Source organism: Rattus norvegicus, chromosome 5 (assembly GCF_021556685.1).
Source record: "Rattus norvegicus strain SHRSP/BbbUtx chromosome 5, alternate assembly SHRSP_T2T, whole genome shotgun sequence".
Classification (NCBI taxonomy): domain Eukaryota; kingdom Metazoa; phylum Chordata; class Mammalia; order Rodentia; family Muridae; genus Rattus; species Rattus norvegicus.
Window position 1 is genome coordinate 35,758,819 of NC_141538.1, and position 72,089 is coordinate 35,830,907.

Consider the following 72,089-nt stretch of genomic DNA (forward strand, 5'->3'; position numbering starts at 1 on the left):
TGGGTTTATTTACTTCTATTTGTTCTAGAGCTTTTGGGTGTGCTGTTAAGCTGCTAGGCTATACTCGATCCAGTTGCTTTTTGGCACTCAGAGCTATGTGTTTTCCTCTTAGCACTGCTTTTAATGTTTCCCATACGTTTGAGTATGTTGTACCTTCATTTCCATTAAATTCTAAAAAGACTTTGATTTTTTTCTTTATTTTTTCCCTGACTCAGATATCGTTGAGTAGAGCATTGTTCAACTTCCATGTGCATGTGGACTTTCTGTTTTGTTTTGTTTTTTCTTGTTATTGAAGACCACTTTAGCCATTGGTGATCTGATAGCATGCATGGGATTATGTAAATATTCATGTATCTGCTGTGGCCTGTGTTTTGATCAATTATATGATCAATTTTGGAGAAGGTACCATTAGGTGTGAGAAGAAGGTATAGTCTTTTGTTTTAGGATGAAATGTTCTACAGATATTTGTTTCATAACTTCTGTTAGTTTCTCTGTGTCTCTGTTTAATTTATATTTCTATCATGTGTCCACTGTTGAAATTAGGGTGTTGAAATCTCCTACTATTATTGTGTGAGGTACAATGTGTGTTTTGAGCTTTAGTAAGGTTTCTTTTATGAAGGTAGATGCCCTTGCATTAGAAGCATAGATATTCAGTATTGAGAGTTCATACTAGTAGATTTTTCCTCTGATGAATATGAAGTGTCCCCCCTTACCTTTTTTGATAACTAATGGCTAAATGTCACTTTTTTTTATTAACTTGAGTATTTCTTATATACATTTCGAGTGTTATTCCCTTTCCCGGTTTCCGGGCAAACATCCCCCTCCCCCCTCCCCTTCCTTATGGGTGTTCCCCTCCAAACCCTCCCCCCATTGCCACCCTCCCCCCATAGACTAGTTCACTGGGGGTTCAGTCTTAGCAGGACCCAGGGCTTCCCCTTCCACTGGTGCTCTTACTAGGATATTCATTGCTACATATGGGGTCAGAGTCCAGGGTCAGTCCATGTACAGGCTTTAGGTAGTGGCTTAGTCCCTGGAAGCTCTGGTTGCTTGGCATTGTTGTACTTTTGGGGTCTCGAGCCCCTTCAAGCTCTTCCAGTTCTTTCTCTGATTCCTTCAACAGGGGACCTATTCTCAGTTCAGTGGTTTGCTGCTGGCATTCGCCTCTGTATTTGCTGTATTCTGGCTGTGTCTCTCAGGAGCGATCTACATCCGGCTCCTGTTGGTCTGCACTTCTTTGCTTCATCCATCTTGTCTAATTGGGTGGCTGTATATGTATGGGCCACATGTGGGGCAGGCTCTGAATGGGTGTTCCTTCAGTCTCTGTTTTAATCTTTGCCTCTCCCTTCCCTGCCAAGGGTATTCTTTTTCCTCATTTAAAGAAGGAGTGAAGCATTCACATTTGATCATCCGTCTTGAGTTTCCTTTGTTCTAGGGATCTAGGGTAATTCAAGCATTTGGGCTAATAGCCACTTATCAATGAGTGCATACCATGTGTGTTTTTCTGTGATTGGGTTACCTCACTCAGGATGAAATTTTCCAGTTCCAACCATTTGCCTATCAATTTCATAAAGGCATTATTTTTGATAGCTGAGTAATATTCCATTGTGTAGATGTACCACATTTTCTGTATCCATTCCTCTGTTGAAGGGCATCTGGGTTCTTTCCATTTTCTGGCTATTATAAATAAGGCTGCGATGAACATAGTGGAGCACGTGTCTCTTTTATATGTTGAGGCATCTTTTGGGTATATGCCCAAGAGAGGTATAGCTGGATCCTCAGGCAGTTCAATGTCCAATTTTCTGAGGAACCTCCAGACTGATTTCCAGAATGGTTTTACCAGCCTGCAATCCCACCAACAATGGAGGAGTGTTCCTCTTTCTCCACATCCTCGCCAGCATCTGCTGTCACCTGAGTTTTTGATCTTAGCCATTCTCACTGGTGTGAGGTGAAATCTCAGGGTTGTTTTGATTTGCTTTTCCCTTATGACTAAAGATGAACATTTCTTTAGGTGTTTCTCAGCAATTCGGCATTCCTCAGCTGTGAATTCTTTGTTTAGCTCTGAACCCCATTTTTTAATAGGGTTATTTGTTTCCCTGCAGTCTAACTTCTTGAGTTCTTTGTATATTTTGGATATAAGGCCTCTATCTGTTGTAGGATTGGTAAAGATCTTTTCCCAATCTGTTGGTTGCCGTTTTGTACTAACCACAGTGTCCTTTGCCTTACAGAAACTTTGCAGTTTTATGAGATCCCATTTGTCGATTCTTGATCTTAGAGCGTAAGCCATTGGTGTTTTGTTCAGGAAATTTTTTCCAGTGCCCATGTGTTCCAGATGCTTCCCTAGTTTTTCTTCTATTAGTTTGAGTGTGTCTGGTTTGATGTGGAGGTCCTTGATCCACTTGGACTTAAGCTTTGTACAGGGTGATAAGCATGGATCGATCTGCATTCTTCTACATGTTGCCCTCCAGTTGAACCAGCACCATTTGCTGAAAATGCCATCTTTTTTCCATTGGATGGTTTTGGCTCCTTCGTCAAAAATCAAGTGACCATAGGTGTGTGGGTTCATTTCTGGGTCTTCAACTCTATTCCATTGGTCTATCTGTCTGTCTCTGTACAAATACCATGCAGTTTTTATCACTATTGCTCTGTAATACTGCTTGAGTTCAGGGATAGTGATTCCCCCTGAAGTCCTTTTATTGTTGAGGATAGCTTTGGCTATCCTGGGGTTTTTGTTATTCCACATGAATTTGCAAATTTTTCTGTCTAACTCTTTGAAGAATTGTATTGGTATTTTGATGGGGATTGCATTGAATCTGTAGATTGCTTTTGGTAAAATGGCCATTTTTACTATATTAATCCTGCCAATCCATGAGCATGGGAGATCTTTCCATCTTCTGAGGTCTTCTTCAATTTCTTTCCTCAGTGTCTTGAAGTTCTTATTGTACAGATCTTTTACTTGCTTGGTTAAAGTCACACCGAGGTACTTTATATTATTTGGGTCTATTATGAAGGGTGTCGTTTCCCTAATTTCTTTCTCGGCTTGTTTCTCTTTTGTATAGAGGAAGGCAACTGATTTATTTGAGTTAATTTTATACCCAGCCACTTTGCGGAAGTTGTTTATCAGCTTTAGTAGTTCTCTGGTGGAACTTTTGGGATCACTTAAATATACTATCATGTCATCTGCAAATAGTGATATTTTGACCTCTTCTTTTCCGATCTGTATCCCCTTGATCTCCTTTTGTTGTCTGATTGCTCTGGCTAGAACTTCAAGAACTATATTGAATAAGTAGGGAGAGAGTGGGCAGCCTTGTCTAGTCCCTGATTTTAGTGGGATTGCTTCAAGTTTCTCTCCATTTAGTTTAATGTTAGCAACTGGTTTGCTGTATATGGCTTTTACTATGTTTAGGTATGGGCCTTGAATTCCTATTCTTTCCAGGACTTTTATCATGAAGGGGTGTTGAATTTGTCAAATGCTTTCTCAGCATCTAATGAAATGATAATGTGGTTCTGTTCTTTCAGTTTGTTCATATAATGGATCACGTTGATGGTTTTCCGTATATTAATCCATCCCTGCATGCCTGGGATGAAGCCTACTTGATCATGGTGGATGATTGTTTTGATGTGCTCTTGAATTCGGTTTGCCAGAATTTTATTGAGTATCTTTGCGTCGATATTCATAAGGGAAATTGGTCTGAAGTTCTCTTTCTTTGTTGTGTCTTTGTGTGGTTTAGGTATAAGAGTAATTGTGGCTTCGTAGAAGGAATTCGGTAGGGCTCCATCTGTTTCAATTTTGTGGAATAGTTTGGATAATATTGGGATGAGGTCTTCTATGAAGGTTTGATAGAATTCTGCACTAAACCCGTCTGGACCTGGGCTCTTTTTGGTTGGGAGACCTTTAATGACTGCTTCTATTTCCTTAGGAGTTATGGGGTTGTTTAACTGGTTTATCTGTTCCTGATTTAACTTCGATACCTGGTATCTGTCTAGGAAATTGTCCATTTTCTGAAGATTTTCAAATTTGGTTGAATATAGGTTTTTATAGTAAGATCTGATGATTTTTTGAATTTCCTCTGAATCTGTAGTTATGTCTCCCTTTTCATTTCTGATTTTGTTAATTTGGACGCACTCTCTGTGTCCTCTCGTTAGTCTGGCTAAGGGTTTATCTATCTTGTTGATTTTCTCAAAGAACCAACTTTTGGTTCTGTTGATTCTTTCTATGGTCCTTTTTGTTTCTACTTGGTTGATTTCAGCTCTGAGTTTGATTATTTCCTGCCTTCTACTCCTCCTGGGTGTATTTGCTTCTTTTTGTTCTAGAGCTTTTAGGTGTGCTGTCAAGCTGCTGACACATGCTCTTTCCTGTTTCTTTCTACAGGCACTCAGCGCTATGAGTTTTCATCTTAGCACAGCTTTCATTGTGTCCCATAAGTTTGGGTATGTTGTATCTTCATTTTCATTAAATTCTAAAAAGTTTTTTTTTTTTTTTGGTTCTTTTTTTCGGAGCTGGGGACCGAACCCAGGGCCTTGCGCTCTAAAAAGTTTTTAATTTCTTTCTTTATTTCTTCCTTGACCAGGTTATCATTGAGTAGAGCATTGTTCAATTTCCACGTATATGTGGGCATTCTTCCCTTACTGTTATTGAAGACCAGTTTTAGGCCGTGGTGGTCCGATAGCACGCATGGGATTATTTCTATCTTTCTGTACCTGTTGAGGCCCGTTTTTTGACCAATTATATGGTCAATTTTGGAGAAAGTACCATGAGGAGCTGAGAAGAAGGTATATCCTTTTGCTTTAGGATAGAATGTTCTATAAATATCCGTTAAGTCCATTTGGCTCATGACTTCTCTTAGTCTGTCTACATCTCTGTTCAATTTCTGTTTCCATGATCTGTCCATTGATGAGAGTGGGGTGTTGAAATCTCCCACTATTATTGTGTGAGGTGCAATGTGTGTTTTGAGCTTTAGTAAGGTTTCTTTTACGTATGTAGGTGCCCTTGTATTTGGGGCATAGATATTTAGGATTGAGAGTTCATCTTGGTGGATTTTTCCTTTGATGAATATGAAGTGTCCTTCCTTATCTTTTTTGATGACTTTTAGTTGGAAATTGATTTTATTTGATATTAGAATGGCTACTCCAGCTTGCTTCTTCTGACCATTTGCTTGGAAAGTTGTTTTCCAGCCTTTCACTCTGAGGTAGTGTCTGTCTTTTTCTCTGAGGTGTGTTTCCTGTAGGCAGCAGAATGCAGGGTCCTCGTTGCATATCCAGTTTGTTAATCTATGTCTTTTTATTGGGGAGTTGAGGCCATTGATATTGAGAGATATTAAGGAATAGTGATTATTGTTTCCCTTTATATTCATATTTGGATGTGAGGTTATGTTTGTGTGCTTTCATTCTCTTTGTTTTGTTGCCAAGACGATTAGTTTCTTGCTTCTTCTAGGGTATAGCTTGCCTCCTTATGTTGGGCTTTACCATTTATTATCCTTTGTAGTGCTGGATTTGTAGAAAGATATTGTGTAAATTTGGTTTTGTCATGGAATATCTTGGTTTCTCCATCTATGTTAATTGAGAGTTTTGCTGCCTACAGTAACCTGGGCTGGCATTTGTGTTCTCTTAGGGTCTGTATGACATCAGTCCAGGATCTTCTGGCCTTCATAGTTTCTGGCGAGAAGTCTGGTGTGATTCTGATAGGTCTGCCTTTATATGTTACTTGACCTTTTCCCCTTACTGCTTTTAATATTCTTTCTTTATTTTGTGCGTTTGGTGTTTTGACAATTATGTGACGGGAGGTGTTTCTTTTCTGGTCCAATCTATTTGGAGTTCTGTAGGCTTCTTGTATGTCTATGGGTATCTCTTTTTTTAGGTTAGGGAAGTTTTCTTCTATGATTTTGTTGAAGATATTTACTGGTCCTTTGAGCTGGGAGTCTTCACTCTCTTCTATGCCTATTATCCTTAGGTTTGATCTTCTCATTGAGTCCTGGATTTCCTGTATGTTTTGTACCAGTAGCTTTTTCCGCTTTACATTATCTTTGACAGTTGAGTCAATGATTTCTATGGAATCTTCTGCTCCTGAGATTCTCTCTTCCATCTCTTGTATTCTGTTGGTGAAGCTTGTATCTACAGCTCCTTGTCTCTTCTTTTGGTTTTCTATATCCAGGGTTGTTTCCATGTGTTCTTTCTTGATTGCTTCTATTTCCATTTTTAATTCCTTCAACTGTTTGATTGTCTTTTCCTGGAATTCTTTCAGGGATTTTTGTGTCTCCTCTCTATGGGCTTCTACTCGTTTATTTATGTTTTCCTGGAATTCTTTTAGGGATTTTTGCGATTCTTTCAGGCATTTTTGTGATTCCTCTCTGTAGGCTTCTACTTGTTCTTTAAGGGAGTTCTTCATGTCTTTCTTGAAGTCCTCCAGCATCATGATCAAAAATGATTTTGGAACTAGATCTTGCTTTTCTGGTGTGTTTGGATATTCCATGTTTGTTTTGATGGGAGAATTGGGCTCCGATGGTGCCATGTAGTCTTGGTTTCTGTTGCTTGGGTTCCTGCGCTTGCCTCTCGCCATCAGATTATCTCTAGTGTTACTTTGTTCTGCTATTTCTGACAGTGGCTAGACTGTCCTATAAGCCTGTGTGTCGGGCGTGCTGTAGACCTGTTTTCCTCTCTTTGAGTCAGTTATGGGGACAGAGTGTTCTGCTTTCGGGCGTGTAGTTTTTCCTCTCTACAGGTCTTCAGCTGTTCCTGTGGTCCTGTGTCTTGAGTTCACCAGGCAGCTTTCTTTCAGCAGAAAAGTTGGTCTTACCTGTGGTCCCGAGGCTCAAGTTCACTCGTGGGGTGCTGCCCAGGGGCTCTCTGCAGCGGCAGCAACCAGGAAGACCTGTGCCGCCCCTTCCGGGAGCTTCAGTGCACCAGGGTTCCAGATGGTCTTTGGCTTTTTCCTCTGGCGTCCGAGATGTGTGTGCAGGGAGCAGTCTCCTCTGGTTTCCCAGGCTTGTCTGCCTCTCTGAAGGTTTAGCTTTCCCTCCCACGGGATTTGGGTGCAGAGAACTGTTTATCCAGTCTGTTTCTATCAGGTTCTGGCGGTGTCTCAGGCAGGGGTCCTGCCGCTCCTGGGCCCTCCCCCACGGGAGCCCAGAGGCCTTATACAGTTTCCTCTTGGGCCAGGGATGTGGGCAGGGGTGAGCAGTGTTGGTGGTCTCTTCTGCTCTGCAGCATCAGGAGTGCCCACCTGACCAGGCGGTTGGGTCTCTCTCTCACCGGGTCTGGGAGCAGAGAGCTGCTGCGGGCTGGGATCCGCGGGTGTGGGACTTCCGGTAAACCCAGAACGTGCCCGGTCCTAGAGAAATTCTGCTTCCGTGTGTCCCAAGCTCACCAGGCAGCTTTCTTGCAGCAGAAAAGTTGGTCTTACCTGTGGTCCCGAGGCTCAGGTTCGCTCGTGGGGTGCTGCCCAGGGGGTCTCTGCAGTGGCAGCAACCAGGAAGACCTGTGCCACCCCTTCTGGGAGCTTCAGTGCACCAGGGTTCCAGATGGTCTTTGGCTTTTTCCTCTGGCGTCCGAGATGTGTGTGCAGGGAGCAGTCTCTTCTGGTTTCCCCGGCTTGTCTGCCTCTCTGAAGGTTTAGCTCTCCCTCCCACGGGATTTGGGTGCAGAGAACTCTAAATGTCACTTTCGTATGATATTAGAATGGCTACTCCAACTTGTTTCTGTGGACCATTTGCTTGGAAATTTTTTGCCAGAATTTTACTCTGAGGTATTGTCTGTCTTTTTCACTAATGTACATTTCCTGTATGCAGCAAAATAATGGGTCGTATTTACATATCCTGTCTGTTAGTCTATGTCTTTGTATTGGGGAATTGAATCCACTGATGTTAAGAGATATTAAGGAAAAGTGATTTTTGCTTCCTCTTATTTTTGTCGTAAGAGGTAGAGTTATGATTATATGGCTATCATCTTTCAGACTTGTTGAAAGAAGATTAATTTCTTGCTTTTGCTAGGTTATAGTTTCCCTCCTTGTTTTAGAGTGAATTTATCTATTATCTCTTGTTTGGCTTTATTTGTGGAAAGATATTGTGTAAATTTTGTTTTGTCACAGAATATCTTGGGTTCGCCATCTATAGTAATTAAGAGTATTGCTGGATATAGTAGTTTGGGTTAGCATTTGTGTTCTCTTATTGTCTTTATGATATTTTTCCAGGCTTTTAGAGCCTATGATGAGAAGTCTGGTGTATATTCTGATAGGTCTGCTTTTATATGTTACTTGACATTTTTACTTTACTGCTTTTAATATTCTTTAATTTTGGGGGAATTTGGTGTTTTGATTATTATGTGACAAGAAGAATTTCTTTTCTTTTCCAAACTATTTGGGGTTCTGAAGACTTCTGTATGTTTACGGGCATCTCTTTCTTTAGGTTATGAAAGTTTTCTTCTGTAATTTTGTTGGTTTAAGAATCTTCACTCTCTACTATACCTATCATTCTTGTGTTTGGTCATCTCATTGAGTCCTGGACTTTCTGGATGTTTTGAGTTTAGAGCTTTTTGCCTTTTACATTTTCTTTGACAATTGTGATAATGTTTTCTTTGATATCTTCTACAACTGAGATTCTCTCTTCTATCTCTTGTATTTTTTTGTGATATTTGCATATATGTCTCCTGTTCTATCTCCTAGCTTTTATATCTACAGGGTTGTCTCATTTTGTGATTTCTTTAGTTTCTATTTCCAATTTAGATCCTGAGTGCTTTTGTTCAATTTCTTTACCTGTTTGGTTGTATTTTTCTGTATTTCTTTAAAGGATTTATGTGTTTCATCTTAAAATCTACCTGTTTATCTGTGTTCTCCTATATTTCTTTAACAGAGTTATTTATGTCCTTCTTACAGTCCTCTATCATCATCTGAGATGTGATTTTAAATTCCAATCTTGCTTTTTCTGTGTGTTGGGGTATACAGGGCTTGCTGTGGTGGAGAGATGGGTTCTTATGATGAAAAGTAGCCTTGGTTTCTATTGTTTATGTTCTTGCACTTGTCTCTTGCTATCTGGTTATCTCTGGTGTTAGCTGGTCTTTCTGTTTCTGACTGGAGATTATCCTTCCTGTGAGCCTATGATCCTGTGTTCTTAAGTGTGTCTCCCGGGAGACCGGCTTTTTCTGGGTTTTCTCAAAGGCAGAGATGGAAATTCCAACGATCCTGTCCCTGTGTTCTCCACTGTTTTTGTGCCCTGGGGAATACTAAGGGTCCTTCTTAGGTGAGATTCTGGAGCACTTTTGTATCACCTGTGCCCTTATGTGTGACAACACTCCGGCGGAGATTAGCTGCCTTCAGGTATAATTTGTGTACTAGGTTATTAAAGTATGTTCTTTGGTTCTGTGGATTTCCTTTGTATTTAATCCTATTTCTTCCTTATATATCAAGTTTGTTAATTTGGGTCTTCTGTCTTCACATTTTAATTAACTTTTCTGACAGCTTATCGATTATTGACTTTTTATTGATTGTTTCCTGTTTTTGTTTGTTCATTTGTTTTGCTTTGTTTTCATCCCTGAGTTTTATTATTTCTTTGTTTCATTCATATGTGTGTTCTTTTTTCTTTTTTCTAGAGCTTTCAATTTTGCCTTCAAGTTACTAATATGTGACATTTCCAATATTTTCATGTAAGCCTTTAGTGATACATACATTCCTCTTAGAATTATATATTCATTATGTCCTGTAGATTTTGGTATGTTTTATTTTCATTTTTATTAAAATCTCCAACATTTTTGGTATCTTTCTTAATTTTTGCCTTGATCTACTTTTCATTTAGTATTGACTTTTAGTTTTCATGCATTCCAAGACTTTCTTTTGTTGTTGATAACCAACTTTCCATACAGTGGTCAGATAAGGTGCATAATATTATTTCAATTTTTTTTTATTTATTGTGAGTTGATTTGTGTCAATTTCAGATAATGTTCCATTAAGTATTAAGAAGGTATACACTTTTATGTTTGTCTGAAATATTCTTTTATATCTGTTATAACTGTGTTGTTTAACTCTAGAATTTCTCTGTAAAGATTCTATACAGATGATCTGTTTATTAATGACAATTGATATTGATGTCACCCACTATCAAAAAGGGTCAGTTTGTGATTTTTTTCTGTATGTGTGCTTATTTTATGAACTTGTGTGCCTAGATGTTAGAATTGCTACATCATCTTAGAGAATTTTTCTTTGATATGTATGTAATGCCCATAGCCCCCACTCCTTTGTTTTTCAAAAGAGTTTCTCTCTCTCTCTCTCTCTCTCTCTCTCTCTCTCTCTCTCTCTCTCTCTCTCTCTCTCTCTCTGTGTGTGTGTGTGTGTGTGTAATGCTCTTGACTGTCATAGAAGACCAGGCCGGATCTAAATTTACAGACATCCCTCTGCCTCTTCTTTCCAAGTGCTGGGATTAATGGAAATCCTCACTACAACTGGCCCATTTCTATCTTTTTTCATTAGATTTAGTGTCAATTTTTTCCAGATATTAAAAATCTATACTCAATTGCTTCTTTTGTTTATTTGCTTTGGATATTACTTTTCTTCATTTTACCCTGAGAAACTCTATACTTGATGTTAAGGTATGTTTATTGAATGCAATTCTTTTTATTATTATTATTATTATTAACTTGAGTATTTCTTATATACATTTCAAGTGTTATTCCCTTTCCCAGTTTCCGGGCAAACATCCCCCTCCCCCTCCCCTTTCTTATCGGTGTTCCCCTCCCCACCCTCCCCCCATTGTCCCCCTCCCCCCAACAGTCTAGTTCACTGGGGGTTCAGTCTTAGCAGGACCCAGGGCTTCCCCTTCCACTGGTGCTCTTACTAGGATATTCATTGCTACCTATGAGGTCCGAGTCCAGGGTCAGTCCATGTATAGTCTTTAGGTAGTGGCTTAGTCCCTGGAAGCTCTGGTTGCTTAGCATTGTTGTACATATGGGGTCTCGAGCCCCTTCAAGATCTTCCAGTTCTTTCTCTGATTCCTTCAACGGGGGTCCTATTCTCAGTTCAGTGGTTTGCTGCTGGCATTCGCCTCTGTATTTGCTGTATTCTGACTGTGTCTCTCAGGAGCGATCTACATCCGGCTCCTGTCGGTCTGCACTTCTTTGCTTCATCCATCTTGTCTAATTGGATGGCTGTATATGCATGGGCCACATGTGGGGCAGACTCTGAATGGGTGTTCCTTCAGTCTCTGTTTTAATCTTTGCCTCTCTCTTCCCTGCCAAGGGTATTCTTGTTCCCCTTTTAAAGAAGGAGTGAACCATTCACATTTTGATCATCTGTCTTGAGTTTCATTTGTTCTAGGCATTTAGGGTAATTCAAGCATTTGGGCTAATAGCCACTTATCAATGAGTGCATACCATGTATGTCTTTCTGTGTTTGGGTTAGCTCACTCAGGATGATATTTTCCAGTTCCAGCCATTTGCCTACGAATTTCATAAAGTCGTTGTTTTTGATAGCTGAGTAATATTCCATTGTGTAGATGTACCACATTTTCTGTATCCATTCCTCTGTTGAAGGGCATCTGGGTTCTTTCCAGCTTCTGGCTATTATAAATAAGGCTGCAATGAACATAGTGGAGCACGTGTCTTTTTTATATGTTGGGGCATCTTTTGAATGCAATTCTTAATATTCTGTATTTGTTCCATAAATTTAGTGTTTTGATTACTGTGTATGATGGGGATATTGTTTTCTGGTCCTCTGTATTTCCTACTCTGCATGCTTGTAGCTTGATCTGTACCTTCCTCTACAACTTAAAATAATTTTCCTCTACAGTTTTGTTAAAAATATTTTCAGTGCTTTTAACTTGTGTTTCTTCTCTTTCCTTTATTTTTCTTAGGTTTTCTCTTTTTATATTATCCTAAATTTCCCGAATGTCTTGTACATGTTTTTATTTTAACTTTTTCTTTCACTGAGATGTCCATTCCTTCTATCTTGTCTTCTACGCATTCTCTCTTCCATTTATTTTACTTTCTTATTATAGTCCACTTTCTCTTTCTAAAGCTAATCAGGTCCAATTTGGACTGCATTTATATGTGGCCTTGTGGAGATTTTTTTTGTCACTGTTCTATTATTTTCTCTGTAACACATCTGAAGACATATTGTATACTTTTTGTAAACTCATAGATACTTATAATTCATCAGAAATACGAGAATGTATCAAGAATATACTTCTTATTTTCTTAAACTTTGGGTTTCAGTACTTTTATATTTGTCTCTCTAACACCCTTCATAAGTAACTATGTCTTCTGGGCTCAAAAATATGTGTCCAAACATGTACAGGGTAAATTTATTTAAACTCTTTCGAGTTTTTCCCTTCCTGCATCATTTAGATAATTGCTCTTGTTTTCCTGAGTATATCCTAGTATTCTTTGAGTTGCTTGAATATAGTTAACAATAATCTTTTTAATTCTTGTATTCTGATCATTCTTACTAAAGATTGTTGCTACAGGATTAGTAACTTTTAGAGATGGTGCACTGTATTCATTTTTATGTATTATTTTGTGTTTATTTATTTATTTTTATTGTTTCTGGACTCGGACTTTTGCATCTGGAGCTAGTTTGCTGGTTCTCTCATCTCTCTCTCTGTCTCTGTCTCTCTCTCTCTCTCTCTCTCTCTCTCTCTCTCTCTCTCTCTCTCTTAAATTAAAGATTCCTTTCACTCTTATTACCCTGGGTTCATAACATGCACATTAGGACTTAGAAACTCCCTGAATCCATAAAACATTCTCAAGTTGTAACCGCAGCACATTAACACCCAAAGATTGATCTGTGAAATACTTCTTTAGCCAGTTTCTAATTTACTTAATCTGTGTGCTGTTTGGAATAATATTTGGAGCATGGTATTTGCTAAAATACATACGTTTTAAAGGATTTTACTATTATCAGCCTGGATAGAGCACTCAGTAGTTAATAACAATGGCCTCACTTACAGAGAATCTGTGATTCTCAGGGTCAAAGGAGGACTTACAATCTTCTGTAACTAACTTCCAGGGCATCTAATCTCCTCTGTCCTCAGAAGACAGCAGGCAAAATAGCCATACATGTAAAATAAATAAAATAATAGTTAATTTATTATTTGTGACCTAATTAGTTAAAAGATTATTTCATAATGAATGTGTATATTCAAGTACACATAGATGTTAACATCAATAAACTATATTAAATTGCTTCAGCTTATTTGTAATTGTTGTCCTCTACTCTGTATTCTGTAGCTACAATCTACTAATATATATGTAATATCATTTTTTATTCATCCCTCAAATAAATCTTGCAATAGTTTTGTTCATCTTATCTATTCTACACAGAGATTTGGAGAATAGCTTATTTTTAGATATCAAGCAAAACAAATGGGCACTGAATTCTGTTTTGTTTTGTTTTGTTTTTTCTCCTAAGCAAATTACCAATGTATGTTTTTAAAATATATACCTGTATACCTGGACAAACTGTGCGAAATTGAGTGAAAAAATTCTGGACATGATTGTTTGTGCCATTATTGAAGTCTTTATATTCTACTTTGGAAACAGTATATTCTTGTGTTTTTAGGTAACAGTGATAATAGTATAATAAGAAAATTCTGAAAAGTAGATTAAGAAGCAAAACAAAACAAACAACAACAACAGCAGCAGCAGCAGCAACAACAACAACAACAACAACAACAACAACAACAACAACAACAACAAAAACCCAGCAGACTAAATGAATAGTGGACCAATCCTAACCTCTTGTGATGAATGCTTAATATATTGAGGAACTAGAATTTACAAAGTAATGCTCTCCAACCAGAACAATACAACATCAAGTATGTGCTGCTTTCTGCAGTTTTGAGAAATGAATATTATATATTAATGCACATAAAACTCATCAAAAATTATTTTTGAAAACTTCCATCTACCAGAAAATTAGCTGCTTCTATAGTCAATATTCATTTAAAATATAGATTACTAAATTTGTATAATTGAAAATACTCATTTGAATTTCAGCTAGAGCTGTACTTCTGCGGAAATTGCCAGAATCTTCACTGCTACCAAATCTACAGATGGGAAAATAGCTCATCAATGAAATTTGGGTGAAAATTTTCTGTAGGAATTTTAATCCATACTTAATTTTTGCAATGTATTATACACATTTATTTTGTAGAGATGTTCTGGCAACTGTTCTTTTAAAATATCTCAGTAACTCTTGTCATCTATCTCTTAAATTATATTTTACTGCCCTTGGATCTCAAGTTAGGAAGTGGTAGAGCTAGTGTTCAAACTCATGTTTAGAAAGACTGTTTTTCCAACTTTTATCCACGGAATTTTCTAAATGATGTTATTGTTTTCATGCTTTGGGGAAGGAAGGCTATGGATTATGTCTACGCTCTGTGCTTTGGGTCACTGTCTTTTCCCCAGTCAGTGTAAAGATCAGACAGGAGAAAACCTGTGTGCAATAGCACATACTGTAATTCCTTCTGTCTTCTATGAAGACATTTGAGTTTTCTGAAAAGGATTCCTGTTTCAGAGACACTGTCTCTAGTATAAGGAGACTGGGAAAAATCTTGGGATTAGGACACCTTGTTCATTATCATCCTTGATATGGGGAATGCTATTACTAAAGACAGGAAGTCCTACATGGAGATACAATAACTTTAAATACTTTCTGGAAACTGGATTAAGATTAGCCAGTTTTAGAAAGGAAATTAGAAGCACCAGTAAAGTCTATAGTCACACTCAAGAATACATGGCAAACAGAGAGTGATATTATACATGGTTTATGTTGTCTTTATTATTTCCTTTCACTCTGGTTAGGTTGAAGAAAATTTTGTGGCTTCCCCATAAATGCCTGAAAACTACAGTTCCTGAAGATTTTTATGGAGTTGCATATTTTATCATGGATTCTATGATGATTTGATACAATGTAATTTTAGACTTCGCCAACATTTTTCTGATTCCTCATTCCATGAATTAGATCAGTTGACTTAACTTTGGCTGTGCAGAGACATGCCTAAGACAGAGAGAATATCAGGCCTAACATCATGAAATTCAGAGACCAGAATGATTCTAGGGTGTCAAAAGCAACGGAGAAGTCATGCTCCTGCCCTGATGGTATCTGCTAATAAGCCAGCTATATACCCTAATCTTCTAATTTTTAAATTCATAGTATTTTTTTAATTATTAAGTGTCCTAGGTATTAAATATTAAGTCTTAAGAAAATGAGATTATACTCAAATGCTGAGAAAATTGATACAGGGAAATAATCTGCTGAAATTACAGTTCAACAACAGATTTTTGCATTTAGCATGCCTAGAGTATGTAAGGTGTCATAAAGTTATCCTCTACTTAGATATGGTTTAAAATCGATGAAATGCTTAGAGAACATTGAAAATGTTTTGAAATTTAGTTTCAGTCCAAAGGAAATCAGACTGAGTTTTATTAATTTAGATACAAATGATGAAAAAAAATTATTAGAGTTCTTGAATGTTGTGGTAATCTAATATTACATTAGATTAAAATCCATAACACCATGGACATTTAAATTCCAACAATGTAGAATGAAGATATTTACTATTTTATTCATTAATTGTTCTTGAGCTGAGGCAGTGGTACCAGCTGATTTCAGTTTATGAAAGGATAATTCGATTTTCCATGAAATCTAATATGATTTGCTAAAAATTACCCAACCCTGAAATCAAAAACGCCAACTCTCAGTACCAAGGACACCTTTATAGAACTGTAGATAGTTCTAAATATCGGAGGATGACTAAAATGTTCTGTGTACTTTGTGTTCTTTTCTGTGAACCAAATCTGTTTACTAGCTGGTTATGTGTCAATTCCAGTCAGTGTAGCTTTCTCTAGGGGGACATTTTGATATGAACAAATATTAACTCTGACCCTTCACTGTCTAATTTGCTCACAGATGGGGGATCTTAGTCTTTATTTATGAAATAGGACCTAATAAAGGCTGTAGTACACGCAATTATTATGAAGAAAAAAATGGGACCAGCAGTGTCAGGAATATGGGATAGTTCTTGATATATTAAGCACTTCACAAATATGTGATTTAATCATTTTTAATTTTTATTCAGCCCCTTTGATGATTTTTAAATAAATTGAGATTATTTAAATTTTAAAATTAAAGATGATATATTTTGTTCATTGAGGATATTCTAGCTGTTTTTTTAGTGACTAATGTTCAGTTAGCAACTTAATAACAAGTATACATGAAACACTCGTTCTCTCATAGTTTTAACATACTGAAATGCCTAGCAGTTGCTTCATTCAGGAATTTTATAAACAAAATCATAGGTGTAGGTTGCACCTTAGTACCACATTATTCTATCTTCCTTGCACATCCATAGTTTAGACACCTTCTCACATTATTTCCTAATATTTCTCTACCCTTGTATGACAAGTCACTCTGAAAGTTCCTTAAATAATAATAGTCAAACAAAAACACCAAAGGAAGCATAGAAAATGAAACTGCAGAGAACCAGAGAGGGGTATCAATTTATCTTATCCTAGCTGATAAATTCTTGAAGAGGTCGGTGGTTAAACTAACATTTTTTTTCTTTCTATACTGCCTGTGCAATAAAACAAGGATGTACTCTATCTTTGTATAGGCTTTAGCACTTAATTTACTAAATAAACTCCGAAGTCTGTCTCTTTGGGCAAACATAATGTGTATACTATGGGTTTGGATATTTCAAACTGCTGCTGTGCTAGCCCATCAATTCTGGGACTGTGTTAATAGATCACAGAGAAGGCTTGGCTGGAGGAAAGTTTCCTTCAAGAAATACCGCTCCAACTTTTCTGCTTTATCCCAAAGTTTCTTGCTTTTAAAAGTTCTCATTCTAAGGCATGAGAGATAGCTCAGAAATTCAAAATGCTTTTTGTTTATTCAGACTCTCAAAATTAGGCTACCAGTATCCACGCCCTTATAATGACCTGTAGTTACAAATGTAGGGGACTGAAGGCTCTCTCTGATCTCCTCAGACACTGGTACTCACATACATGAATCAACACACAGGCACATACATGTACAAAGAATTAGAAAAGGGATAATAAATATTATTCAGAATATTCTGATTTTTATAATTATTGAAAAGTTCACTGTATTTTATTACTAAACTAAATAATGCAAGTGATAAGAAAGGAAGGGACTTTTAACCTCTTATTTTCCTACTCATATTTTCATGGAAAACATCTAGATGTTTGTCAGTATAGCATTAATAAAGAGATTTTCTTTGAAATCACAAATGGAAATCTAATTTTACTAAATGGTAAGTGATACACAAAGGCTACTTTGTATTGTACATCATGATTTTCTTTGACCTTGCTGAGAACAAATCTTCTGGGGCCTTGTAGAAGATGAGGAATTTAAAAATACTACTATTCTTTGTGATAAGAAACATTGTGCCTCATGTTTATTATATTTTTTTCTGTCAACTCTTTGCTCTTGTGAACGTCACCTGATTATTTTACTACTTTGGAAGTCTCATTTTATTTTTTGAATGTATATCCCCCTTCATATTCTTAAAAGAGAAATATGTTGAGTACTGCCAAAAATCTCAAAAAAAAATATTCTCCAGTATATCCGAGTAAAGTGGCAAATGTCCAGCAGTTGTCAGTTTGATGAAACTTGACTTGCTTCTACACCTAAGGGCATATTCCTATTAAGTGGTTCAGTGGTCGTGGAATAATATTCATCAGAGATATCATTTGTACTCACAGGCAGTTGTTTTATTGCTCTGTTTTCCCCAATAATGAGTGAATGAGCTAGGGTTCAGAAGTAAATGCATATGTACAAACTCTTAGCACTTCTATTATTACAAAGGGTTTCATTTCTGAACTTTTGTATGTTGTATAAACATGTCTCATCTTTGGCTATAGTTCTAAAAACATAGGTAATTTGTATTCTAAATTGACCAAGGTACTTTTAAAGTATTTTTAATGGTCACTATATATTAACGTATTTGAGGGGCTGAGATCATGCATGCTATCAACTTATGGCAGAGAAGAAAATATGTAGCAGTCAGTTATTTGTAGAATGCAGCTGCAAGGATAGAACTCAGGATCTCAAGTTTGGTAGCAAGTGACTTTTTCTGTATGATCAGACCTGACTTCAGTACTTCTAAAATTGTAACTTTTTACAGATAAAAAGCATGTATTATTCTGTACACCTAAAATGCATGAAACTAAATTTTATTTTATTTTATATAATTGTATTCTTCTCTCATACAATATATATTGACCCTAATGTTATCTCCTTCTTCTTCCCCCAGGTTCTCTATACCTCTATTTCCTATCAGAAAAAAAAGGAGGCCATCTAGTGACATCAACAAAACTCACCACATCAAGCTGCTATAAAACTAGGCATATACTCTCATTTCAAGGCAAAATGTGGTAAGTAGGAGAAAAATAAGGAGGAAATAAGACCAACAACATCCACATGAGCCAAAGACACCCTTCTGGCATTGTTAGGAGTATACCAGTCTCCCAGATAAAGAATAAGAGCATGCATGCAGAGGTCCTAGTAAAGACCTACCTAGCCTCTAGGGTCTACTTCTGTTTCTTTGATCCTCTACTAGTACTAATTAGTTAAATCAGTGGGCAAATATGATATGTACTTATTTATAAGTAGATATTAGCTGTTCAGTAAAGGATAACTGCACTATAATCTACATACCCAGAAAAAATAAAGGGGAGAAGTCTATGGGAATGCATGAATCTTCCTGGGAAGGGGATATAGAATAGATTACATGAGTAAAATGGAGAGAGTTGAGGATGGAAACAGGGGGGAACAGGTAAGATTCAGAGAAAGGGTGAAAGAATATAGAAAGAGATAAATGAAATAGGTGGGCATTTAGGGGTGGTGTGGGAACCTAATGCAGTAGAAACTTTTTGGAACCTATGAGATTGACCCTAGCCATAGGATATATGGGGTCTGAACAAGCCATCTTTCTAAACCGGAATAGGATCCAAGTGGTGAAACTGGGACACCAACCCAGCCAAAACAACTGTGACCCACAACCTTCACTACCTGCAAGAGATGCTGGTGCAAAGGGGCCTCAGAACTTATGGGACTGGTCTAGCCTACAACACGAGAAGCTTATTCCCTCCAGTGCCTACATGGCTGGGATCAGGAAGCTGAATGGCTTAGAGACCCAGAATAGAACCAAACAGAACTGAAAGAAAAAAGTAAATGAAATGATTCCTAAGGCTATTCTGTACTCATAAGATCAGTGCTTAGACCAATTCGTATCAGAGAGGCTTTGTTCAGCAGCTTGATGAGAGCAGATACAGAGAATTGTAGCCAAACTTTAGGCAAAGTTCAAAGAACTCTACAGAAGCGAAGGATTATAGGAACCAGTGAGGTTGAAGACACCAGGATAATCTTATACTTTTAATAATAAGTATAAGATCTATGATATTTAAATTATTGTTCTCTATTTAGTCTGAATCTTGGTAGAAATAAGGACAATTTATAAATTACAGAAAATGTTGATATTGACAAATATATTTAGAATTAAAATAATTTCAATTTCAGAAATGTAAGGCTCTAGAAAGTATTTTTTTAAGCAGGATACACAAATGGAAAAAAAAAGTGAGACCAAACAAAAAAGTCTTTTATGATTTTAATACATAGAACACCTCCTTTTATTATTATTATACTTAATCTTGTTCTACAGTCTGGTCGTTATCCTCTTCCCTTTCTGCCCTCCTCTTCTGTCTCCAAGATGGTGTCTCCACATCCACATACCACCCCACAAGAAGCCAGGATTCCTCATTTTCTGGGGCCTCAAATCTCTCAAGAGTTAGGCGTATCTTCTCTCATTTAGGCCAGACCTGGTAGTCCTCTCCTGTATCTGTGTCGGGTGGCCTCATACCAGTCAGTGTATGCTGCCTGCTTGGTGGCCCAGTGTCTGAGAGTCCTCTGTGGTTCAGGTGACTTGAGACTGCTGGTGTTTGTATAGTGTTAGCCTCCTCCTCAACTTCTTCCAGCCTTTTCGTGATTCCACCACAGGGGTCCAGACCATAGGTTAAGTGGACCTCTTTTCCCTCAGTCTGTTCTCCATTTTTGTCCCAGCAGGTTTTTTTTTTCATGATGCATCTATATTTTTTTTATTTTACATTAGATTCCGATTTAATTATTTTTTTCATCTTTATTAACTTGGGTATTTCTTATTTACATTTCAATTGCTATTCCCTTTCCCAGTTTCTGGGCCAACATCCCCCTAACCCCTCCCCCTCCCCTTCTATATGGGTGTTCCCCTCCCCATCCTCCCCACATTACTGCCCTCCCCCCAACAATCACATTCACTGGGGGTTCAGTCTTAGCAGGACCAAGGGCTTCCCCTTCCACTGGTGCTCTTACTAAGCTATTCATTGCTACCTTTGAGGTTGGAGCCCAGGGTCAGTCCATGTATAGTCTTTGGGTAGTGGCTTAGTCCCTGGAAGCTCTGGTTGGTTGGCATTGTTGTTCATATGGGGTCTCGAGCCCCTTCAAGCTCTTCCAGTCCTTTCTCTAATTCCTTCAACGGGGTCCCATTCTCAGTTCAGTGGTTAAATGATGGCATTCGCCTATGTATTTGCTGTATTTTGGCTATGTCTCTCAGGAGAGATAGAAAAAATTCTGGGTCACAGTTTTTTGACTGTGTTTTGGCAACCCCATTCATCCACTTGATGACTTGTCTTTCTATTGAAGGTGCATTCTACAAGTTCCCTCTCCCCACTATTGGGCATTGCATCTAAAGTCCCTTCTTTTAAATCTTTAGATTTTCTTACCTGTCGGGTCTTTGGTACATTCCAGAAGGTCCACCTATGTCCCATCTCCAGGTATTGTATATTTACATTCATTCTGCTTGCCCTTGGGGCTTCACTCCTTGACCCCCACCCCATATCTGAACATGTTCCCCCTTTCCCCTCCTCCTCCCCTATCCAACCTATTTTGCTTCCTCCTTCTGCCTCTGTTTTCTTCTCCCTCCCAAGTGGGATTGGAGCATCCTCACTTTGGGTTGTTAACCTTAATGAGTTCTGTGGATTGTATTTTGGGTATTCTGTACCTTTTGACTAATATTCACTTATTAGTGAGTATATACTGTGCCTGTCCTTTTGGGTTGGAGTTAGTTCACTCAGGGTAATATTTTCTAGTTCCATCCATTTGCCTGTAAAACTCATGATGTGATGTCCGTGTATATAGCTGAAAAGAATTCCTGTGTAACTGAACCACATTTTATGTATCCATTCTTCCTTTGAGGGGCATCTTGGTTGTTTTCAACTTCTGGCTTTCACAAATAATGCTGCTATGAGCATAGTGGAGCACGTGCTCTTGTGGTATGGTGGAGAATCTTTTGGGTATGTGCCCAGGAGTGGTATAGCTGGTTCTTCAGGTAGATCTATTCCAATTTTTTGAACAACCTCCAGATTGATTTCCAGAATGCTTGTACCAGTTTGCAATCCCACCACAACGGACAAGTGTTTCTCTTTCTCTACATCATTGTCAACATTTCCTGTCACCTGAGGACAGACCGCCATTGCAGATCATCATTGTCATTAGAAAGACGTTATTAAAAAGAATGGAAACTAGAAATGTCTTTTAAGTATAAAAGTAGAAAACTTGAATTTAATTTTGTTCTTTTATTCGAGTTGTGATAAAGTGCAATGAAGCATTAAAAACAACTCTGCAAGTCTCAAAGGCAGTGCATGACTGTTGCTAAATCATGTATTCATGCAGTAGAGCTCTGGACTTAACCTCTCTTAGTTCTATCTCTGGTGAGTTATCAGGCCCCCATTTCTCATTTTTTTCCCTGTGGTAAATACTGTTTTAACTTCAGTATCTATGTGATCAATATTTACTTTTTCTACCTGAGAGAGCACAGAGCATTTGTCCTGTGCTTGACTTAAGTCATTAAAAATGTCCTCTAGACATGATGAGATTCCATATGATTTTTGTATGTCTGAATAAGACATAAGGTACCAAATCCTGAAAACTTGAACTTGATCTCAGAACATACACGGCAGAAGGAGACAGTGGACATCAGCATGCTGCTCTCTTGCTTTTACAAATTTGCATTGACATTTTCACTATGACCCCAACAAATCAATAAAAAAATGTGAAAAGAATTTAAACTATTTCTTGAAATAGTTGATGATTAATAAATAAGACCTGTGGAAACTATAATAAACAAAATAATTACATTTCACTGTGTGGATTACTTCTATGTCTCTGCTTAAACCATTGAATGATATACTTGTGTCTGGATTTGTGTGTGATTTGCAGTCAGGATTTTTTTAATCAAAATTCTTTTGTGTTATGAATTGGATCTTCTCCTAGAGGCAATAAATATACTTCATGACAAATCAGATATGCAGAGAGAGCATGACAGAATTTTTATTTTTTCTTTTGCTGTGTTTCATCTTTCATTTAACAAAATCACATGCTGACATTCAATAATGTCAAATTACTTTTTAACTGATTTGATCTTCTAAAAGTATTACTGCTTTCTCTTTCTCTTCCTAATTTTGTTTTCTGAAATGTGGTGTATTATATTTTATTTGGATCCACATATCCCAATGCAATTCCTGTTTTCATAGCAAAGAACTAGATATCACATAGCTGTCACACATCAATAAAAACTGTGTTTTTTTCCCCAGTGATTCTAAAACAAAAGGACAAAGCACATCAAGTGAAAGTGACTTCATCTTAGTGTATTTGAAAAAGAGGGTTTTGCTTTTTGCTTTGTTTGAAGCATTTCACTTTCAGGTGACAGAACATGAAATTTATAAACTTTAATATGTAGTTCCTATACATATATACTTAAGATATATATAGATACAAATGAAAATAGACACATACATCAACATATATACAAAAATCAGTGTGGAGGTTCCACAGAAAACTGGACATTGCACAACCTGAAGCCCCAGCTATACCACTCCTGGGCATATACTCAAGTGATGCTGTAACATACAATAAGGACACATTCTCCACTTTGTTCATAGCAGCCTTATTTATAATTGCCAGAAGCTGGGAAGGACCCAGATGTCCTTCAACAGAGGATTGGATACAGAAAATGTATCCAATCCATCTGTACAGTGGAGTACTATTCAGCTATCAAAAACAATGACTTCATGAAATCCATAGGCAAATGGCTGGAAACAGAAAATATCACCCTGAGTAAGGTAACCCAATCACAAATATCACACATGGTATGCACTCACTGATAATTGGATATTAGTCCAAAAGTTCAAATTACACAAGATAAAATCCACAGACCATATGAAGCTCAAGAAGGATGACCAAAGTGTTGATGCTTCAGTACTTCTTAAAAGAGGGAACAAAAATATTCATAGGAGGGGATATGGAGACAAAGATTGGAACAGAGACTGTAGGAACAGCTATTCATACCCTGTCCCACCCCAGGGTATACAGATCATTTATATGCAGCCACAAAAACTAGATAATATTGATGAGGCCAATAAATGCATGCTGACAGGAGCCTGATTTATATTCATATATGAATGATATAGCTGTCTCCTGAGAAGCTCAGCAAGGGCATGTCAAATACAGAGACAAATGCTAGCAGCAGACCATTGAACTCAGAACAAGGTCCCCATTGGAGGAATTAGAGAAAGGATTGAAGGAGCTGAAGGGGCTTGCAACCCCATAAGAACAACAATACCAACCAACCAGAGCTCCCAGGGACTAAACCACTGCCCAAAGAGTACACATGGACAGACCCATGGCTCCAGCTGCATATGTAGCAGAGGATGGCCTTGCTGGGTACCAAAGTGAGAAGCCCTTGGTCCTGCCAAGGCTGAACCCCACCCCTCCACCCAGTGTAGGGGGATGTCAGGGGAGTTGGAAGAGGGGATGTTTGGGGAGGGGAAAACCCCTCATAAAAGAAAGGGAGGGCGAAGGAATAGGGAGTTATGGCTGGGAAACCAGGAAAGGGAATAACACTTAAAATGTAAATAAAAAACATATCCAGTTTTTAAAAAAAAAAAGAAAAAGAAAATGTGGTTCATTTACACAATGGAAAACTATTCAGGTATTAAAAACGAGGACATCATGAATCTTGCATGCAAATGGATGGAACTAGAAAATATCATCCTGAGTGAGGTAATGCAGACCCCAAAAACATGCCTGGTATGTACTCACTGGTAAGTGTATTTTAGCCAAAAAGTACAGAATACTCACGACACTCCCCACAGACCTTAAGAAGTTACATAAGAAGCAAAGCCTAAGTAAGGAGGCGTTAATTCCACTTAAGAAGGGAGAAAATAATAGTAATGGGAGGCAGAGGGAGCAAGGGTCATGAATGGGAGAGGAGAGTTTGAGGGGAAAGGAGCATGATTAGGTATGGGACAAGAGAGAAGCATAGAGGTCCAGGTGAATGAATGGAAATATAGACCTGCTGGAGGGTGGAAGTAACCTCTAAAAAGTCCCAGAGACATTGCATGGGGGAGGTTCCCAGAACTCATTAGGCATGACCTTAGTTGAAATGCCCAACAATGAAAAAATGGGACCTGAAGAAACCACATACAGTAATTAGACAGGGCTCTTAGTGGAGGGCTGGGGACACCAACTCACCTTTACATTTTTTGACCCAAAATTGTTGCTGTCTAAAAGAAATACAGGGATAAAAGTCAGAGACTGAAGGAAACACAGACCAGTGACCTGCCCAACTTGAGACATCAGACTTACTTCTAATTTCTAGCTTTTATAAATAAAGCTGAAAGAACATGGTTAAGCACCCTTGCAGTTGGATGGAGTGTCCCTTCATAATATGCCACAGACTTCTGTAGCTAGGTCTTGAGGTTGACTGATTCCCAATTTTCTGAGGAACTGCCACATTGGTTTCCATAATGCCTGTATACGTTTGAATTCCCCCCAGTAATGGAGGAGTGTCTGCTTGCTATACATACTCAGCAGTATGAAGTGTTACTTGAACTTTTGATTTTAGTCATTTTTAAAGTTGGACCATGGGATCTCAAAGTTGTTTGGATTTGCATTTCCCTGATGGCTAAGGATGATGAATATTTCTTTTAAGTATTTTTCATTCATTTGAGATGTGGAAATTGCACAATTCTTTTCCATAAGTATTTTCCTGACATGGCATTGTAAGACAAAGAACATCCATAATATCACTGGGTTCATTGGCCATCTTAAGAGAAGTTTGTTTCCCTACTAAAACTTCCTTGGAGAAAACTAAATTTTTATTTGCAAATGATTATGAATTAGTTATTGTTCCTCTCTGAGGGATGAGGGCAAGTGCTCACTCTTCCTTTCAGCTTTAGGATCTGATCTGGTGCAGACCTTTGTACACTGTGTGCTTACTTGAAAAAACAACCACTATGAGTTCACGTATGTGTAGATTCTCTTCATTAAAGCATATTGTTTCCTTGGTGTCCTTTATCCCATGTAGCTCTTAAACTCTTTCAAATTCCTCTTAAGTAGGGTTCCTTGAGCCCTGATGGGCAGTATGTAAGGACTTAAATTGAAATGTTAGGAGTTATTCCAGTAGATCTGCCTCAATATATTACTTGGTTCATTTACTTTTCAAGTTTTAATATTGTTTCTTTGTTCCATATTTTTAGTTTTGATTATGATGTGCTGAGGCCATTTTCTTTTCTGTTTCAATCTATTTGATGGTCTGTAAGCTTCTTCTTTCACCTTAATAGGCATATCCCTCTTTAAGTTACAAAATTTTTCTTCTATTCTTTCATTAAAAATATTTTCTACTCGTTTGACCTGAGTTTCTTCTTCCTTTATTCTCATTATTTCTAGATTTGCTCTTTTTTTCACAGTGTTCCAACGTTCCTGGGTGTTTTGTGACAGTTTCATAGAGTTAACATTTTATTTAACTGCTTTATCCATTTCTTCTATTGGGTCTTCAGTGCCTGAGATTCTAACTTTAATTTCTAATATGCACTGATTGAGAATCACCTTACTTTTTTTTTGTTTGAGTTCATAAAGTTTTATTTCCAGAGCCTGGATTTCTTTTTCTTTAAAATATCAATTTTATTTCTACTTTCTATTTTAGTCATAAAGGCTCTTTTAAGATCCTTGTCTTTTATCTACTTTACAAATTATTAGTTCCTATTTTGATATGGTTGCTGGGGTCTACTGAAGACATATTATCTTGACCTTTATACATTGCATTTTCATGCTGGCATCAAGACATCTGGATTTTGGATGTTTATCATTTTAGGTGTTAATGTTTGGCCTTGTTTTTGTTGAGTGGGTATTTTGTTTCTTGCTCTCTGTTATCTTTTCTGCTTCATAAGATTGTCGTGGCTATGTGCTGCTTGCCAGATAATTCTTCTGAGATTGGGCTGTTGTAACCATTGGAATTTCTGGGCAAATTATATTTATAAAGGGAGCTATTGTTTAGTAATATAGATTGGATTGACTGGTGCAGTTAAGAAATTCTTTAGGAAATGGAGAAATAGATATTCTACCGGGTCTGCTTAGTCCCCTGGATAGAGTGCACATACTAAAGGGAATGGCATACCAGGTAGTTTGCACCAATCTGAAGATGACCCTTGAGCATTGGGCTTTGGGGAAAGTAGGATGAATGAAAATCTGAACCTTGCCTAACTACTTTGTCTCACTCTTGCTTCTCTGGAAGCTTTGGCAAAGGGTTTCCAAGGAATTCCTGATGATATTGTGGGTTTAGAGAATGTGATCAATGTAGAGAGGGATACTTCTGTGGGAGAGTCTCTTTGATCCTCTAGAGGTGGTGCAGAGAGGAAGGGGAATTTAAAAGATGGTCTGCTTCAGAGAAAGGGATGGGTCTGTGGGATTAAATTTGGAGAAAAGAGAGGTGAATCTGCTTATCTTACTGACTTTTAAGCCCAGCATCAATACTAAATTTTATTTTAAAAGATCATTCTGGTAAAACAAATAAAGAAATCAACCTCTGAGAGGTCAAATGGTTCAGAGTCCTAGTATCTGAGAATACTTCAGAGCTCGCAACAATATTTTTTCAAAATATACTCATATTGAGTAAAGCTAGAATTCTTTTTTGGCAATGCACTTATCAATTTATTAGAATACTTTTAGAAAAAAACACTACATAATACACTTTATTTACATTTCAAAGTTTTTCAAATTAGTCCTTTGGCATTATTTTTATTTGATATTTTATGTATTTACATTTCAAATGTTATCTCCTTTCCAGGTTTCCCCTCTGGAAACCCCCTGTCCCATTATCCATTCCCCTGCTTCTACATATGTGGCTGTAGCTATGGGTCCCTCTATGTGTACTCTTTGGTTGGTAGTTTTGTCCCTGAGGTGTCTGCTTAGTTGATATTGTTGTTCTTCTTATGGGGTTTCAAACCCCTTCAGCTCCTTCAGTTCTTTCTCTAACTCCTCCCATGCTCAGTCCAATGGTTATCTATGGGCTTCTGCCTCTGTAGTTGTTAAGCTCTGACAGAGCCTCTCAGGAGACTGCTATAACAGGCTCCTGTCAGCAACTTCTTCTTGGCATCCACAATTGTGTCTACATTTGGTGTCTGTATATGTGATGGATCCCCATGTGGGGCACTCTCTAGATGGCCTTTCCTTCAGGCTCTGCTCCACACTTTGTCCCCATATTTCTTTTGACAGGAGCCATTCACTCTGAGTTAAAAATTTGGAGATGACTGCGTTGTCCCATCCCACAACAGGACCCTTGCCTAACCTGCTGTTCACATGTGTAGCCTTTCCTTTCAACTAGACATCCCCAAATTGTTTGTCAGTAAAGTTTCTCATATTTCAGTGTCTAGTTTATTTTATTTTATCACAGGAAGTTATAAAGATTTTTTACTAGTTATTTACCATCTTGTAGCATATATTAGAATATTATGCATCAAAGGAGTGGCTTATTATTTTAGGAAGAAACAAAGGATAGAAATGTGACATCTACAGCTTGTTTTGCATACTCTTCCTTTTGAAGTTTTGATGAAACATTTTCTACTACAATTACTCTTCCAAGTGACTTTTCTCCAAAATGTAAAGTTGCCCAGGGTATTTATGAACTGTACTATGTATTTTATCTAGTTGGACCATTTTTATTTACTCTCATCAAACTTAACAAGTACCTAATATGTCATAACCTGCCTATTCATTAACTCACAAAGATTATGTAACCTTGCTATATGTCACTCTATATAGTGATCATGTTTTTTCAAATAATTTATTTATTTATTCATTTTATATCTCAATCACCTTCCTCCTTTCCTCCCAGTCCCACCATTCTATACTCCTTTCCCTGTCCTCCTCCTCTTCTCTCCAGAATAGGTGAGATCCCTGATTCCCCATACCAACTCAACCTGGCACATCAAGTCTCATCAAGACTCAGCACATTCTCTCCCACTGAGGCCAGACAAGATACCCAAGTGTTGGAAAGGAATCCAAAGGCAGGCAACAGAGTCAGAGACAGACCCCTCTCCAGTTGTTCGAGTGACCACATCAATACCAAGCTGCTACATATCTGTAGGACACCTAAGTCCAGTCCATTCCTGCACTTTAGTTGGTGGTTTAGATTTTGTTAGTCCCCATGGACACAGTTTAGATGGTTCTGTAGAACTTGTTGTGATGTCGTTGACACCTGAAGCTCATTGAGTCCTTCAGCAACTCCCCCAGAAGACTCCATTTGCTCTGCCTAGTGTTTGTCTATGAGGTTTTGCATTTGTTTCCTTTAGGAATCTCTCAAATAAGAGTTGTTCTAGGCTCCTGTCTGCATGCATAGCAGATTATCAATTATATAAGAAAAGTATTAGACAAACTACTTTAAGAAATGAGTTTATAAGGTAACTGTGCACAAGAATGTTTTAGTTTCAGCAGGCACCCAGGGAGGCTCCTAGGTCATATCCGTTATGTGGTCATTGCATTCTTTTGCATTTAACAGCTTCTCAAAATCACCCACAAAGACAAATCACCAGTATCCCTAGGTTTTGGAAAATAAGTCTGGCCACAAAGTAAAAATAAGATGACCACATCTAAATATCCTGTAAGTCAATTTGGAAGGGTTGGTAATGTAATATTCTTAGACAGAAAAACAAGGTTAAATATCAGAGAAATCATCCTGGAGGACAACCTCTCTTCTTGGAGTTGTGGCCACTTTATGTTTTGGAAATCTTTTCTTGTCATCTCATGACTCTTATTTACAGTTAGGTAAGTGTTATTTAGTTTGACCAAATTGCCAAAGCTTAAGTAATTGATCCTTTATATGCTAAAAAAGGAATTCACTAGGATGTCAATGTTTCTTAATGTGCAGCTTGGATGTTTTCATACACTTGACTTTTCCCACTTGTTAAAGGTCCTTGGGTTTGTATATCTTTTTCTGCAAGACCATAATTTCCTATAATGAGTGCAAGTATTCTACATCCAGTACAAAATTGAAGAAATTCTATTTCTGAGTTTGTCAAACATATAGGAGACACTCTCTTAAAATTGGTTGCACATAGATGACACAGTACTTATTTACACAGTATTTCATTCACACGGTTAAGAAGTAATTAAAGTGGATTAAGAGAACATCTGAGTCATGGGGATGGTTCACAAGTAATAGAGTAGTCACCATCTCTAACTTCATCACTGCTTCTTAGAAGTATAACTATTATATGTTAAGATGACTGTCTATGACCTGCCCAAGCGGGAAAATATTTCAACCACTTTATTTACGAGAAGCTATAAATCAGTGGCCACAGAAACGTTTAAAAACATATATAGAGACTTAATTCTTAAATTATAAATATTTTGTGGAATTAATTATAAAGTAACACACATAAAGGAAGATTGACATATATAAATTCATTTTGCTTAGCCCAGTATTCAAAATATGAATTGATACTGATTAGACAGAACTCTTTAAGCATTGTCAGGCATTTTATATCAGAATTTATTCATATCTATACAGTTTATTATGAAATTTTATGTTAATATGCAGCCAAGGTAGTCTACTCTTAACATACGACAAGTCTGAGAAGTGTTTATTGCTTACAGGCACTTATATAAGCTCTGATTACTAATCACAGAACAATAAAGGAAGGTATAAAATATGTTATAGCAAGTTATGGAAAGTGGCTGTGATAGTTTGTATATGCTCAGCCTATTACAGTTTTAGAAGGTGTAACCATCTTGGAGTAGGTGTGGCCTTGTTGGAGTAGGTGTGCCACTGTTGATATGGACTTTAAGATTCTCATGCTAGCTGCCTGTAAGTAAGTATTCTGCTAGTAGCCTTCAAGTAAAGATGTAAAACTCTCAGGTTCTCCTTTACCTTGCCTGCCTGTATGCTGCCATATTCTTGCCTTGGTGTTAATAAACTGAACCTCTGAACCTGTAAGGCAGCCCCAATTAAATGCCATCCTTATAAGTGTTGCCTTGGTAATGGTGTCTTTTTCATAGCAGCAAAACCCTAAGACAGTGTTTTATTTTCTGTATCTGAGAATGCTATGATTGATAATTCATTTTGCTGCCAGCTCTAATCACCCTCATGCCTATTACTCAAGATCAATCATGAGAGACAGGAGCCAAAAATCTTAGCAAACTTCTAAGACTGAGGAAAAAAATTTGTTTTTGGAAAATAGCATCAGCCTGTAGTAGTGAACCTGGAAGGCATATATATATATATATATATATATATATATATATATATATATATTCATTCCAGACTCATATTGGTGGTAGTGGCTTCCTTTACAAAGCCACAAAAATACTCTACTGTCACCATCCATTTTCTAGTATATTCAGCAGACCACATCTTCAAGATAGTTTCAAATTAAACTTGATTTTTCACTGCATGATTATACAGACAGATTTGATCTTAAGAAATCTCAAAATAAGGTACCAATTGACTTTTATAAATAGTGAAAGCAACTGATCTGGATGTCAGACAAGAAAGAGTCCAAATATGTTGTCTGCAGCCTGACAAGTCATTTTGGCCATACTTGCAAGTTCAAAAGTATGATCAAGGGCATGTTGATGACACTGGCTTAAATATGATGGCAGACTTCTGCTAGCAGATTCCCATAGAGGCACATGGTAGCATATGATGGAAATCAGATTTTAGCATCCATGCCTGCAATGTCTGATTTCTTTTCCTCTGAGGGTTCTTTGCATTAAAGAATATTTAATAATATCCAAAATGACCTACATTCACAACTTATTCAATGAATGATTTAAAAATGCAATTTAATTTTAGAGACTGCATTAGCCCATAGAGATTCAATATTCTTCACATGTTCAACATTTGGAGGGACAAAAAGGTTGTACTGCTTATTTTTCCTAGTCTTTTGACTAAGAACGATCTATACTGAATAACATTGCTGCATAAAATGTCGAAGTGAAAAGAGAAAGACAAGGTCAAGGAAGACATCAAGAGGACAAGAAGTTGACAGTGTGTTACTCTTTAGATCGTCTAATTTGGTTCCAAGAAATATTTAAATATTAATTAATTCTCAACCATAATTTAGGTTAATTAGATGTATCATTGTCTTCTTGATGATAAAATAGATGCTATGAAGTGCAAGTACTTGTCAATTCAGAATAGGAGTCCAAGTGTTAAGGACTAAGCCTGATCTAAATTTTGCAGTTTATACTGTAGGGCCATGGATTAATAGTGCAGAATTCAAGACAACACAATATTTCTCTGCCCTAGTGCTCTCCTCAGGTATTAGATTATATTTCCTCAGAAAGAACATGAAGCCTAAATTGAGTCCAGTGCTTTTTGTGTTAAAATAGTCTTTCTTTGTAACTGTTAATTCATTAATAGTGTATGATTTGTGACTAATCTAACAAAGCTTGCATAAAGTGTTGATTGCCACATAGAAAATTGTTTTGTTACACTCCAATGCAATCCTGTTGTCTACACTGATCTTTGGACAAATGAAATGAATGTGATTTTCAACACTTTCAGGAAGTAAAGTGTCAGTCCTTCTGAGTCACCTTCTTATTTTAGTACAATGATGCAGATTTAGTACAATGATTGGGTAAATTTTATTTTTCTAAAATACTCATTTATTAAAACAAAAGCCTGGGGTTGGGGATTTGGCTCAGTGGTAGAGCGCTTGCCTAGCAAGCGCAGGCCCTGGGTTCGGTCCCCAGTTCCGAAAAAAAAAAAAAAGAAAAGAAAAGAAAAAAAGCTCAGACTCAATAAAATGTCACCAGTGTAACCTGTGCAGTTGGTCTGACTGTAACAACTACAGAGGAAGATATCAGTCTCCTCGCAGTGACCACATCAAAGTCACGTGAACCCTGTACAGTAGAAGACAATCTGGGGGAAACAAAAAGAAAGTCCCTCTTTAAATGAGCCTTACTCTAATTAACAATGACATTTTAATTTTAGAAGGAACAGCTAGCATAGACAACCTCCAACTTGTCATTTTTCAAGTATGTGCTTAAATTCTGATGTGCTGTGACTTCAGACTTCTATCACCACATACCAGTTTATGCAGTGTTGGAGCTGAAGCCCTGGATATATGCAAATACTCTACCACTGAACTATACATATTAATAGTTTTTGGTCTGGTTTAATTTTATAGATGTGTTTTCTTTGTAGTAGACAAATCAACGTCAATCCTATTTTCTGTTGATAATTTATTTGAAAAGTGAGCTAAATTATTGGTAAAAAGGAATGCAACTGGTCTTAAAACATCTCCATACATTTTCAATGTTTAATAAGGTGATTAGGTCCTGTTAGAGGCATGCCTATTTAAAGGCAATATTACTGATGGTGTGTAGCAAAGTGAAGCCAAGAATGGATGAAAACCAAGCTTTTCCATGCTGTACAACACTAAGTTCGTTCCTATACTCCATCAATACTTTTCATTCAAACTAATGTAAAGAACTGTTTCAAGATATTTTATTCAGACAGCTATTTATATTAGAAAAACATAAAAATTTCCTGCTTTCCAAATTATTTGAGACCAAAATGAGATTAAAATTGCTAAGCTATGAGATTTTAAGAACAATTAAGTAAATGTGTATAAAAATCATAAAGAACACCCACCATATAATATGATTAAGGCCTTGATTAATATTTTTGTATTTCAGAATACTAAATACTTGTGTTTATTTATTTGATTGTTTGCTTGTTTATTTGAAACAGGCATTGACTCTGTGGTCATGGCTTACTTGGAACTCACTGTGTAGATCAGGCTGGTCTGCAACTCCTTGAGATCAGCTTGCTTCGGTCTCCAGAGTGCAGGGTTGGAGGCATGTGCTGACATCCCTTGGTATAAAGAACTGCCTATACTTTCTTATTTCCCTTAAAAGTATCATACATGTTGCATTAAAAATTGCTTGTATTCTTGGTTCATGCACTAAACCATTAAGCTCATTTCTGTTTTGTTTTCTCTACTTAGCTTGAAATTTACATAAGTAGATACTCATAAATAGGTATTCTTGAAAAATATAATAAAACCCTCTTACTACTCTGATTTTCCTTTAAAATTATTTGTCCAAAACTGTAAAGATTAAATATAATATACATTTCAAGCCAATAAACATATTACCTTTGATGCCAACAACATAAAAGATATCTGAAATTTAGATGATCTCTATATTATATAACAAAATGTTTCTTTTTCACAATATTTATTCCTAACTCTGTCTGAGAATAATGTGTTTACTGCTTTGCCTAATACCAACTGGAACTTCATGTTAAAAATATATAAAGGTAAGTTTTAGAAATAGAAGAAATTTAGAAATATGAAGGTAAGCTCATTAAGGTAAATTTACAGCTTAACACATCCTCTAGCAATTAACTTATATTTTCTCAATTTGTAGTATCTCTTACATAAGTGGAAAAGTTAAAAATGCAAATTTCTAAACAGAGCTAGTCATCATCTAAATGTGTATTCAGCCAACTATTTTCCATAAAACAAGACCTTTGGTCTCTATGAAATATTTATATATGTCTATTATATATGTATATATATACATATATATATATGAACATATTGATTTCGCAAGTAAAATCGTCATTTTTTAAAGGAGGGAGTGTGATTTGTCACACGCTGTGTGCAGATGGGGAATGTTGGAAATACATTATCGGCTCCCAGGAAAACCATACCTTGAAACAGCTCTGAACCTTGAAGCTAGTATAGATAGATTTCGGTATTTTGGAACACACCTATATGAAGGATTGAAGTAATAGTTAATTATTATAATATGTGAACATACAAATATAGACACACACACACAAACACACAAAGAGAAAGAGAGACAAAGACAGAGTTACAGTTGAATGAGTAAGTTTGCATATCAAAGATAAATGCAAATATAGCTATTATGACAAATACAGATGGAGATCCTTGCATCCAACCATTAGACCTAGCAAGGGGACCCCAATGGAGGAGGTATGGAAAGAAATGAAAGAGCTGAAGGACTTTGCAACCCCACGGGAAGAACAACAATATCAACCAACCAGACCACCTAGAGCACCCAGAGACTAAACCAGCAACCAAAGAGTACACTTGGAGGGACCGATGGCTCCAACTATATATGTAGCAGAAAACGTCCTTGTCTGGCATAAATGGCAGGAGAGGCCCTTGGTCCTGGGAAGGCTCGATGTCTCCGTGTAGGGGAATGCCAGGGTGGTGACCTGGGAGTGGGTGGGTGGGGAAGTAGAAGCAGGAGGAAGGGGGATGGCATACAGTGTTTGTGGAGGGGAATCAGAAAAAAAGGAATAACATTTGAAATGGAAATAAATAAAATATCCAATAAAAGAAATTTTAAAACATTTGCTAACAGACTTTTATTTCACGTTATTATTCTTCTGACTTTTATACGATGTTAATGATAAATGATATTGGTATGGTCCAGGCAATTATACTTAGACAACTAGCAAGAGAATCATGCTTTTTTTTTTTCAGTTTCCACAACTCCTGCTACTTTGCTTTCTAGTGTGTTTATAATTACAAGTGATGAACATATGCCTGCATTTTATGAGAGTGCTATTTAAAGTTTATTACTCATTGGCTCAAAGGCAGAAGTGTTAGACTATCTGTTAGGCCTTCTCTCTGTGTTGTGTGAATCTGTATTTCTCAGATAAAGTATGGGTAAAGGCCTTATAAAATATGGGGAATACGTAGTTCAGTGTTGAATGGGGGAAGATAGTGCAAAGTTCCTGAAGCTGAACTGCTTTAAAATACTCTCAATGTTAAAAGTGAGATTTGATGTGAGTCGTTCAAGAATTAATAACTGCCATGGTGTTTGGACACCACTAAGAAGAAAGCTTTGTGTGGGGAATGAAAAGGAAACAAGAAAATGGAGAACGAAATTAAGAAAAACAAAGACTCTTGGGGGTTTAGCATGTAAAACACAAGTATGGTGAACCAGTGATCAAGAAAACAGAGGAGGTCTCATGAGACAAGGAAAAGAAAGGTGAAGCTGCAAGAGAGGATGAGCACCAGAAGTTTGTCAGATCCCTTGTGAGTGAGACTCTTCATTAGACCAGGGATCTTCATGTACCTCCCACTAAATGGAAGCTTTATTTTCATTCTTTAACTGAACTTTCCCTTCAGTTCACACCTTCAAATTACCATGTTTCTTCTGGGAACTTGACTATTTCCCCCGAAGATAGAAAGCCACACACCAGGGTTATGTGTCAGATACCAAAATCCTGCTAAGTATCAGCCCAGTTGGTTTTATAATAAATAAATGCATGATTAAAAGGTTATCTGTATTCAATTAAAAAGTTCTTATATGAATATCAAAGAATAAGTTCTTCTTAGGTGGGAACTAGCCAAATATTCCTTTACTTAAGGAATAGACATACTTCTTGTAAACCCACTATCTCTTGTGTCAGTTGGTAGAGGTCCTTGCTTAGATCATTGTTTTATGCACTTAGCTTATGATTGTGAGTGAAACATCTCTCATTTAAACTATTATTCTGTTCATAAACCCTAAACTTAGATGCATCTTATCACACACTTGGATTTTTCCATAAGTTTTGATGTTTTCATTTAATATGGGTCTTTAATACTAGGTATCCCAAAGTCCATTTGAGAAGTAGTGTACTTCTTGGCTGAGATATAAATTCAAACTGAAACATGCTGGTATGAACATAAACTGATAAAATGTCTTTGTACAGCTTGTTGGAAGGCAAGCATACATTTTCTTAATCAGTGATTGTTGAGAGAGTGGCCAGGCAATTTTATACTTGATCTTAGCCAAAAGGACGAGAAGCTATGGCCAGGCAATTTTAAGTGGTAACTTCCCTGGTTAAGTAGTCCTGAAAAGTATAAGACTGACCAAGAAAAAAGGCCTTCCAAATCAATAATATCAAAGCTCTTATGTATTCATAGAGAATGAGGCAACATGCACAGTTCCTGCATGGGACTGCACCAGGTCCTCTATGTATGGTTTCCAGTTTAGTGTTTATATGAGATTCTTGGGAGCAGTTCTCTGATTCATTAGCCATCACTGGATCTCTGTTTTGTGTTTGACTTTTCAAAGCTAATTATTTTATTTTATGTTATTTTATTTCATTTTCTAATGGGAGAAAGGGAGAAGATCTGGAAAGGATGTGAAGAATAACTGGGTGGAGTAGTGGGAGGGCAAACTGTCATCAAAATATTATGTAAAAATGAGTAATTTCAATAAAAGTAAAAAATAATAAAAAATAAATAAAACTGTGTGTGTGGGAAGAAAGAAATAAAGTAAACTGAGCAAGCCATGGGAGCAAGCGAGCGAATAGTATTAACCCCTGGATTCTGCATTAGTTTCTGTCTACTGGTTTTTACCTTGAGTTTCTGTTCTGATGTCCATGGGTGATGGACTACAGGCTTTAAGGTGAAATAAGCACCTATTTTACCAAGTTGCTTTTGGCCATTATGTATTATTACAAATTGTAATTCCTAGTTAAGGCAAATGAGAAGGAGCAGCTTATGAAGCAAGGGCTAAAGTGAAATCATTTTAAAATGCATTTCCTTTTTCTGTTGTTTCCCAAACCAGCATGACAACACACCTTCATGTCTGTTTATTTCAAACTCAGACTCACTTTTCTAATTTTGCTCAAACACAAGTATACATAAGAATTTATGGAAACTATTGTGATTTATACGTGATAATATTCCTTTTATCATCAGAATTAAGCCTTTATATTAATATATAAACATAAAATTTAAATATTTAAGTGAAACATTGATAAAACATACATTTTTGTTGTAGTAAATTCTTCAACCCAAATAACCCTGTGCAAAGGAAACACAACTCAATTAATATGAATATAAGCTACATGCCTAGACTGGGAAGATCTACCAATACACTACTCTATTCACCAGCTTTGAGATCCTTTATCCCTTGTTGTTTCTCCAGGCCATGTGCTTCAGCTCCATCTTCCTTCCATTTTCTCTTCCTCTCTTCTTCTCTTCACCCCTCTCTCCAACTCTTCAGCTCCACCTTCCCTTCCTCTGTGCAGTCACTGGCTTTCACCTTTGTTTTACAATTTAAAACAGGAAGAAAGTTCTCATGAAGTCACCTGAATATGTGATTCACTCCTCATTCTAGGCAGTCTTTCTTGGGGAAGCATAATCCTCATCAAATACAAACAGAATCAGAGCAACCTACATTCCCCCTTTTTGTCCAGTTAAAAGGCTTTTTCCCCCTCAGATATAAATTGAGTACCGCTATTATCATTCTACAATTTAAAAAGTATAAGATATATTTAACACCCAGTCCATTAATAAAGCACTCAGCCAACTATCCTAACTTAAAAGACTTATATTTTGCACCTGACTTATGTATTGGTTTAGATTGTGTGTCATATGAATACCATCCTCTTAAGTCTATCTATATCATCGTTCTCAATGCTAAACAGTTTGGGCTTCAACCAGTCTTCACCATGTCGGAAATCCAAGAACAACTAATATTACCTGAAAATATGAGAAGCACAAAATATAGCCGGCAAAAACGTAGCCAAATTATAGAGACTGGTGATCACATGGACAGTCCCTCATTTCTCCAAACATTGTAGTATCAGTCTTCAGCCTTCTGGCCCAGGATCATCTGACAGACCTTTGTAATGCAGAGTACCCTTTGGAATGGCAGAGTACCTTGTCTTGGCAGAGATTATCAGTCGACCTTTCTGCATAGTTTGTCCTTTTCTCTGTACAGTATTTTGCCTGTAGATGAATTGAGGCAAATCTTGCCTAGTGGCTGTCTCACCACAATTGGGGCAAGTCCAATGATGCTCAATTTCTTCTTAGAGTCCAAGAAGGAGTGCTGTCGGGAGCAGACAGGTCTCTAGTCAAATTATCTTTAATAAAGAAATGCCCATAAATGTCATATTTTGTGGAACTCTGATGCCTTTGAAGACTATCTATGCAAAGGATTTCTGAACTATTAAGCCTTGACTACTCTCTACTATTTCTAATTGAATTATCTGAAAAACACCCTTTTAATTACTCAGAACCATGACTTTGCTATCGGGACCTTAACTTGAATTGCTTAGTCATCTAAAAACAATTTATAATCACAGTTAGAGGACTGGGTCTAAGCCTTGTATTCTTCAATGTGTTATATAGGCACAATGCCTATATGAGAGTAACAATATTAATCCCAATTTTATATCAATAAAATTCATAGCAATGAAAACAAATTTGATCAAGTAAATTCTGTTCCAATATAATAGATAACAACTTCAACTTTGTATCAATTACAAAGACTTTTACCAATGTAAGTTATAGCTATGTCATATTTTAAGAGTAAATTTGCTAACCTATTCATATTTGTCTATTTCTTTAACTTCTATGATATACTATATCACCCCCTTTCTCTTCTACCCCCTTCTCTTTGACCTAAGAAGGAAAGATAGAGAAGAGATAAGAAAAGGTAGAAATCCCTGAGTTTAAACTCTTTAGTTCCCTCCCTGTCCAAAGCTACATTTGTAAAGTATCCCTTTAATGACAACATAGCTATAATTCATAAAATAATCTGAATTATCCACTGCAACCTAAGGAACTGGGATGATGATCTTTTTTGTCTGCTTCTAGCAGAATTGGGGCAAAAAATTCCCTTCCGTGGGCCCAAGAGGAAATAGGAAAATTGGTTTTGTCAAAGAAGAGCTAGCTGGCATCATTTGTCTTCCAGTCAATATATGCTGAGAAAGTTCATTGCTTAGCTGACATTTTGACAATGGCAGTCTGAAAGGCTGGATAGGTGAGATTGCTGTTCCGGAAAGGTTCTGGAAGCAAGTTTTTAAAAGAAGCAGCTTCTCTATAGTTGAGGTAGAATCAAATAAGGAGCTGAAATAGAAGGTCCCAGACTCTCAGCATCCTGATTGTGGATCTTTTCAGGGCTGTCTTTCTCATCTTTCAGCCAGCAGCACAAACTTACAAGAATCATATTGATACAGATATCCACACAGAGTGTGCATGGTGCACAGATTGGTGAATGATGATTAATAAAAGACAACTGCCTTTCCTCAGAGGTTAGTTTGATCACATAATCAAACCATAATATAATTTTGTATATATGCAATCTTTTTTATTTATTTATTTATTTTGTATATATGCCATCTTAAGGATAGTATGTAATAAGTTATGAGAAATTTGTACCCAATAAATGTTATTGGCTGTGTATAGACATTTTAGTCTCAGGCAGTTCCAGAGATGTCTCCGCACACCGAGACATAAACATCACCGTATATACATCACCTATTTGCTGATTGTGTTAGTCTCCCTTTCCTTCTGTTGCCAAGGTCTTCAGGAGGTCTCCCTTTGTTATGCCTGATCTTTATCAACTTGGGAGGAACCACAGCTTTTCTTTTCCTGTGGAAACATAAACCTAACCCCTCCCCCAGTGTAACACATTTCCCATTTTCCATTCTGATGTCAGAATATCCTTAATATAAACAGGCTAGTTTAGTTTAGTAGTCCCCCCCCCCACTATCCACTATCTTTCAGCAGCTGTGCTGTTTTGTTCATTAGCATTTAAAAATTTAAGTTAATAATGTACCTTGTAGTCTATCTATGGGGGTTTCTATTGCCCTCTTTTACCTATTAAGCATCTCCTTTAGAGTTTGTTAGCTCTCTCCACAATCGCTTGTCCTATAGGATTATGTGGTATGCCTGTAACATGTTTTATATTATAATGTTTAAAAAACTGCTTCATCTTATTAGAAATATATGCTAGACTGTTGTCCGTTTTGAATTTTTTGAGTATTCCCATAATGGCCACAACTTCTAACAAATGTGTAGTTATGGAATCAGCCTTTTCTGACGCTAAGGCACTTGTCCACTCAAATCCTGAATTTATGTCTATAATATGATACACACATTTCAGTTAACCAAACTCTGCCAAATTTTATTTCTTTAGGTACCCTTATGGTTAGTTCCTGTAGGCAATGGTGTTTGGTTATATATGAACAAGTAGGACATTGCTTCAGAATTTCCTCGGCTTGTTGCCAAGTGATAGAGAATTCATTCCTTAAACGTTTGCTGTTAGCATCATGTATTTTTATATATTCTGAAGCTTCTAGTACACTTCCTATCAATAGCTGGTCAATTTCATTATTATTACCTTGCAGCAGAGGGCCTGGCAGACCTGTATGAGATCTTATATGTGTCATATATATATATATATATATATATATATATATATATATATATATATATATATATATGATAACTCCTATTTCTGATCATTAGTTGTAGTTGAATAAATAGTGAAGTAAATTCAGAATCATCCTGAATTAGTTCAGCAGTCTCTATGTTTAAAACAACCCTGTATGCATACTGAGAGTCAGTTTCTATATTAAGAGACTCTTGAAAATCTGACACCCTGAGTATCATATATAATTCAGATTTTTGAACCGACCTATAGGGACTCTCAGCTACCTTACTTACATCTTCTGATTTATATCCTGCCTTTACTGACTTACTGGCATCAGTATAAAATGTAGGGGCTCCTGATATTAGAGTTCCCTTTATTATACGAGGGAGAATCCAATTAATTCTTTTTATGAACTGAAATTGCTTGGTTTTAGGGTATCTGTTGTTAATCTCTCCCAAGAAATTACTGCATACTTTTTGCCAATGTTCATCTTGTGCCCACAACAAGACAATTTGTGTGTTTGTAAATTCAGCCAGATTTATTCCAACTAATTATTTTTTTTCATTTTTTTCTTTTATTATCAGTTCAGAGGCCTTCTCAGTGTAAGTTTTCGGTTTCTTACTCTATGTGCTAAAATTATCCATTCTAAGATGTAATCTTTCCTCTGCATAAGAATTCCTATAGGAGAATGAGTAGAGGGTAAAATGACAAAAGATGCAGGCCATCTTTGGATCAAAGTAATCTAGATGTGTATCATGCAACTTCCTTCCTAACAAAGCTAACTCCTCATCTTCAGCTGATAGTTTCCTTGGGCTATTTAAATCTTTAGCACCTTGTAAGGTTTGAAATAAATTGCTTAGCTCTTGAGTGGCCAAGCCAATCGCAGGCCGCAGCCAGTTAATATGTCTCAGTACTTTCTGAAAATCATTAAGAGTCCTAAATTGGTTTCTTCTGATCTGCACCTTTTGTGGCCTAAAACTTTGTAGACTTATTTTATACCCTAGATAATTAATATAATCCCCTATTTGTATTTTTTAGGGGTAATTTGCAATCCCCAGCAAGGCAAGTTAATTTTTTTTAACTTTATCAGGCATTCTTTCCAGGAAATTTATATCTGGATCAGCCAATATTATGTCATCCATATAATGATAAATAATAGATTGGGGATATTGTTTGCGAATTATCTCCAATGGCTGTTGTACAAAATATTGACTCAAGGCAGGGCTATTTAACATTCCTTGTGGCAGGACATTCTAATAATATCTTTTTACTGGGCAACCTCTATTGAAGGTAGGGACTGAGAAAGCAAACCTTTTATCTCATTGACGTAGAGGAATTGTGAAAGCAAACAATCTTTCAGGTCAATTACTATGATAGGCCACTCATTCCTTAGGCAACAAAGAAGGCAGTGGGATCCCAGGCTTCACTGAGCCCATAGGTTGAATAATCTTATTGATAACTCTGAGATCTGTCAACATCCTCCATTTTGCCAGGCTTTTGGTTTTAATGTCAAATACTAGAGAATTCTAAAGGCTGGCATATTCCTCTATATGCTGAACCTCTATATGCTCCTGAACTAGCTATGCTAATGCCTATAGTTTTTCTTTTGTTATAGACCACTGATCAATCCAAAGGGGTTGATCAGTCAACCACCTTAGTGGAAAGACTGTTGGTGTCTTAGCAGCAGTTGATCCTTGGGGTAGAACTAAATTGTCAGCCTCTGCTCTATCTTCTTTACGGACAGCTTGGACAGTCTGTACCTGCCTTTGATAGCATTCCCTGACTAATTTAAAATTTCTATTAGAAGTCTGATGGGTTTCATGGCCAGAAACTGAAACTGAGGGGATATTAATTTTGGTTTTCCACTGTTGTAATAGATCTCTTCCCGATAAGTTAATGGCAATATCAGCCATGTATGGCCTCCATTTTCCTACCTGACTTTCTGGTCCTATATATTTAAGCCACCTGGTGCTTTGCTTTATTTGGGATAAAGTCCCAACACATTAAAATTGGATATCCACTTCTTGCAGGGGTCAACTAGCAGGCCAAGATTTTGAAGAGATGATGGTGACATCTGCTCCAGGGTCAATAATTCCTTTAATTTAAGTATTGTTAACTAATATTTTTAGTTTTGGTCTTTGATCCTCTATAGAAGTTTGCCAACGGAGAGAGAGACCCAACCGCCTGGTCAGGTGGGCACTCCTGAGGCTGCAGAGCAGAAGAGACCACCAACACTGCTCACCCCTGCCCACATCCCTGGCCCAAAAGGAAACTGTATAAGGCCTCTGGGCTCCCGTGGGGGAGGGCCCAGGAGCAGCAGGACCCCTGCCTGACACACCACCGGAACCTGAAGGAAACAGACCGGATAAACAGTTCTCTGCACCCAAATCCCGTGGGAGGGAGAGCTAAACCTTCAGAGAGGCAGACAAGCCTGGGAAACCAGAAGAGACTACTCTCTGCACACACATCTCGGACGCCAGAGGAAAAAGCCAAAGACCATCTGGAACCCTGGTGCACTGAAGCTCCCGGAAGGGGCGGCACAGGTCTTCCTGGTTGCTGCCGCTGCAGAGAGCCCATGGGCAGCTCCCCATGAGCGAACTTGAGCCTCGGGACCACAGGTAAGACCAAGTATTCTGCTGTAAGAAAGCTGCCTGGTGAGCTTGGGACACACGGAAGCAGAATTCCTCTAGGACCGGGCATGTTCTGTGTTTACTGGAAGTCCCACACCCTCGGATCCCGGCCCGCAGCAGCTCTCTGCTCCCAGACCCCTTGAGAGAGAGACCCAACCGCCTGGTCAGGTGGGCACTCCTGAGGCTGCAGAGCAGAAGAGACCACCAACACTGCTCACCCCTGCCCACATCCCTGGCCATAGAGGAAACTGTGTAAGGCCTCTGGGCTCCCGTGGGGGAGGGCCCAGGAGCGGCAGGACCCCTGCCTGAGACACCACCAGAACCTGAAGGAAACAGACCGGATAAACAGTTCTCTGCACCCAAATCCCGTGGGAGGGAGAGCTAAACCTTCAGAGAGGCAGACAAGCCTGGGAAACCAGAAGAGACTGCTCTCTGTACACACATCTCAGACACCAGAGGAAAAAGCCAAAGACCATCTGGAGCCCTGGTGCACTGAAGCTCCCGGAAGGGGCGGCACAGGTCTTCGTGGTTGCTGCCGCTGCAGAGAGCCCGTGGGCAGCACCCCACGAGCGAACTTGAGCCTCGGAACCACAGGTAAGACCAACTTTTCTGATGCAAGAAAGCTGCCTGGTGAACTCAAGCCACAGGCCCACAGGAACAGCTGAAGACCTGTAGAGAGGAAAAACTACACGCCCGAAAGCAGAACACTCTGTCCCCATAACTGACTCAAAGAGAGGAAAACAGGTCTACAGCACTCCTGACACACAGGCTTATAGGACAGTCTAGCCACTGTCAGAAATAGGAGAACAAAGTAACACTAGAGATAATCTGATGGCGAGAGGCAAGCGCAGGAACCCAAGCAACAGAAACCAAGACTACATGGCACCATCGGAGCCCAATTCTCCCACCAAAACAAACATGGAATATCCAAACACACCAGAAAAGCAAGATCTAGTTCCAAAATCATTTTTGATCATGATGCTGGAGGACTTCAAGAAAGACATCAAGAACTCCCTTAAAGAACAAGTAGAAGCCTACAGAGAGGAATCGCAAAAATGCCTGAAAGAATCGCAAAAATCCCTGAAAGAATTCCAGGAAAACATAAATAAACGAGTAGAAGCCCATAGAGAGGAGACACAAAAATCCCTGAAAGAATTCCAGGAAAACACAATCAAACAGTTGAAGGAATTAAAAATGGAAATAGAAGCAATCAAGTAAGAACACATGGAAACAACCCTGGATATAGAAAACCAAAAGAAGAGACAAGGAGCTGTAGATACAAGCTTCACCAACAGAATACAAGAGATGGAAGAGAGAATCTCAGGAGCAGAAGATTCCATAGAAATCATTGACTCAACTGTCAAAGATAATGTAAAGCGGAAAAAGCTACTGGTCCAAAACATACAGGAAATCCAGGACTCAATGAGAAGATCAAACCTAAGGATAATGGGCATAGAAGAGAGTGAAGACTCCCAGCTCAAAGGACCAGTAAATATCTTCAACAAAATCATAGAAGAAAACTTCCCTAACCTAAAAAAAGAGATACCCGTAGACATACAAGAAGCCTACAGAACTCCAAATAGATTGGACCAGAAAAGAAACACCTCCCATCACATAATTGTCAAAACACCAAACGCACAAAATAAAGTAAGAATATTAAAAGCAGTAAGGGAAAAAGGTCAAGAAACATATAAAGGGAGACCTATCAGAATCACACCAGACTTCTCGCCAGAAACTATGAAGGCCAGAAGATCCTGGACTGATGTCATACAGACCCTAAGAGAACACAAATGCCAGCCCAGGTTACTGTATCCAGCAAAACTCTCAATTAACATTGATGGAGAAACCAAGATATTCCATGACAAAACCAAATTTACACAATATCTTTCTACAAATCCAGCACTACAAAGGATAATAAATGGTAAAGCCCAACATAAGGAGGCAAGCTATACCCTAGAAGAAGCAAGAAACTAATCGTCTTGGCAACAAAACAAAGAGAATGAAAGCACACAAACATATCCTCACATCCAAATATGAATATAAAGGGAAACAATAATCACTATTCCTTAATATCTCTCAATATCAATGGCCTCAACTCCCCAATAAAAAGACATAGATTAACAAACTGGATATGCAACGAGGACCCTGCATTCTGCTGCCTACAGGAAACACACCTCAGAGACAAAGACAGACACTACCTCAGAGTGAAAGGCTGGAAAACAACTTTCCAAGCAAATGGTCAGAAGAAGCAAGCTGGAGTAGCCATTCTAATATCAAATAAAATCAATTTTCAACTAAAAGTCATCAAAAAAGATAAGGAAGGACACTTCATATTCATCAAAGGAAAAATCCACCAAGATGAACTCTCAATCCTAAATATCTATGCCCCAAATACAAGGGCACCTACATACGTAAAAGAAACCCTACTAAAGCTCAAAACACACATTGCACCTCACACAATAATAGTGGGAGATTTCAACACCCCACTCTCATCAATGGACAGATCATGGAAACAGAAATTAAACAGTGATGTCGACAGACTAAGAGAAGTCATGAGCCAAATGGACTTAACGGATATTTATAGAATATTCTATCCTAAAGCAAAAGGATATACCTTCTTCTCAGCTCCTCATGGTACTTTCTCCAAAACTGACCATATAATTGGTCAAAAAACGGGCCTCAAAAGGTATAGAAAGATAGAAATAATCCCATGCGTGCTATCGGACCACCACGGCCTAAAACTGGTCTTCAATAACAATAAGGGAAGAATGCCCACATATACGAGGAAATTGAACAATGCTCTACTCAATGATAACCTGGTCAAGGAAGAAATAAAGAAAGAAATTAAAAACTTTTTAGAATTTAATGAAAATGAAGGTACAACATACCCAAACTTATGGGACACAATGAAAGCTGTGCTAAGAGGAAAACTCATAGCGCTGAGTGCCTGCAGAAAGAAACAGGAAAGAGCATGTGTCAGCAGCTTGACAGCACAGTTAAAAGCTCTAGAACAAAAAGAAGCAAATACACCCAGGAAGAGTAGAAGGCAGGAAATAATCAAACTCAGAGCTGAAATCAACCAAGTAGAAACAAAAAGGACCATAGAAAGAATCAACAGAACCAAAAGTTGGTTCTTTGAGAAAATCAACAAGATAGATAAACCCTTAGCCAGACTAACGAGAGGACACAGAGAGTGCGTCCAAATTAACAAAATCAGAAATGAAAAGGGAGGCATAACTACAGATTCAGAGGAAATTCAAAAAATCATCAGATCTTACTATAAAAACCTATATTCAACAAAACTTGAAAATCTTCAGGAAATGGACAATTTCCTAGACAGATACCAGGTATCGAAATTAAATCAGGAACAGATAAACCGCTTAAACAACCCCATAACTCCTAAGGAAATAGAAGCAGTCATTAAAGTTCTCCTAACCAAAAAGAGCCCAGGTCCAGATGGGTTTAGTGCAGAATTCTATCAAACCTTCATAGAAGACCTCATACCAATATTATCCAAACTATTTCACAAAATTGAAACAGATGGAGCACTACCGAATTCCTTCTACGAAGCCACAATTACTCTTATACCTAAACCACACAAAGACACAACAAAGAAAGAGAACTTCAGACCAATTTCCCTTATGAATATCGACGCAAAAATACTCAATAAAATTCTGGCAAACCGAATTCAAGAGCACATCAAAACAATCATCCACCATGATCAAGTAGGCTTCATCCCAGGCATGCAGGGATGGTTTAATATACGGAAAACCATCAACGTGATCCATTATATGAACAAACTGAAAGAACAGAACCACATGATCATTTCATTAGATGCTGAGAAAGCATTTGACAAAATTAAACACCCCTTCAGATAAAAGTCCTGGAAAGAAAAGGAATTCAAGGCCCATACCTAAACATAGTAAAAGCCATATACAGCAAACCAGTTGCTAACATTAAACTAAATGGAGAGAAACTTGAAGCAATCCCACTAAAATCAGGGACTAGACAAGGCTGCCCACTCTCTCCCTACTTATTCAATATAGTTCTTGAAGTTCTAGCCAGAGCAATCAGACAACAAAAGGAGATCAAGGGGATACAGATCGGAAAAGAAGAGGTCAAAATATCACTATTTGCAGATGACATGATAGTATATTTAAGTGATCCCAAAAGTTCCACCAGAGAACTACTAAAGCTGATAAACAACTTCAGCAAAGTGGCTGGGTATAAAATTAACTCAAATAAATCAGTTGCCTTCCTCTATACAAAAGAGAAACAAGCCGAGAAAGAAATTAGGGAAACGACACCCTTCATAATAGACCCAAATAATATAAATTACCTCGGTGTGACTTTAACCCAGCAAGTAAAAGATCTGTACAATAAGAACTTCAAGACACTGAGGAAAGAAATTGAAGAAGACCTCAGAAGATGGAAAGATCTCCCATGCTCATGGATTGGCAGGATTAATATAGTAAAAATGGCCATTTTACCAAAAGCAATCTACAGATTCAATGCAATCCCCATCAAAATACCAATCCAATTCTTCAAAGAGTTAGACAGAACAATTTGCAAATTCATCTGGAATAACAAAAAACCCAGGATAGCTAAAGCTATCCTCAACAATAAAAGGACTTCAGGGGGAATCACTATCCCTGAACTCAAGCAGTATTACAGAGCAATAGTGATAAAAACTGCATGGTATTGGTACAGAGACAGACAGATAGACCAATGGAATAGAATTGAAGACCCAGAAATGAACCCACACACCTATGGTCACTTGATTTTTGACAAAGGAGCCAAAACCATCCAATGGAAAAAAGATAGCATTTTCAGCAAATGGTGCTGGTTCAACTGGAGGGCAACAGGTAGAAGAATGCAGATCGATCCATCCTTATCACCCTGTACAAAGCTTAAGTCCAAGTGGATCAAGGACCTCCACATCAAACCAGACACACTCAAACTAATAGAAGAAAAACTAGGGAAGCATCTGGAACACATGGGCACTGGAAAAAATTTCCTGAACAAAACACCAATGGCTTATGCTCTAAGATCAAGAATCGACAAATGGGATCTCATAAAACTGCTAAGCTTCTGTAAGGCAAAGGACACTGTGCTTAGGAGAAAATGGCAACCAACAGATTGGGAAAAGATCTTTACCAATCCTACAACAGATAGAGGCCTTATATCCAAAATATACAAAGAACTCAAGAAGTTAGACCGCAGGGAGACAAATACCCTATTAAAAAATGGGGTTCAGAGCTAAACAAAGAATTCACAGCTGAGGAATGCCGAATTGCTGAGAAACACTTAAGGAAATGTTCAACACCTTTAGTCATAAGGGAAATGCAAATCAAAACAACCCTGAGATTTCACCTCACACCAGTGAGAATGGCTAAGATCAAAAACTCAGGTGACAGCAGATGCTGGCGAGGATGTGGAGAAAGAGGAACACTCCTCCATTGTTGGTGGGATTGCAGACTGGTAAAACCATTCTGGAAATCAGTCTGGAGGTTCCTCAGAAAATTGGACATTGAACTGCCTGGGGATCCAGCTATACCTCTCTTGGGCATATACCCAAAAGATGCCTCAACATATAAAAGAGACACGTGCTCCACTATGTTCATCGCAGCCTTATTTATAATAGCCAGAAACTGGAAAGAACCCAGATGCCCTTCAACAGCGGAATGGATACAGAAAATGTGGTACATCTACACAATGGAATATTACTCAGCTATCAAAAACAACGATTTTATGAAATTCGTAGGCAAATGGTTGGAACTGGAAAATATCATCCTGAGTGAGCTAACCCAATCACAGAAAGACATACATGGTATGCACTCAGTGATAAGTGGCTATTAGCCCAAATGCTTGAATTACCCTAGATCCCTAGAACAAACGAAACTCAAGATGGATGATCAAAATGTGAATGCTTCACTCCTTCTTTAAATGAGGAAAAAGAATACCCTTGGCAGGGAAGGGAGAGGCAAAGATTAAAACAGAGACTGAAGGAACGCCCATTCAGAGCCTGCCCCACATGTGGCCCATACATATACAGCCACCCAATTAGACAAGATGGATGAAGCAAAGAAGTGCAGACCGACAGGAGCCGGATGTAGATCGCTCCTGAGAGACACAGCCAGAATACAGCAAATACAGAGGCGAATGCGAGCAGCAAACCACTGAACTGAGAATAGGTCCCCCGTTGAAGGAATCAGAGAAAGAACTGGAAGAGCTTTAAGGGGCTCGAGACCCCAAAAGTACAACAATGTCAAGCAACCAGAGCTTCCAGGGACTAAGCCACTACCTAAAGACTATACATGGACTGACCCTGGACTCTGACCTAATAGGTAGCAATGAATATCCTAGTAAGAGCACCAGTGGAAGGGGAAGCCCTGGGTCCTCCCAAGACTGAACCCCCAGTGAACTAGACTATGTGGGGAGGGCGGCAATGGGGGGAGGGTTGGGAGGGGAACACCCATAAGGAAGGGGAGGGGGGAGGGGGATGTTTGCCCGGAAACCGGGAAAGGGAATAACACTTGAAATGTATATAAGAAATACTCGTTAATAAAAACAAAAAAAAAAAAAGAAGTTTGCCAACATATTCACTTTTGGCTCCCTTTGAGGCTTTTGGATTTGTCTATAGAACTTGCCTCAGCCTTGTCTGGTCTTAGAACATCTGTTTTTGAAGCAATGATATTTAATTGTTCTGAGGAAGAGAGCTCTCGCTGCCTGGCAGTGGGGCCTGCAAAAGTCCCCTCTCAGAGTTTTTTGGCAGGATGTTGTCCCATTTATCTGTTACTGCTCTACATTCCCTGATACAGTGTTGGCCTTTATCACATCTTTGACATATTTCAGAAGGTATAGGCCCCTTTTTGGTATACTTTTGTTTTTCTTGTAGTTATGTCTGAGGTGTCTTACCCTAATTAAAACTCTTGACATCTTGGGTCATCTCTGGCTGTCTAGTGGCAGCTCTCTTATTATAGTTATATCAGGGGAGCAAGGTCCAACATCAGCTGTATTTCTAATCCACTCATCTATTGATGTTGGACTTCCCCTCAGTAATCTGATTACTTCCTTGCATTCAGAATTCACATTTTCAAAAGCTAAAGATTCAATTATTACCTTCCTTGTTGCTGAGTCTGATACACTATTTTCCATAGCTGAAGTTAGCCTTTTTAAAAACAGGGAAGGTTTCTTTAGGACCTTGTATGTCTTGAGTGAATGGTTCAAGTCTTTTCCCTGATTCTGCTATTTTGTCCCAGATCTTTAAGGCTGACAATCTACACAATTCTAGAGTTTCTTCACCATATACAGCCTTTACCTCTACCTCACCAAAGCGACCTTCACCAAACAGTTGATCTATGGAAATCCCTTTGCCCCTGGCTCTATTTTTTCATGCTATCTCCCTTACCTCTTCTCTCCACCATGAGATCCATTGTAAATTTGCAGCAGGCTCTAATATTGTTCTTGCCATATTATTCCAGCCTTGGGAGTTATCCTATTTTTAATAGCCCCAAAAGTCAGGATTTGATTTACAAATGATTAATGCATTTTAAAACTAGTGACACTCTCCTTAAATTTTCTCAGTTCTAACACATCCTTGGGTTGCCATTGAAAGTCTTCATAATCCTGTGGATGATCATCATCTGGAGGTCTTTGTTGTACACTAACTGAATAGACTAGTTTGTTTTCTAATAACCTTCACTTGGGTTTCTCTAATTTTATCCTCTGTCTCTATCTGAATATTTTTAATAGAAAATTTAAATTCTTTCCTTATGGTCTGTGTCTATGCTTCATATCTTTCTCCTTTTGTTGCTTCTGCTGTTCCGTGAGTTCCTGTATTCTCTGTTCAAGATTTTGCCTCCACAATTTTAATTTTCTTTATATTGCAATTCTGACAGTCTGTTCCCCATTATTTTTTGATTGATTAATTTAAAAAAGTTAATGCAAAGTATATACTGAAGACAGCAGATCTTTTGTTAACCTGGTCTGTGTTGAGTGTTCTCACCCATTAACTCATTGTATGAATGAGAAATAAACTAACTTTAGAATTAAAAAAAAAAAGCTTTTCTCCAAGTCTTGTTTTCAAACCTCATTATTTTTCTCTTTGCTATTCAGTCTGATTTGTGAGTTGTTGTATGGTTTGTTTTAACATCTGTTGCAGCTTCTGTCTCCTACCTTCCTTTTCATCTTTCTGTTTCTTATTCTGATCTATAATTTCTTGTGTCTCCACAACTAATGTTTCCTCTAGTTCACACTGCCAAGTCTTTAATTTCTCTTCATGTTGTTCATGCTGCTCTAGAATTCCTTGTATCTTCTGTTCTAAGCCCCACTTCCATAATCTTTGCTTCTCTTTATACTATAATTCTGATATTGTAGCATCTTGATTTGCTAGCTTTAGTAAATTATTCTTTAGACTTTGCTTCCAAATTTTATCTCTATTTCCATGTTGTTCAGTCTGGTATATGAATTGTTGGATTTGTTTTTCTAGAGTATCTTCCAGCTCCTCTCTTCAACCTTCATTCTTCTCTTTCTGTTGCTTCTTTTGACCTATGAAATTCTGAACCTTTAGTTCTAGTGTTTCCTCTAGGCCATGTTGCCAAGTCTTACACTTATTTCTCTGATGATCAGATTCATCTATTAACTTCAGAAATTTCTCTTCTAGTATCTCTTCTAGCTTCTGTCTCCAGCCTTCATTCTCTTATTTCTGTTGTTTATTTGACCAATGAATTCTTGAATCTTTGGTTCTAATATTTCCTCTAGCCCACGTTGCCAAGTTTTAAGCTTATCTCTCTGTTGCTTAGACTAATCTATAAACTTCAGAAATTTCTATTCTAGTATTTCTTCCATTGTTACAGTAGTTTCATAGAAACTACTCTGTGGGGCTGTGTGCTGGTGGCTTTTCACACAGATCTCTGATTTGGCTAGGTGCGTATGTTCAGGAGAAGGTGAGAGAACTTGGGTAGGGAGGGGAACTGCTTTCTTTGCCTCCACTGCTGGTGCTGCTCCAACCTTGTTTCCAACTGGTCCTGGTCAGCAAGCGACTGACTAGCTGGCAAGGTGAGCTTCTGAAATTGATTTAGGGAGAGCAAATCTCTTCCTCAAGCAGTGGTTTTACAACTCTATGACAGACAATCTCAGACAATGGAATAATTCCTGAATACCTTTAATCTTTTTGAACAGGATTCTTAAATACAGTATGGGGATGGGTCAGGATCTGACAGTGTGTACTTCCTATTGGTTTGGAAGAGCTTGGGAAGACCTCATCTACATATTTGGGGGCATGGTCCTGCTTTTATTTGACTGATCTGTCTTGAGCCTAAGTGACATGTGGCCACATCCTCAACTGTGGAGGACTGGGACTTGGGGCATTGCCTTACCTGACTGATGTATCTCAAACCTCTCTACAGGGGGCTGTGGGGAGCTGTAGAGGGGCCTGATCTCCTGGGAGATTGCCAATGCCCCTGCTGTCCCTTTTAGGGTCCCAGGTGATTCGACATATCTTGATGAGGAATCAGGGTATTTTTTACAGCCTGCCATGGCACACTACTCATCATGTATTGAAAAGTTATGCTCTATTAAGTTTTCTACTGGTCTGACTCAGAAAGGAAAGATAATGAAGAACCTTAATTCATCTACTTGGTTCACAACAGAAAATAGTCCTATATGACAGGAAATTTTTTTGAAGTGATTTTTATTTGTTTCATATTCACTGTGGAAACATTGGCTGGACTTTGTAAGAGAAAAAAATAAAACAGAAAGCTGAGATATTGAGATGTGAAAATTAGTGAGCTACTGACTTGGTTGAACTATCCTGGCTAAAAATGAAGTCAATATAGGTTTGCAATTTTACTTCTAAGTATATATTTTATGAATAACTTTCAAAAATAATATAGGACTGTATTTAAACACTGAAGTAGAATTATTTTAAGAAAGATCTGATAAAAGAAGCCCAAAGAAAGTCAGGTAGTGGGGTTTAAAATATATGAAATTTCAACACTCCAGTCTTTTACTGTTTCATACTTTACAGGAATTTTTTCCAATGTGACTGAGGTTTATGTTCATTACCTAAAGTAAAATAAACATCTGTGAGTAAATAAATCCGTTTTTCCATCAGAACTGTAAAGGATATTTTATAAAGCTTCTTCTATTTTCATATCCATATTTATAATCCACCTTATATTTATGATTTTGCTTTGATGTTAAGCTAAGCATTCAAGGACTCAATTTATGATTGCCGTAATATAAAGCAAAAATTTTAATGAATTGTGAAAAATGCAGGTCTGGTGCTTCATTATAGTTCAAATTTATATGAATATCTATGAAGAAATTGTTGTTATCAAAAGGAAGATTAAGGGTAAAGGTGATTATGAATTATCATACTATAATAAATATTGATATTATGATTTATTATCATTTTTATGCAGTCATGATTTCCAAGGTTAATATTTGATCTTTTGTCTCTAATGATTTTATATGCTTTGCTATAGTTTCAACTCACCTTTCATATTGAACTCACTGTTTCATAGTCGGTGATATCAAACTATTGTTTTCTAACATTGCCTGCTATGGTACTTTGAAGGTAAAAATTACTGTGATCTAAGTGTCAAATTAAAATTACCACTGTTTGAATAATTCAGGATTTGCAGATAAATTTATCTTCTGAATTTTCAAAGTTTATGAGTTTTCTGAATTTGTGTTAGCATGCATATTTTGCAAAATGAATTATATTCAAGAAATAGAAGAACATTAATATTTAAATTTTTCATTGCTTACTTATGAAAAATTAGAGAAAAGTAATATGAAAGACAAAAGGCTAACTTTTGACCAAAGGTAAGATGATTTTTTTATGAAATATGAAGAATGTGGTGGAAAGTAACAGAGAAGGAAAGAGTGTTAAGAAGTATCATTAATTCTGAGGGCAAAAACAGGGTTAGTAAGTGCAGAGAAGCTAATAAATTATTTGAGTAAGAGATGAAGAGATGAGAATGAAATTATTAAGCTAATACCAAAATAATATTCTTAGTTAAATTAACTAAATGATTTGGTATAAATATTTGATAGGAATTATCATACACAAATACATGGGTTGAAGAACAGAAGAAATAAATGTAATATTCTCACAAAAATCAAAGTGAGAGATATAATTAAAATTTAAAACCCAGAGATGTAGTTCTTTGAGTTAATAATAAGCAGGAACTTTTTGCTTTTTAAATTTTTGATGAAGTAGATATGTAAGGAAAATCAGAAAGAAACTCTAGGTATAAAGAATAAAGCTTGAGGAAATTTTAAAAATTTGGGAACTATTTCAATACCATAAAATATCCCCCAAAATTAATATATAAAATTGTAAATTAACAGCAACACCAACGACAACCACTTTTGCAAAGCTCTGGAAATTATCAATGAAGAAAATAGAGTATTAATTGGGAGAAAGAATATTCTCTTTCTAGCTAAACATACTACATAAAACTGATATTTATGATACATAAAGAATTGAAAAGAAATACTGAACACCAAAAATATGAATGTGGCAACAAATGAGCACAACACACTGAAATGAACAGAAGTTCTCAACAGGGATAGACAAATGTACAATAAATATTTTAAAAATGTTCAGCATCTTATATGTTTTGTTTTTTGTTTAATATTTTGTTTTGCCCTAGTTATAATGAGTTATTACAACAGCATGAGACATTGATGTGGTTCATGGGCTTTACAACTGGGTTGGACTACTGATTGCTTGGCAATTTGGGTCGAAGTTTTAGATATGCCGAGAACTAATACTCAGAAGGGAGAATATGGTTACGTTTGATTCATCTAAGTCGTGGGTCCAAATTGTGTTTCTCTTCAGAAATATAATCTTCAAGTTGTGGTGGTCAGCCAAAGACAATAGTAATAATCTTTAATGTTTTGGGAGTCTCTTAAACCCCCTCTGACCAACAGCTCAAAGGGCTATTCTCTCTCCTTGATACTACAGTTTCAGTTAATTTGTGCATTTTGTGGGGAACATTATAACTCTATGAGGTGTAATTCTCTCTCTCTTCCTCTCTCTCTCCCTCTCTCTCTCTCTCTCTCCCTCTCTCTCTCTCTCTCTATCTCTCTCTCTCTCTCTCTCTCTCTCTCTCTCTCTCTGTGTGTGTGTGTGTGTTTGTGTAGTCAACTCTTCATTTAACTCTTCATTACTCACCCTGCATACTACCTCATCTCTAGTAAAAGAATCTTTTGTTCTTCTTCCTTTCCCTTCATGGCATCTGTCTTCCATTTTCCCTCTCTAGAGCTCATTCTTGCCCCAGGCCCTGTCTACTTTTCTATCTTCTCAATTTACTCTGTGTAATATATACTTATGTTTGATTTTTTTTAAAATTTGTTTTTCTTATTGATTTATTATTATCATATGAAATCTTTCTTTGGCTGCTTATGTGAATGGATAGCTTATCATACTCCATGAATGCTTTATTTGAGTTGTATACTATCTGCAATCAGACATCAATGTCAATGTAGAACATTCTTTTTCATAGATCTATAGTCGTAAACAAAATTTAGTTCCAAATACCTACACGCATAGAAAATTTGAGAATATAACATGTAAAATGTTTTTGAATCCACAGCAACTAACAAGTTTAAAAAAGTAATGGATATGTGTCATACTCATTGGGTATGTCTGTTTCTATGGGGTGTGGTAGGTACCTTGTCTGAGTATTATAAATGAAAGTGCTTATCTATGTCATGGTCCTGTTAGATGAGAACCAGAATCACCCAGAACTTGCAATCTTATCTTATCATTTAGAAAAACCACAGATGAGAGATATGACTATTTTCTTTCTGGGAATTGGTTAATGAATTTAGTATGATATTTTTTAGTTTCATTCCTTTATTTATGAATTACATGATTTTATTGTTCTTTACTACTGAATATGGTATATATGTGCTATTTTTTCATTTCCACTTACCAGTTAATGTACATCTAGACTCTTTCCATTGCATATCTATTATGAATACAGCAATGAGGAACATGACTACGTCAAGTCCTTTGGGCATATGCACACTCTACGAAATGGTAAGGCTAAGTTGTATAGTTGATCTAATTCTTGCTTTCAGAGAATAGGCATGGTAGTAATAGTGGCACTTATGTAGTTTTTAATCATTATTATTTTTATTTTTACAGTCCAGTCACTGTCCACCTCCCAGTCTTTCCTCCCACAGTTCTTCACTCCATTCCTCCTCCCCCTGTCTTTTAGAAGATGGCCCCTGCTATGCCCCCTCACTCCCTAGCTCCTCAAGTCTCTTGAAGATTAGGTGCACCTCTCCCACTGAGGCCAGACTAGGCAGTCCTCGGCTATATATATGATAGGGACTCAGAGTAGCTCATGTATGCTGACTGGTTGGTGGCACAGTGTCAGAGAGATCTCAGGAGTATGGTTTTCCTTTTAATATGTAAGACATGTTTATATTGTTATCTTCATTCCCTAGCATATTCATAAGTCTCCATTAAATAGTTCTGTGGACAGAATCTTCATTTAGGCAACTGAATGTCCTTTAGACTTACAGACTTATAACCTTAATGTTTAAACATGTAATTCTACCTCTAAACTCCCAGGAATTTGGAAGTTAAATAAAATGAGAGACAACCACTTTTATGTATGTAAGTTTTTTTGTAAAATGTGAATCTTGTTTTAGTCACTGACTCCTTTCCAATATGAAAACCAAATTTAAAGGTACTTCGCCAGTTTTCTTCAAGTTGTTCACATGTATCCTCTAGCTCCTTCCTTGTCAACAGATTCACCTCCACTAAAGTAGAGGTAAAATCTCTGAGTGCTAATTCAGTGATGTCAAATCTCGTAGACAGTAGGGTTTGTTAAGAGTGAAGATATTCCTATAAGGTTACCATCCTCCTCAGCTTCTTCCAGCCTAAATAACCACAGGGGTGCCAAATTCAGTCAAATGATTGGGTGTAAGTATTTGCATCCATGTCAGTCAGCGACTTGTTAGACTTCTAGGAAGACAGCCATGCTAGGCTCCTGTCTGTACTCACACCATAGAATCAGCCATAGTGTCAGGCCTTGGAGCCTCCTTTTGTGATGGATCTCAAATTGGGCTGGACACTGGCTCTCCTTTACTTCAGTCTCTGATCCATTTTTGATTCTGCAGTTAAAGAAAGTTTCCAAGAACTTTATTCTTAAAATATGTATTTAATTTGTTTGATTTTCTCTTATTTCTCGATATAATCATATCTCTTCTAATGTATATCACTTAATATTTCCTGATTCCTAATTATGTATACAGTTTTGGAGCGAGTCACGTAAGAGCTGTGGACATATGGGACTTTATAGTCTTTTGCATCGTGCCAATAAGTCATCTATTTTAAGAGTTCTGTTGCAAAAACATTGTATTTAAGAATACTGTCTTATATTATAATTGCATTGTATTTGTATTATAATGTCATACTGTACTATTTTATACTATATTATCACATATCATATTATAACATTTTGTAATATTTTTCATACAATTTTTTTCTCTGAAACTTTACTCATGGTAACAAAATTGTATATATTGTATAAAAGCAATGGGATAGAATCTCATGGTTTAATATAAAGAAGTTCCTTAGTACCTGATTTGGTTAATTTTATATGTAAGAAGAAATAACAGGCCATAAATTTCTAGTTAATATCCCTCAAGGAATGTGTGTATCAGAGTTTTGACAAAAGTAGAATTATAACTGATTGCATAGTTAAAATATGAATATTTATTATTAATATAAAACATAAACCCATGACAAAAATTAAAAGTAAAACCTGTGTTGAAATAGAAATTTCTTCTTAAGGTACAGTATTGACTCCACTTAAAAATAGTATGACTCACCTTCATAGCAAAGAAAGAAAAGTCTGTCCTCACAATCTAAAAATACATAGTAAAATTTAATAACATTAATCTTATGCATCTCATTCTTAGAAGTTTTCTTCTAAAAATCAGAAGAGGAGGACAGATTTTCAATGGTAAAAATATAGATAACTAAATTATCCAAAAATTTTAACAATTTAGTCCCAGTTGTGGAGCAGTTTCCAAGGATGCAGACTATTTTGCATTCCATCCCTAATAAATAAGAATCCCCAGAGAAAATAAAACAACAAGCTAATAAACTGATAAAAAGGGTTTTATTATTTTTTAGCAATATGTCTTAGTTATGGTTTTACTGCTGTGATGAGGCACCATTACCATTAGTTAGGCAACTCTAATAAAGGCAAAGATTTAATTGATGCTAGGGTACACTTTCAGAAGTTCAGTTCATTATTAAAATTGAGGAAATCATGGCATCGTCCCCACGCTAAAGAAGAGTGGCTTCCTCAAGTAGGTAGGAGGAGGCTCTCCCAAAACCCACCAACACTATGACATACTTCCCTAAGGCCACACCTCCTAATAGTGCCACTCCTTGGGCCAAGCATATTCAAACTACCACACAATTGATATTTTCTCACTGTACATGTATCTTGCAACATGAACAATACTAATAAAGAAATAATCAGAAATAGTCATCTAGAGAAGAGTTACGAGTAATAGGAAAGCCCATAATAGACATGTCTGCCTTAGATTTATTTTCTGTCCTTAGAATGAGAAAAAAATTACTTCATTTGTGTTGTGAACTTCACAGCCCAACTCAAAAGTAACAAGAGGTTCAGAAGCAGTGCCAGGTTTAAGCTGAGATGACTGCATGTGTAAATAATTCAAATCAAAGGGATGCCTGTAACTCTATTCATTGGAATGCAATTTCTGTCTTTTAGGCCTGGCTATCAGTTTTCCTAGAATTTTCTTACTCCTAAAAATTTTAGAGGTGACTGAAAATTAGTTTTCAACAACAAATGAGCTTAAAATTTAGAGGTGATTAGAATATGACCATGGTTGCGGAAAAGCTTCAAACTTCAGAAGGTTACCAGGAGACGATTGAGATGACAGATTTTTTAAAAAGCTCTTCTTATTATAATGATTAAGTATGCTTTGGGATGGGAGTAACTCATAAAATAACCATAAAATTAAATTCAAAACAAATACAAGTATATGGTTGGCAAAAAATCACAGATTTTGTTTATATGGATAGAAGCAATTTTGCATCATAAGATGTTTTACTAAAGGATAAATTTTGGGTTATGGAACTCAGAACACAAAAAGGCAGGTTCTGAAGGAACTACTTGAAGGAAGAGCTATGTGAAAGGAGACTTGAGATCATAAAGAGGTAAACAGGAAAAGGGAGAGATCAAAACAGAGCGCCAGGACACGCAGGAGAATTAAGGCATAAAGTCTATCAAGTAACCCACGTGGATCTGCAGAAACTCTTGCAGAGTTTCACTCTACAGTGCATGAAAGCATTAGCACTGGGTATGTAATAGGCACTTGAAAATAGCCTTCAGCCTGGGAAGGAAGTTAGGGAAGGCCAAAGAGTATGTGATTGCACTCCTAGACATGTTTGCTGATGATGTTTATAGGTGCTCACCCAAAGTGATGACTGCTTGCAATGGCAGTGATGATTTTATGACCCAGATGGCTTCTTTCTGTATGTAATGATGTTCAAGGCATGCTAAAGTGTCAAAATATATGGCAATGAAGTAAACATGCAATAAAAATTCAAAATTCAGATATGAGATGTACAGCCATTTATTTTTTGGTATTGTTTTGAATTTTTTTTGTCCCTCTAATGAACATTTATCTGTATTGGTATATCACAAAGAAGGAAATATGTTCTACAATAAAAATGTTGACAAAAGCAGAATTTTAATTTGCTTTCCGTATGAAAACATGGATTAGCAGTGAAAATAGTCAACGAATAGACATTAAACTTTATGTTTTGAAATTCCTATTACTTCATCATGTTACGAGACACATATATCATTATTTTATTTTAAAATAAAATTTAGTATGTTCTATCAAATACATTATTACATACTTTAAACATCTTTGTTCACTACTAGTTCTGAATGCTAAAATATTGAAAAAGTACACCTTGAATGGGTGAGAAATACTAGTTAAGTACTATATTTGAGACATTGAGAATACAAATAGGAACAATAAGTTTGAGTGTGGTCTCTATGTCTGGTTCTGAGCCTGTCTATCTGTCTCTGTCTCTCACATACACATGTATGCACATGCATGCACACAAGGATACACAGACACACAGAGACACAGAAACACATGCACATACAAACACTTGCATGTACAATGAGGAAGACATACTAAAATAAAGGGAATATGAAAGGACTACATGGAAGTCCATCTTTTAACAAAATCAAACAATATATTTTAATTTGAAAAATGAAAGGTTGTGTCACTTGTATGTGAACATGGGAATTAGACAGTAAATAGAATAGAATGGAATTGGGAACAAGTCATATTCTGTTTCTGGGTTGTCTGCTGGATTTTATATACCTCTTTCTAATTTGAAATGGTATCTTAAACTATCCTTATGTGTTGTAAAGTTGAGTACAAGTTTACCAATTTCTCTATTATTAATTTAAAATATATATTTGAAAATATGGATGGAAGTCCACACATGTAATCTCAAATTCGACATAGCTTTTTTTTTCTCTAAATGACAGAAGATTATTGTATAACTTCATAGCACTTATTTCAGATAGCAGGCAAGTTTTAATTTAAAAATTGTTTCAGGCTATCCATAACCTAAAACTTTTGTTCATTAGTATCAAGCCAGATAACAATCACAATTTCCTTTGATATGAAAAAATAATACTACCAACTATTTTAGATTTACACATATCTAAGACTATGTGATCTATCATGTGGGTGCAAGGAATTGAACCCTGCAAATCTAGAAGTACAGTCAGTGTACTGACATTTCTAGCTATCTTTCCAGTCTTTGAATGACTACATCTTGTCTGTTTTTATTTCTTTTTGTAAGAAGAGTTTTAAGTAAAATATATTCAGTGATATATGAAAATGAATTTCCTCCGATTATTAACCATGAAAAGATATAACAAACATATTTAACTTCTCTTTAAAATAAGAATTTACACTTATTTTGTTAGTAGGGTGAAAACAGTTGTCAAATTTTATTATATTTCTAAAAGTATTCTAAATTCATCCATTTATTCAGTTACTTCTTTTTTTAAAGTGATGATAAAGCATTAAAATGTTAATAACAAAAACCTACACAAACACAAATACACACAGAATCACACACATACACTCAGTATACACCCAAATTTATTGAATATATGATAATTTTATGAATAGATATTCATAAAATAGAATTTCATAAAATTATCATATAGGTAAAACACATTGCCTATTTAATATAGAGCTGTTTAAGTCACTTATCAAAGAGGGGCTTGATCACATTACCATACATACAGCAATCAAGGAATTCTTGTAGATGATAGAAATTGTAATTTTGAGCCTCATTAATAAGAGGAAATGTCCTCAGAAAGTTAATCAGTTTATTTCCACTCAGGAAGAAACCTGATTGGAATCAATATATGTATATAAATATAAGTTCAGGAAATGAAATGGTGTCATATTTCATGTGTTCAAAATGTTGATGTACGAGTTACAGAATGTGTTGTTGCTAGTTTGAAAAGAGAAAATCTCAACATTAAGTGCTTCATACTCATTTCAAGTAAATCTGGGGATTTTCATCATATAGTGAGCAATAATTAAACTACCTCTTGTGTACTTTCAACAATATATAGGAATTATCAGACTAGAAACTTTTAGTCTTGTCAAGTTTGAAGACCATTTAGATACAATCAGTTGAGTCTCAGGAAGGTTCTGAACTACCAAGGTAACCACCAAGAGTGGGAGAAATGATAAGGTTGGTTGAATAAGGTCTGACAAATGGACAAAAGTATATGTTTATTAATTTTATAAGAGAAAACTTAGCTTGACTCCAAAATTCTTTTTAGCACATAAGGGTGGAAAGAAGTTGTCTTAGGGTTTTAATACATTCAGAGGTTCAGTCCATTATCATTAAGGTGGGAACATGGCGGCATCCAGGCAGACATTGTGCAAAAGGAGCTGAGAATGCTACATCTTCATCTGAAGGGTGTAAGCAGAATACTGGCTTCTAGGCAGCTAAGACTAGGGTATAAATGCCCAGTGACACATGTACTTCAACAAGGCTACTAATAGTGTCACTCCCTGGGCCAAATATATACAACCCATCAAAGCTGTTAAAGAAGGAAGGTGCTAAGACCAATCTATTACGTAGAGATTGCCAAAAAGAACATTTCATCAGACACATGCACAGTGGGTACAAGTTTAATAATGGTTTTCAAATAAATATATATAAATATTATGATTAAAGTGACAGATTGTGATATAACCACAAGAGTATTCACTGAAGAAAGTGTGAATGGAATGTGATGAAATATGAAGGTAAATACGTTAATGTGGAAAAAAATTATACTGAGTGAGGTAACCCAGCTAGAAAAAACAAACTGAATTTTCCTTTCCATATATGGATCCTAGTCTTGGATATCTGACTTTGATTCTTTGACTTAGAGTACCAGCAAAAGCCAGAAAACTAGAAAATTTTCATGCCAGTAGGAGAGGGGTGTTTTAAGATAGTGTAGAATTACTGCTATGTCCAATTTTCTGAGCAATCACCAGACTGACTTTCAGAGTGGTAGTACCAGCTTGCAATCACGCTAACAATGAAGGAGTGCTCCTCTTTCTCCACATCCTTTGCCAGCATCTGCTGTCATCTGAGTTTTTTATCTTAGCCATTCTGACTGATGTGATATGGAATCTCAGGATCATTTTGATTTGCATATTCCTGATAACTAAGGATATTGAATAATTCTTTAGGTCCTTCTTGCTCATTATATATTCCTCAGTTGAGATTTCTTTGTTTATCTCTGCACCTCAGTTTTTAATAGTGTTATTTAGTTCTCTGAAGTCTAACTTCTAGAGTTCTTTGAAAATATCGTACTACCTGAGGACCCAGTTATACCACTCCTGGGGATATACCCAAAGATGCTCCAAAATATAACAAAGACACATGCTCCACTATGTTTATAGCAGCTTTATTTATAATAGCTAGAAGCTGGAAAAAACCCAGATGTCCCTCAATAGAGGAATGGATACAGAAAATCTGGCATATTTACAGAATGGAGTACTACAAAGCTATTAAAAACAATGACTTCATGAAATTCTTAGGCAAATGGATAGAACTAGAAAATATCATCTTGACTGAGGTAACTCAGTCACAAAAGAACACATATGCTGTGTTCTTGCTGATAAGTGGATATTACATGATACAACTAACAGATCATATGAAGTTCAAGAAGGAAGATCAAAGTGTGCATGCTTCAGACCTTTATAGAAGGGGGAGCAACATACTCACAGGAGGAAATAAGTGACAAACTGTGGAGCAGAGACTGAAGGAAAGGCCATCCAGAGACTGCCCCACCTGGGGATCCATCCCATATACTTACATCAAACACAGACCCAGTTGCAGATGCCCAGAAATGCTTGCTGACAGAGACCTGATATAGATGTCTCCTGAGAGGCTCTGTCATGGCACAACAAATACAGAAGCAGATGCTCACAGTCAACCATTGTACTGAGCATGGGGACCCCAATGGAAGATCTAGTGAAACAACTGAAGGAGCTGAAGGGATTTACAACTCAATAGGAAGAACAACAATATCAACCAACTAGACCTTCCCCATGACCCCCAGGGCTCCCAGGGATCAAACCACCAACCAAAGTGTACACAGAGAGGGACCCATGGATCCAACTGCATATGTAGCAAAGAATGACCTTATTTGACATCAATGGGAGGGGAGGTCCTTGGTTCTGTGAGGACTCAATGCCCCAGTGTAGGGGAACGCGTAGTCAGTGAGGTGGGTGGGTGGGAGAGCACCCTCATAGAAGCAGGAGGGGATAGGATAAGGGGTTTATAGAGGGGAAACCTGGAAAAGGGATAACATTTGAAATGTGAAAAATAAAATATCCCATGAAAAGGGTAGAACAGAATTTAAAGAATGATATAAAGGCATACCGAAGGAATTCTGAGGGTACAAGTTAAATTAGTGAGGGGTGGCATATATGAGACAGCAGGCAGCTGAAGAAAACATAAACAAATGCAACATATGTGAAAGGGAATATGAAAATCTACCATATTATAAACAAATTTAAAATTGTATTTAAAAATATTTTTATGGGAGACAACTTACATGGCTGGAAAATAGGACAGTTCCTAGAAAACACTTTAAACAGAAATCTCTGTGCTATAATTGGGATAATTACAAGTGAGTTTGTTTTTTCAGGGCAGTCCCAGAAGCCCCTGAACCAATACAGGCTTTTGCTATTCATCTTGCTTGTCCTCCAGAACTAAATGATAAGCTCTTATGGTTGAAATAACTCATCTTCATTGCATGACATAGACAAATCAATATGGATCTGATCAGAATATTTCCTTCATGTTTTCAAATATTCCTAACCCCATAAGTAGCTATATGGACTGCCAGTTGCAGAAAGACTTCAATGGTCTTAACCAGCTGTGGACCCTACTTGCACAAAACCAAAAAGTGCAAAAGTGCACTATTGTTTATAGGGGTAACACACATCAGTGACTCTATTTCAGGCTCTCTCCACAAGAGAAAATCAATCCCTAGCATTGCAAACATGTTCAAAAATTCATGCCAGGGAGATCACAGGCCTTAGTTACAAGTGAATAGTGTTGCTTAGCTAAATTAACACAGTATCAAATTGACTTCTAAATGCTTATGTTTATACTTATAGATAAATATTACTCTCAGTATCAATCAGCAAAGCCTTTTCCCAGTGAATGCTGAATACAATGACTTGTGATTGTGCAAGATGTTGAGAATAAGTGATGAATGAGTGCAAGTGAGACATTTAAAACGTTATTCTTTAGGCTCAAGGAAAATGTGCCAGATGAGGTAGAAAAACGTATGTGCTATAATTTTGGGAGAGGTATTTTAAAATGTCATTTGCCTGATAAGATATAGATAAGTCATGAACTTTGGAGCTGTAGTTACCTGCAGTGGGTCTGGACAAAAATAGATATATCAACAATTAGGTATATATGAATGCAGGCTCAGCAAAGCCTGTGATCAATCAAAGTGGGAGGTAGTCATTGCCTTTATTGTCTGTACATTGATGACCCAATCAGAATTCAAAAAAAAATAAGTGCCTTTTCAATGTACATTAAGAGACTTGAATAAAGATTCTGGAAGCAAACGCTGAGGAATCTGGGACATGAACTGGGGAATTTAGATCTGGAGAGATGGTTTAGCATTTAACAGTACTTTCTGCTGTTGATGGAGACCTTGAGTTCAGTTTCTAGCACTCATACCAGGAATCTCACAACTACTTCTAACTCCAATTCCAGGAGTTGTGACAGTTTCAGCAGGCATCTGTGCATACATGGTGCACATACAGACTGGTTATCTGATTTAAGATAATGTTATCTGACTTAAATAAAATATATTTTGTCTATCTATAAAGAGTAACAATAGATTCAGTTAACTTCTTTTTGACATAATACATCCTAAACTTCTAGTTCACTGATTTCAAGAATTAAATTATTATGCAAAAATTGAAAACAACTTATTTCCCGAATTACTAATCCCATAGATCCCAAAGAGAGTAAACTTGAATAACTACAAAAGAATGAACATAACTATGTCCAGACAACTCCAAGAAGATCTGAACAGAGTCTAAGATAGCAAAACTGAGAGATGAATGAAATAAAGAAGTCAACATAAAGAAAATTATAGAAGAAAAGCCCAACTGAAACAGCGATAGAAAAGAAAAGGTTGGTAAGCCAGACAAAAGCCTGAATTGCAAGTCTGGCCAATGGAATATTTCATGTGGAAAATAGATTATTAGGGCTGGAAAACAAGTCAGGAACCAAATCATTCAATAAAGGTCAATGACACATTTTTTAATCTCCATGAGTTAATCATGGTATAACTCTATGATAACAGTAAAAGCTATTACTTTCCAATTATTGATTTAGAAAAAGGATACTACTATACCAACTAAAGTGTCTTTACATTAGAAGACATTTTAATATTTATTATTCTTTTTTTGGAATTTTATACATGAGCACTGATTTTATACCATTTCCACCTCTCTATTTCCCTCCAACTCTTTCCTATGCCCTTCTTTACTTCTCAACCTAATGAGAGGAACCTTTTCTTTAATTATTTAAATCAATCAGTCTTTGATTATTCATATTCTGAGTGCATGTAGTGCTGCTCTCTAATGTGTGTGCGTGTGTGTGTGTGTGTGTGTGTGTGTGTGTGTGTGTGTGTGTGTTTGTGAAGTTGTTTTTGGATATCCTATCTGAGAATTGGATAACTTCTCAATGAGCTCATTCCTAGAGGAGGATTCTCATTGAATTACCTCTGCAGAGTACTGCCTTGTGATATTTCTTTTACCCACATTGGTTTGCTAATAGAGTATCAAAATAGTTATCATTAGCATTAAAAAGATTTATTAGACAAGTTATAGTATACCTGCACTTTCACTCAGCGATTTATTTATTCCCTACTCTGGTTTCTTACTTTCCACATGATAGAGTTTGTGAAATATACTCTGAAATACTGGTTTCAATATAGTAAGACCATGTCACTAGAGTAGCAGTTCTCAACTTGTGAGTCATGGTACTTTTGTGGGTCTAAAGACCCTTTCACAAATGTCCCCACAGATCATTGGAAAACAAAGGTATTTACATTGTGATTCATAAATAAAAATTACAGCTATGAAGCAGCAACTAAAATGAATTTAAGTTTGGGGTCACCACAATATGAAGAACTACATAAAAGGGTCTCAGAATTAGGAAGGTTGAGAATCACTGCTCTAGAGGTTCTTATTTTATGTCTGCAGAAAAAAATTATATTTCACGTAAGTTCCAGGATGATAGCTAGTCTTTCAGCTAATGATGTTTCAGGAGATCACAGGAATAGGAAATTTAATGGATATCTTCTGTCTTCTACTATCTATACCACTGCCTCTCTATTTCCATATCTTTATGATTTTTATGGTAAACATTCATTAATAATTCTGCCATGGTTATTTTGGCTTGCCTCTCCCTTCCTACCATCTTATTCCTTTTTCTTTTATATTACATTAAAGTTTTTATAGTCCATTGCCTCCCTCCCACAGTTTCTCATCTCATTTCTCTTCTCCTCTCTGTCCAAGAGGATGTGCCCCTCCCCCCTTGCCAGAATCCCCACTCCCTGGGGCCTCAGGTCTCTTTAAGATTAGACAAGTTTTCTCCAAGTGAGGCCAGATCCATCAGTTTTCTGATGAATATGTGTCAGGAGCCTCAGACCAGCTTATGTATGCTGCCTGCTTGGTGGATCAGTGTCTGGTATATCTCAGGGGTCTGGGTTAGTAGAGACTGCTGGTCTTCCTATGGGGTCGCCTTCTTCCTGAGCTACTTCCAGCCTTTCCCTAAATCTGCCCATTCCTACTTTTAAGATGATCTTCTGGTCATTCATAAGGCTATTCCTTCTGATATTTATTGAAGCATCTTCAGGTGTTTATTGAAGAATTTTGTCAATAAAGTTTTCCCTGGAAATTATAAACAGTTATCCATTTTTCCGAACTATGCTTTTGATATATTTCAGTGTTCTATTCTCTTTATTTTACATTCTTGAAATATATTATTTATATAGCCATCCTATGTTTATTCTCCTTCCCCTATTAGAAAGCAGACTCACTAAGAACATGTCTATTTTCTATCTGTATCTACGATGATCAAAATATTTTTAGTTTTAGTCATTTTTAAGTGATCGTTGATTTAGTGGATATGAATTTGAGAATGAGAAATTCAAGAAAACACACAAAGCATGGAGAATGAATAAGCTCTGTTGACATGCCATCCATGACAGAAATGACAGTACTACATTCAAAGTAGTTAATTAGCAGCATAACTATTTTTAGAATGTTAAGTGTTAGACTGCAAGGATTTATTCAAGGTTGCTCATGTAGACATCCACTACCTAGATGTAACCTAAACTGCAGAGATAAAGCTAGTGTTTAAAAAAAAAGTTAACTGGAGAAGAAAACCTTATCAAGGACTGTTTTAGAAGCCTGGTTTTCAGATGCGGTCAAATAGCCATTCTTACAAGACCTTAACAAATGCAGCAATCACACTCCTAATGTTATCTCTACCCACACACTTTCTCTACTCCTAATTGTTCAACATGAACAGAGGAAGCCTGTGCTACTCTCTATATGAGATGATGACTTTCAGCTAAATTATATACTAGCATGCCTACTAAATAGTGCCATTCAAATATATCATGAGAATCTCAACTTCTGCATGTGCATCTAGGGTTATTTTTGTGTTTGACTCTCAGTAGTGTTCTAGTACTCACTGACTCAGCAACAACATCATCCTCACATGAGAGTCTTCAAGAAGGCTCAACTTGCCCTCTCTCCCTCTTTCTTTAGTTTTTTTCTCCCCCTTTGAAGTTCCCATTGTTTCTTGTACTTGACACTTATAGTCTCAGTTACACTTCACTTATCTATAGATAATAAACCGAAGTTTTCTCTCTTGAAAAAGGGCCTTCTGATACTATAGCTTCATTGTGGCACTTATTTCTACTACCATAGAGACTGATGACTGAATCTGCAAACCTTTATCACTGATTATTGTTTCCAAATTTTCAGTTATCTGACTGAAACTGAAAACAAGGTTTCTTTTTCATCTATTGTCTATCTATCCATTTATTTTCAATTTATCATCTCTTGTAACATAGAATATATATCATATGTATATGATATACACACACATATAATCATCTATTGCAGATAGGGGCTATATGTGACTCTTTTTAGGGAATGGAACAAATTAAAATGTTTGATAATAAAATAAGAAAAATAGTTTTAAGGTTTATAGAAAATCCAATAACTCATATAAATCTAAATAGGGATCAAATCTGTTTTCTAAGGTGTGTAGTTTCACTTTCTAAACAACTCAAGCTTCTTACATTTAGCTCTTTAGAAAACTCGAATCATCTAAGCAGAATGAAAAAGAATTCTGGAGCAGATTACTCATAATGGCCTAAATGTTCTGATTTTCCTCATTTCTTCGCCAATCCCAAGTACTCAATACATGGATAAGCATTTTACCTGTTGTGCCAGAGGAAATGAAGACATTTTCATCACCTGTGTAACTCAAAACTTCACTGGATAATTCCAGGCTTTTTATGTAAGAAATGAGATCCACGTATGAATTTACAGAATAGGTAGAGAAGGAGAGAAAGAGAGAGGGAGAAAAGGAGAGAGAATGTGAGAGATGGGAGTGTATGACTGAGCTTTTCCTGGATCTGTCTGCCATCACAGGAAGAAACGAAATGTGGGGCTTATGCCTTTGTGTGGTATTCATGTCTTATATCTACGTCCTGTAATGGACATGGACTCTTTAGACTCACTGGGAAGAATCACAGAGTTTATGAAATGTCTGATATATATGGTTTCCATTCATAAATGTCTTTGTGAAGACATAAATAGAAAATCAGTTATGAAGGTCTTTGATTAAACTACTTTCTCCATTCTTCTGGCTAGTTTTTGCTAACTTGGTACAAACTAGAGAAATCTGAGTAGAAAGTACTTCAGCTGAAGAATTTCCCTTATTAGATTGATTTATATCTGTGGGTCAAAGATTAATACGAGGGTGTTGACCCACTGTAGGTGATGTCATCCTTGGGTGGTCCTGAATCATAAAGGGAAATAGGTATTCAAGCTATATGATACAACAGTAAAAAAATTTTCTCCTTATTTCTAAACTCTTTTCTTGCTTGAGTTCATGTCTTGACTTTTCCCAATGATCAATTGTCATAAGGACTTTTAAGCTGGATAAGCCATTTTCTCTCTAAATTGATTTTAGTTATGTCATTTATCACAGCAATAGAAAAAAACTATGACAGAAATCATAGCTCATTTGTAGATGCTAAAATACTTTGGACAAAATAAAAGTCAAATCAAATTTCTTTGACAAGTTGTTGGAGAGATTGCTCAGCAGTTAATAGCACCCACATGGTAGCTCACAACTGTTCGTAATTCAGTCTCAGGGAATATGATATCATCTTGCATTTTTATGCACTGTACACATGCGTGGCAGAAACATCCATTCAGTCAGATACTCATATACATAAAATCAAAAATAAGTAAACCTATAAAATTTAAATGTTTTTTTAGCGTAAATGGTCCAATTATCCCAGTGTTTGTGATTTTTTTGGGTGTATCACATTCCATTGCCTCTAGAAGCAATTCATATTAGATCTGGCTTTCTGTTCCAGTTTGTAATAGCCAGAAAAAGGTATCTTAGTTAAAGAACCCAATCTTATTGGCTGAAGCTTTAGTGGTTAATGGACCAAAGTGATTTTTTACTGGTTAATAATGTATTCTTATTTCCTTACAGCTGCTACAGTTCCCTGGAACATACAATCACTACACTGACTAAGTACAGGCTATTTTGTGTGTAATCAAAAATATTGCAGACATCCAAGTTTCATGGAGAATATTTAAAACAATTATGAGTTGTTATAATATTTATTGATAAATATTCCATCTTTACCTGAAGACTAGGTAATAGAGATAAATAAATAATTGATGCAAAATCACTTATTCTTTGGATTATGTGATAATGTACAGTATTTTTTAAATATAGTACAATATTGAATGTAACAATTCCAAGAAAAAGAAATATGACAAAGTAGATTTGGTTTCCTTGGTAATATATTACACAGTACTTTTTCTGTTACATTTTGATTCTGAATTTAGAACTGCCAAACAAAATACTTACACAAAATTATACTTACACAAAATCATAGACACAACTGAAATTTTACTATTTGTTTTCCTCCCTGGACACTTCATTGCTTGCCCTGCCTCCTACTTGGCATATTTTCCTGTATGTCCTGTATATTTGAAAGATTGAATTAGGTCCTTTCATTCACACAGATACGAGAATTTTAGGACTGGAATCCTAAATTCTTGAACTCTGTTTTATCTAAACTCCTGACATTGAGAATGAAACAATTCCAGGTATATTTAAAAGTTTAAAAGTATCTTTTGCTTCTGTCCATTGGTTGGGTGTAAATATCTGTATCGGACTCTTCAGCTACTTATTGGGTCTTTTGAAGGGCAGCCATGATTGGTCCCTCTTTGTGAGCGCTCCATTGCCTCAGTAATAGTGTGAGACCCTGGAACCTCACTTTGAGCTGGATCACACTTTGACCTGACACTGGACCTTTTTTTCCTCAGGCTCTTCTCCATTTCCATCCCTGCAATTCTTTCAGACAGGAACAATTATGGGTCAGAGTTTTGACTGTGTGATGGCAACCCCATTCCTCACTTGATGCCCTGGCTTTCTGATAGAGGTGGGCTCTACAAGTTCCTTGTCCCTACTGTAGAGCATTTCATCTAAGGTCCCTCCCTTTGTGTCCTGAGAGTCTCTCACCTCCCAGGTTTCTGGAGGGTTTAGTCCCAACCTCCTAACTCCTGAGCTTGCCTGCATCCATTATTTCTGCTGACCCCTCAGGGCTTTGCTCCTTTTTCCATCACTGAATGAATACTAAATCATGTTCCTCTCTTCCCCGTGCCCCGTCTTCTTTTTTTCTCAGACCCCTCCCTTCTTCCCTCCCCCTTGTGATTGCTTTCTTCTCCCTCCCAAGTGGGACTGAGGGTTTCTCAATTGAGCCCTTCAGCTTGTTGACCTTTTTTTGAGTTCTGTGGACTGTATCTTGGGTATTCTGTACTTTTTTGGTTTTTAGGGTAATATTGCCTTATTAGTGAGTACACACCATGCATGTACTTTTGGTCTGAGTTACTTCACTCAAGATGATATTTTCTAGTTTCATTCATTTGCCTGCAAAGATTAGGATGTCCTCATTCTTAATAGCTGAGTAGTTTCCCATTGTATAAATGATCCACATTTTCTGTAT